The sequence below is a fragment of the Ascaphus truei genome, chromosome 13 (assembly GCF_040206685.1).
Source record: "Ascaphus truei isolate aAscTru1 chromosome 13, aAscTru1.hap1, whole genome shotgun sequence".
Taxonomy (NCBI): Eukaryota; Metazoa; Chordata; class Amphibia; order Anura; family Ascaphidae; genus Ascaphus; species Ascaphus truei.
The window spans coordinates 17901440-17973528 of record NC_134495.1 but is presented as its reverse complement, the minus strand read 5'-3'; the positions used below and the strand labels follow the sequence as shown (position 1 = coordinate 17973528).

The 72089-nt window shown below is 42.0% G+C and overlaps 4 protein-coding genes across 4 annotated transcripts; 2 read left to right on the top strand and 2 right to left on the bottom strand.

Moving 5' to 3' along the window:
* Positions 1 to 7051: 7051 nt before the first annotated feature.
* On the bottom strand, positions 7052 to 7879 carry LOC142465242 (olfactory receptor 5AP2-like). Its single transcript, XM_075569240.1, has one exon. It carries the CDS (start codon positions 7877 to 7879, stop codon positions 7052 to 7054), a length of 828 nt encoding a protein of 275 aa, XP_075425355.1.
* A 30101-nt stretch (positions 7880 to 37980) lies between these two features.
* LOC142465241 (olfactory receptor 11L1-like) lies at positions 37981 to 39077 on the top strand. The gene has a single exon (XM_075569239.1). It carries the CDS (start codon positions 38094 to 38096, stop codon positions 39075 to 39077), a length of 984 nt encoding a protein of 327 aa, XP_075425354.1. The 5' UTR covers positions 37981 to 38093.
* A 12975-nt stretch (positions 39078 to 52052) lies between these two features.
* LOC142465240 (olfactory receptor 6N1-like) lies at positions 52053 to 53003 on the top strand. Its single transcript, XM_075569238.1, has one exon. The coding sequence runs from the start codon at positions 52053 to 52055 to the stop codon at positions 53001 to 53003; it is 951 nt and encodes a 316-aa protein (XP_075425353.1).
* An 8259-nt stretch (positions 53004 to 61262) lies between these two features.
* Positions 61263 to 62301, bottom strand: LOC142464510 (olfactory receptor 6B1-like). The gene has a single exon (XM_075567891.1). The coding sequence runs from the start codon at positions 62299 to 62301 to the stop codon at positions 61339 to 61341; it is 963 nt and encodes a 320-aa protein (XP_075424006.1). The 3' UTR covers positions 61263 to 61338.
* Between the last annotated feature and the right edge of the window lie 9788 nt (positions 62302 to 72089).

The window sequence follows — 72089 nt, the reverse complement described above, 5'->3', positions numbered from 1 at the left end:
CCACACTCTCTCTCCCTCTCTCCCCCACACTCTCTCCCTCTCTCCCCCACACTCTCTCTCCCTCTCTCCCCCACACTCTCTCTCCCTCTCTCCCCCACACTCTCTCCCTCTCTCCCCCACACTCCCTCTCCCTCTCTCTCCCCTACACTCTCTCCCCCACACTCTCTCTCCCCCACACTCTCTCTCTCTCTCTCTCCCCACACTCTCTCTCTCTCCCCACTCTCTCTCCCCCACACTCTCTCGCCCACACTCTCTCTCCCCCACACTCTCTCTCCCCCACTCTCTCCCCCACACTCTCTCTCCCCCACACTCTCTCTCCCCACTCTCTCTCTCTCCCCCACACTCTCTCTCCCCCCCACACTCTCTCTCTCTCCCCCCCACACTCTCTCTCCCCTACACTCTCTCTCTCCCCTACACTCTCTCTCTCTCTCCCCCACACTCTCTTTCTCAGTCACTCACACTCTGGATCTGGATCTCTTATTTACCCTATATATCTTAACTGCCCTATACTACACCGAAATCTTAACTACCCTATACTGCTTTCTTCCAGATCTGGCTCAAGCTTCACACGGAAGACATCGGTACCCCCCCCCCCCCCTAACCCAGAAGACAGGTAGGGAACACCTCCCCAATGTATAACATTGCGGGAATGAGCGTACCTGGACATTGAGGGACTGCGGATCAGGTAAGATCCCAGGTGGGATTGCTGCTTTAGATATTGTGAAGCAGGGGCATCCAGACACTGGTTAAGGGGTTCAGGAAACTAGTCATTCACACCAGGCTTTTAATTCTAGATCCGACATTTACACACACACATGTAACAAGGACTAATTGTAGTATAATGTAATACAATAAATACATTTGTCAAAAACGAATGTTATTCTGACTAGGAATTTATTAAATGTATTTTATTTATATATTTTATTTTAAAGCGGGGTTGAGGGCGGGACTAGGGGCGGGGTTGGGGGCGGGACTAGGTGGCGAGTAGATTTTTTGGTTGGGCGAGTAGATTTTTGGGTGATTTGTCGATATATATATATATATATAATATATAAACCACTGTACAAATGAATGGGGGCAGGGTGGGTTAACCCCTTAATGACTGTGGTGGTTAATGACCGCAAAGGTGATTAAGGGGTTAGGGGACATTACATTGGCTATTTTGATTGTTGTGTATGTTTTGCAGCACCGGAGGGACATGGGCAGGATGAAGATGAGGATGAAGATGGCCTTCATCGTGGGTGCCTGGAAAAGGTAAGTGTAATATGTATTTACTGTATTTATTGTAATTTATATGTATTTTAAATGGGCAAATGCATTTTTATCCATATGTGGATAATAGTAATTTTACCCATTACTGTATTGTATGTGTTAGGGGGCGAGGGGAGGGGGGTGTATTTAGTTAGAAATATTGTTTATTTTTTTGGAGGCACAACATTGGTACCGCAGGCCCGCGGGTACCCCGGGACTCCCGCGGGGACCACGGGACTCCCGCGGGGACCACGGGACGGCCGCGGGGACCCCCGGACTCCCACGGGAACCCCCGCTTGGTGAGCCGGGGACCCCCGGACCTCCACGGGGTCAGCCGGGGACACCCACGGGTCAGCCGGGGACACCCGCGGGACCCCCGGCCTCCCTTGGGGACCCCCGCAAGATCAGCCGGGGACACCCGCCGGCCTGCTGTATGGGTGTTGCGCACGCAAAAATGTAAACAAATAAAAAATTTAAAGTCCAGCTTTTTTATCACCTGCCTTTAGCTGGCGAGCTTTTTTGAACGCAACTTTCGCGTACGATAACTTTGCGTAGCTTAGTGAATACCTAAGAAGGGCAAAATTGAACGCAAACAGGTTATCGTACAAGCAAAGTTGGACATGGAAAAATTTCCAGGAAAAAGTCAGTTTAAGAACGCAAAGTGCCTGTTTGCGTGGCTTAGTGAATCGTGTTCGGCGGAACATCACGTTTTAAGAGCACTTTGCGTTCTTAAAACGACTTATCACTGCTTAGTGCATAGCCCCCTAAGACTGATATTGAGGAGGCAATTACAGCAGAAGAACAACGGATTCAAACTAGGATACTAGTATCGATACATTCATTCAAACCCTTGGGAGAGAGTGTATCGAGGGAATAAATCCAAAAAGACTCCCTAATGCCCAATGATTTGAATCTATCACCACCTAGTTTTGTATGGGGGAATGCTTTCTATCCCCATTATCGTGAGCCCACTAGGGTCTTTGGAGTGGAACTGAGAAAAATGGCGAGGGACACTGTGCACCAGGACACCCTTGAGAATAGCACGTCTGTGTTCAAGGAACCTGACACACAGTGCCCTCTTCGTGCGGCCCACATATTGCAGATTGCACGAACATGTGAGTAAGTAAACTACGTAAGTAGATAGACAGTTGATAGAACTTTTCAGGGTATGGTCTGAGTGGTTACTAGAGGAGGCAAAGGTATCAGAGATCCTAAGGTGCCTGCACATTGTGCACCGAGATCTACCACACTTATGATTGCCTGATACAGCATGACACCCTCCAGCTACCTGTGTTGCCTCGCTAAGCTTACTAGGTGCCAAAATATTCTTGATGTACATGGCCTTGCGAAAGACTACCGGTGCCGATATATATACGTGCGCATATGTGTATAGAATAATTACTAGGAAACAAAGACACCCTCAGGGCAGCACTCGTTGTAAATGATAATGAGATGATGATAAATTTAAAATTAAAATGCTTTAATTGTATTGGTTAAAATAAGTGTCAAAATCGTTGAAATAAGTAACAAACTGACAGTGGTAAAACAACACGCATAACAGACAAAAAATACACTATACACTATACACTATATATATATATATAGATAGAGAGAGAGAGATATATATATATATATATATATATAGATATATATATATATCTATATATATATATATATATATCTATATATATATATATCTATATATATATACATATATACATATATGCGCACACACACAGACAGGGCTTGACAAATTACCCCAAAAGCTACTCGCCCAACCAAAAAAGCTACTCGCCACCTAGCTCCACCCCTAGCCCCACCCCTAGCCCCACCCCTAGCCCCGTCCCCACCTAAATTGAATAAATTCCTAATAAGAACTAACAACCATCGTTTTTGACATAAAAGTATATTTAATGTATTACATTTATACTTTACTACAATTAGTCCTTGTTACATAGTTACATAGTAGATGAGGTTGGAAAAAGACGTACACTGGCGACACACTTTATTCGAGCTCGGCTAGTCCCACGAATTCGGGTATACCCGGGTGTATTGAGGTTTGTGACTGTTTTCTGCCCGAGTGCATTGAGGTATTTTTCAGGCAGGGATTGAAGTATTTTATTCCTGCTGGCTGCAATACTGCACAGTATATATATATATACTGCATTACAATTCATGAATTTATGCCATCTGGTAGACACGCTAAGCATTGCAGCCTATTAAATCCTAATCATTATCATTTAACAGATCAGCCGCCCGTCAGCCAGGCATGAACCCAGGCTGGGAAGGCAAACGCAACGGGGCTTGTCAGAGGTGAGGAGCGGTGCATTCCAGGTATCTGCCAGGTACATACTGGGCATTTGCTCGAATAAAGTGTGTCGGTGCAGTACAGTAGGTCCATCAAGTTTAACCTAGGCCAAATTTAGACGACAGATACTTTATCCTATATCTAATACAGAGGACGGCAAACAAAAAAACCCCAGTGACTCAATATCTGTTGGATAATATATAGCTTTTTTCTACGCAGCGCAGTATATAAAAACGGCACAGGGGGTCTCTGATGCACAGAGCTTAGGTAGAAGTAGAACAAAAAGTTCAAAGACCCGTGCTGCACGGTGAGAACTAGATTCAGGGAGAAAATTCTTCAAAAGCTCACAAAAATGAAGAAATTGATATTCATATTGCTGCACAGACAGAAAAATATACAGTATGAATCATGATCAAAGTTCTTCCATAATGAAAATGTGAGTGTGATACAGTCCAATCGTATATTTTAAGATCGATCGATCGTAGCGGCTGCAAACGTGCAAGGGCAATAAGTCCCCGGTGAGACCGGTCGGCGGAGGGAGGGAGAGGGAACACCCCTCTTCAATGACCGGAGTGGCAAAGATACCCATCACTCCCTTCATGAACCCCTCTCCATGTAAAACCTCTTCATATAGTGAGATAGCAAAGCAAAAGCCACTGTTTAATGTATCAGTCCCATAGGATAGAAGCAGTGTCTGCATTAAGCAGTCCCCTGCAATACTCACAGTTTCTTCCGTCTGTGCTGCAGGAGCGTGGGTGACACCCTCACACGGAGCAGGCGGAGCGGCCGTACCCCACTATAGCCACGTCCTGACAATTCTTATCCATCAGGTTCTTCACGTACTCATTCCACGACATGGCGGTGGCGGCAAGGGCTGTGCGGTGAGACCGGGGGACAGTGCGCTGTGCGGTAAGACCAGGGGACACGAGGCTCCGGGGACCAGCTACGCGGTGTTGTGAGACCGGGACAGCGGTGGACAAGCTACGCGGTGAGAGTGAGGGACCGTCAGCTCAATGCTTTGAAACCGGGGGACCCCCACCCATACATCTTTCCCTCCCCCCCATCTCTCTCAACCTCCACTTCTCTCTCCCTCAACCCCACTTCTCTCTCCCCCACCTCCACTTCTCTCTCCCTCACCTCCACTTCTCTCTCCCTCAACTCCACCTCTCTCTCCCCCACCTCTCTCTCCCCACCTCCATCTCCAATGCCCCACAACCCCCAAATCCACACAATCCCCCCCCCCCGCCAATGCCACACCACACAATAATCCCCCCAATCACGAGTGGCGAGCTGGGGCAGAGGGAGGAGGTGGAGGCTACAGAGAGGCGCAGAAGCCATCGGCACAGGCGCCAGGGGGAGGGCGACCATCACAAATGAGAGGATTTCTTCCTAATGACCTAATTGCCCATTGAGATAATGTGACAGCAGAGGAATTCACTGGACGGGGGGGGCTCCAAGCGGAGGGGGAAGGAGGCCACAGCACAACCGCGGGCGCAATATGGAGAGGGACAGCAGTACTCGTGGTAGGTCAGAACAGGGAGTTAGAGCAGTGATTTTCAACCTTTTTTTAGTTGGGGAACCCCAGAATTCGATTTTGAAATTCTGGGAAACCCCAACCCTCAGCCCCCGTCTCTCGCCCCTCTCAGGCTGCGCTTATAGTACTGGCTACGGTGACTGCGACATCACACGTTCATGCAGTCCGTCGCTGGTGCCCATAGTGGGCGCGACGGTGCTGCAGAGCGACGGAGTGGCCGCGATCACCGGTAGTCAAAGGATTTTTACTTTTTCGGCGATCGCTGTGTGATGTCAATGGCATGTGAGCAGTTCACACCAGCAAACAGGAGAGGGGCTCCTGAATTACTCCAGGAAGATGAGTCGAGATGGTGGCAGCGAACAACATATATACATACACACACTTTTACACGCCGAGCTGACGAAAAGCTGTATTTTTTTTATGAAATTTGGCTGAATAAAAGGCTACGTTTACTTTTCCAAACACAAGTCTCCTGTCGTTGTCATGTAAAAATAGAGATACATCTTTGGCAAGTCAAATATATTTAAAATGGTTACTAAGTGTAACACCTCTACCCCCGGCCAATAGAAGAGGGGCCACACCAAGGTGTCTCACTGTATCCTTAAGTGATATTGCTTATGCATGTAGGTGATGCTCAGCGGTTAGGTTACCTTCTTTCTCAGAGCGCTGGACTTCATGCAGGGCTGGAATGGTGAGCAAAGATAGAACAGGGCACCAAAAGTTTTCCTTAACTTTATTGTAAAGAGCAAATTAATCTTTAGTAGCAGCAGGACTGGTATCCAGTTACAGGGTAGCTTCTTGGTTAAGGCGTAGACACACAAACCAGGGTTTCCTCCACCATGAGACTTGTAGGCAGGGTAACTCTTTTTCAAGTCTTTCCCCTGTTGCTGGAAACAGAACCAGAGACTTCACCAGTAATTCCCCAGCAACTCCCTCCAGGTCTCCTTAATGAGCCCCTGTAATGAAGAACCCACTTTCTACTGTGGCAGGCGACCGGTTCCTGATGGTGGCTATAGGGCTCTTACACTGGGATACTTTCCCTAACTGGAAAACAAGAAAATACAGCTGCTTACCCTTAAATACAGGACTGTAAGCCCTGGAGATCCCCTCCACACGGGTCCACTTAAGATCTGGAGATAAAGAGCTGAGTCCCTAATATTTATAGACTTTCCCAATCCTTGTTGCTGGGCAGATAAGAGAAGGGCTTAACCTAGCTGAGTCACCTCCTATAGGGTGACTCTTCCAGCACATTCTGGAAAAACAGGGACTGGCCAATCACCTATATTTACAGTATGACTTGTAACATAAAATTAGTTACTTAACATTAGTTACATAAACTTAGTTACATAAACTTGGGACCTGACAAAAGGATTTAACACCTTAACTCCTTGGAACAAGCAACCAACTAAGATACATTTTAGCATACCCCAAGGGGTCATAAGGGACTTTTAATATTGTCTGATTTAGGATAACCATGGTCTCCCCTCCCATTGTTATCCATACATTAAACATTTGAATGTATCTATTATCCCAGGTCCCCGAATAGTCTACAAACACACAGATGAATCCATTTAGGAGAGATCTAAATCCTCATCTAATTGTTACATTTCTTATTAATAATTCAGGTGGGATTGACGCAGACACAAAAATACATTATGATGCAAGTTGTTTAATTTGACGATTTGCTACACTTTTCCATTTTGTGGTTGATGGGTCAAGATCTATTAATGGCGATCCGGTTTATTATATATAAAATATAAAGAATAAAGTATACTGTATATCACTATTTCTCAGGTAGTAAGTTATTTTGAATCACATTTAATATTGTAGAGTCATGGGAGGCATTGGTTGATATATAGTAATAGTTCTCAATGTTTACTTTTCTTGGTGTCAAAAATAAGAGGTCACAAAACCATTGATATTTTAAGTCTGTAGGGTTTCGTGGTCTACAGAGCCATCTAAGTCTGCGGAACCTTCTGCAGAACCTTCTGCAGTGCCCTCTGAAATTCTTTATTTCGAAAGCTATAAATAACAGGATTAAAAAGTGGTGTCACAACACCATACACCACAGATATGACTCGATCCTGTTCCGAAGAAGATTGTGATGTGGGACGAAGGTAGATAAAGATCACCGTCCCAAAGAATATGCTGACGACCAGCAGGTGGGAGGTGCAGGTGGAGAAGGCTTTACGTTTCCTGTTTATGCTGGGGATCCTTAGCACTGCAACAACGATGCATGTGTAGGATAGAAGGGTCAGAATGAGAGAGCCCACAGTCATGCTTCCCCCCAAAATGAATATAAGTATCTCATTGACTTGGGTGTCCTTACAAGAGAGTTTCAAGATGTGTGGTATCTCGCAGAAATAATGTTTGATAAGACGTTCATGACAGAAGGGCAACATTGCTGTGAAAATTGTGTGCACCAATGAATTTAGGAATCCAATGCTCCAGGAGAACAATGCAAGATGGAAACAAAAAGACGGACTCATGATTGTATTATACTGTAAGGGGCGGCATATGGCTACATATCTGTCATAAGCCATGGTGCCAAGAAGGACACATTCAGAGCCCCCCAAGGAAATAAAGATAAACATCTGGGTAAAACAGCCCACAAAAGAGATTGCTTTGTCCTCACGTAAGAAATTCCTTAAAGTATTTGGGATGATTGTTGAGGTGTACAAGATTTCCAAGAAGGAGAGGTTCACTAGGAAGAAGTACATGGGTGTGTGAAGTTGAGAGTGCAGTTGGATTACAACAACGACCAGGACGTTGCCAAAAATAGTCATGATGTAGGCAACAGCAAAGACTACAAAGAGCACGCCCTGTCCAACCGGTGTATTCACTAATCCTAGCAGCAGAAATTCTGTAGTGAGAGTGAGGTTCGCAATTTCATCTTTTCTTGATAATCTGTTGTGGCACAAAAGGCAACATGGGAAAGATTAAGATCATTGTTATAATAATATGTCCTGATAAGTATGAAAAAGGGAATAGAGTTTTTCAATGAACACTTACTGCAAATACAATGGTTGAACTCAATGGACACATTTTTTTCAACACAATCTACTAAATTGCACTATATTATTTAAGTAGAAATATAATAATATAATTTTATGATCTTACGTCAGAAAAGTGTATATTAGAGGTTCAAATTCATATTTACTAAGTAGTCTTGCGCCATAAGACACCGCGCAACGCGGGAGACACCTTACATCCCATTGACTTCAATTCTGACTTTTAAGTCTGTAGGGTATCGTGGTCTACAGAGCCATCTAAGTCTGCAGAACCTTCTGCAGAACCTTCTGCAGTGCCCTCTGAAATTCTTTATTTCGAAAGCTATAAATAACAGGATTAAAAAGTGGTGTCACAACACCATACACCATATGACTCGATCCTGTTCCGAAGAAGATTGTGATGTGGGACGAAGGTAGATAAAGATCACCGTCCCAAAGAATATGCTGACGACCAGCAGGGGGGAGGTGCAGGTGGAGAAGGCTTTACGTTTCCTGTTTATGCTGGGGATCCTTAGCACTGCAACAACGATGCATGTGTAGGATAGAAGGGTCAGAATGAGAGAGCCCACAGTCATGCTTCCCCCCAAAATTAATATAAGCCTCTCATTGACTTGGGTGTCCTTACAAGAGAGTTTCAAGATGTGTGGTATCTCGCAGAAATAATGTTTGATAAGACGTTCATGACAGATAGGCAACATTGCTGTGAAAATGGTGTGCACCAAGGAATTTAGGAATCCAATGCTCCAGGAGAACAATGCAAGATGGAAACAAAAAGACAGACTCATGATTGTATTATACACTTTACATCCCATTGACTTCAAATCTGAAGAGGTCTTATGGCAGAAGACTACCTAGTAAAAATGGACCATAATCCTTAGCACATTTGGAAACCAATCTTCCTGACTGGTCTTACTTCTGAACAATGATGCCTCAAGACTACCTTAACATTTTAACCCGTCACAGTTGGTAACATTAAAACAATGCGTCAACATTAAGAAAATTCGTACAGTATAGGCGCAGCAGGAGCAAACTTATATACCAGTTAGTCTGAGAACATATACTAGTTCTCCACCAATTATTGGTTGTGCTATACCAGACTTTTGCATATTGGTTCTCTTTTTTATAAAGCTCTAGGTCAATTAATAATTTTTGTATCATTTATTTTTTTTATTTCGATGCTATGTTTTGTGCAATTATACATCACTGGTTTTCCATCACTAAACAAGAAGAATTGCCTTCCTATTAACTTTCTGATATCTGACAGAATCCTACCTCCTACAGTATTTTCAAAAAAGGGGGGAAAATCCCCATCACAAGCAGATACATGTAACGTACGTGTGTGTGTGTACGTGTAGCTATATGTACATACACTTTAATGTCTTACCTGTAACTGTCAATTCCTGTGTCATCTGAACAGGAACCCTGTCTGAAATTATATTGTCTGAGCAGGTGTCTTTGCCCTTTAGCTACCTGTACATTAAGGGCTTATTCTATAAGCGACGTCAATGGGAGAATTTCACCTGAAAACAGCCTTATTGGCCGCTTCGGCAGATATAGAATATATGTCTGAGTGCAGCTTTCCCCTGTAAAATTTGACCTGTATCTGTAAACACTAAGCAATAACCATGGACTGCTATTATCCTTACAACATTTCAGCAAATATCTGTCACCTGAATAGAAATATCTGCTGTCCCTTCCTAGTTGCTTTTGTTCTTCACTGCATCTTGTCTGGGCTACAGTAAGTCTGCAACCTTCCCCTTACTGGCCTCCCTGCCTCGCACCCTTCCATCTATTCAAAGTGCTGATGTGAAGATAACTTCACTCTTCGCTTGTACAGCTTCTCTCCTCGTGAAAACTCTCTGTTGTGTATTCACTACACAATTCTTCTTCTCTCCTTCAACGTTCTCCACTCCTGTGCAGTTCCCTATATCCCAGCTTTAATATCTCACCTACCACTAATTGCTCCCTATGCTTTGCTTAAGCCTGTCTTCCCTCTACCCCTCACCCCCCATGTTACTTAAGCCCTCTCACACCTAAAACTCTTCTCACCTGCTGCACCCTAGCTCTGGAACTCCCTCTCTCTCAATATCTGCCAAGTACCTCCTCTCTCTAACCTCAAAGCCCCTTTGAAAATGTACCTACTCAATGAAGTGTCTAAATACTCCTGGATGACCATAACTTCCTAAACTACAGTATGATCTTATATAAACTCTAACTAATGCACTCATATGTACAGTACTCATACAGCTCCTGCTAGTTTCCCTAATTAGATTGTAAGCTCTTTGGAGTAGGGACTCCTTTCTCCCAATGTTACATTTATGTAAAAGCTGTAATGCGCTACATACCTGGTTGGGGATATAAAAATACACATGCATGTACATACAATACATACAGTACATACATTGGATCTGATATCATCCTGCAGTGTAGGTAGTCTGAAGAGTATAGTCCAACGACAGCAGTTGTAAGATGCTGGGGTTGGATGGAGAATCTGTGTTACTGTTGGTTCTTAGTGATAATCGGCTTCTAGTCTCTCCTCCTACTAAGCACAAGTTTATACAGAGGAGGAGAGGTCGAGGGAATATGTTGCTGGTCCTGGAGGGAGCGATTAGTTTGGTTATATCTGTGCAATTACTTACTTAACAAATTTTCTGTTAGAGATGTAAACCCAGGCCCTCCCTTCCAAAATGATATTCATTCAAGCCCAGAAAAGTTAGGATAAACATTTATCAGCTAATCCCCTATTAGTGACCAATGAACGCGCTAAGCTTATTTATCCTATACAAAAGACTCCCTACTCTTCATTAAAACTTAATTATAATATGCAAGTGACCCTGTGATTTGTTCACACAAATGGGTTAATGGCCCATTCTATCCAGTTATCTATGATATCCAGGGGATAAGTAACTCATTCAGTTTTTTCTGCACTTCTCCAATGAGTTTGCAAGTGTAGCTATTCAGAAAGCTCAGATAAAATGCCAAACTGTTGTGAGCAGGGTAGCATTAGCATCTTAAGAGTGCTGCATCTTAAAGTGAACATCTTTACGTGAAAATATATAGTTAGACTATAGTTTGACTAGAGGTGGACTGGATCTTTCTGCAAACTCTTCTACAAGAGTGAACTTATCTGACCACACTATTATCCCATGCTTTTTAGCCTGCACTCCCCCCCCCCCGTATACTTTATTTACTGTAGTCTCTCCCAACACTTGACTGCACACAACTGCCTCCCCCTTCCCCTGCAACATCCCTCTGCAAACCCTGAACAGACCCTAGCATTGCAAATGCAGCAAAACATTTTGGCAAGGAAAAGGCATATCTAATTTGTTTACTCTGCACACACTCACTTGGCTCACGACAGCTTCATGCAACGTTACCTACCTCTGTGATAATGAACCTGCTAGTTATCTCAACCTTGTGGCCTCATGGAAATGTTACTCTCTCTATCCACTACAAACTCATCCCTCCAAACCCACACTTAAAAGCCTTGCAATATCCACTGAATGTTGGTGTAGAACTCTTAAAACCAGCACACCAACCACGGCTCATTCTAATGGCAAACATCACGAGTTTACAACTTGCAAACAACTACTCAAATTTCTATTTATATTGTTACTATCTTTACAGGAGATATTGAACTTAACCCAGGCCCTCCCTTTTCAGCTCTGTACCATGCACTGAGAATACCCCCTTCAAATTCCAAAAAGGTGTATCTGTCGCCCATATAAATATCAGAGCCTGCTGCACAAACTGGATTAACTAAGGGCATGGTGCCTTATGCATGAACCCAAACTCATCATTCTCACAGAAACATGGCTAGCCCCTAAAACCCCGATGCAAATATCGCCATTCAGGGATACTCAATTTCTAGGAAAGATAGGTCGGGAGAGGAGGAGGGGTGTTATTTTATATTGCAGACACCTTACAATTTACGCTGCTAAATTTCCCCCCAAGCCCACCCTTTTGAAATTCTAGTTGGCAAAATCTACCTCCCCTTTTCTAAGCCCATTTTGATTGCTGGCATCTACTGCCCCCCTAAAGCCCCACTATAGTCCTAGACTGATATCACCCAGTTTCTTGGCTCAATTTCTTCTCTGAATGAGAAGAGTGAGCTGCTAGTTCTTGGGGATTTCAACTACAATTGGCTCGACCCTAAAAACAACAAAATCCAGATACAACTCAAGTCACTTAACCTAACGCAACTAATTTCCCAACCCACACAGACAAACCTGAAATCTCACAACCATTCCTTGCTAGACTGAATTATCTCCCCTAATCCCAACAGAATCCAATCCTCTGGCATCCTTCCTGACATTTCCAGTGACCATGCAATAATGTACTGTGTAAGGAAAATCAAACCACCCCAATCAAGCCTTAAAGTTCTCCTCACTAGAACATTTAGATTCTGCACACGATTGTACTCTGACAAATCCCACTGACATTGCAAATGCATTCAATGAATACTTTGTGGGGTGTGCTACTAACTTATTAGCAAAACGCAACCCAAACTACAAACATGAACCTCATTCTGAGAGTATCCCTATAGCCCCATCCTCTCCCAACACTACACACAATTTTCAATGTGTCCCAGTATCTGAAGAGGAGATTACACAAGTGCTCCTCAAATTAAAACTAAGCAACCAATGTGGACCTGACTTACTGCAATCTAAGTTCCTAAAACTTGGTGCCCCCACCATTGCCAAACTGCTTGCTTCATTAGTCAACTCTATTCTGTCTGCAGGCCATATCCCTAAGACCTGTGTCTGTAAAACTGCCAGAGTTGTCCCAATCTTCAAAAGTGGGGACAAAAACAGTCAAACTACAGGCCAATCTCACGTCTCCCAAAACTACCCAAAGTCATGGAAAAATGTGTTCACTCTCAATTAAGCGATTACTATACCAAGACAAATTTCCCTAGCCAATTCCTATCTGTCTTTTGCCCCAAACATTCCACGGTAACTACCCTCCTAAAAGTTTGCAATGAGAACCAGTGTGGAATGGAACTGGGACAACTTACTGGTGCTATATTCCTAGATTTTGCAAAGGCTTTTGATACAGTTAATCATGTTACTGTATCATGTTAAACAAACTCCAGTGCTCTGGAATACGGAAGCATGCTTTAAACTGGTTTCAGTCCTACCTATCAGGTAGATCCCAACATGTGTCTATCTCAGGATCTAACTCCAACCCCTTGGATATCACCTGTGTTGTCCCGCAAGGCTCTGTTCTGGGACCCTATTGTCATGGGAGACCAGCACTTTTAACACTTTTATTCCTTCCGGGATCAATTCACTAGGCAGGACAAGATTATTGAATAAATTGCGTTGCAAGCCCACAGACGTAGATAGATTACACAAAATACAGTAATACATACCAACTGTGGGACTGGGGTGAGCCACTAGCCTCAACCGCTTCAGCAAGGTTTACCCTGTCCGCTGCACGTCCAGGAACACCTGGTATTCTTTTTGGGAGAACCGCAGTGTTCTCCCCGCTACATTCTATTCTCAGAACTTGGCCGCGAAATACGGGACTTAACCTCAGCTCGGCCAGGCTTTTCCTCTGGCAACTCTATGCCAAACACTCTGCTATTTGGAGCAGAGCACTTTTGAATAGCCCGCCATAGCTTCACTGGCTCAAGCCCAAGGATGCTCTGGTTGGCCAGTCTCCTTACATAGACCCGCTGGGCTATCTTTAACAGGGGAGACAGACTGGCGACCAATCAGAGAGGGGGTTTGTCCCTAACCACCAATCACAAGCCGGGGGCATGCCTGGCCTTACCCAAATCAAAGAAGTGGGTGTGCATAGATTTAGGATGCCGGAAAGCGGTAAATATGAACTGGCTATGGAAATCGTGCCGAAGAGCTCCATCTCTGCAACAGCTTCCCATGGGCAGCCCATTGCCAGCCGCTGGGCAGGCATCACAGTGTCTAGCTGGCACAAAGTGTCTCACCCGCTGAGAGCCCAACCATAGACATGTTCCTGTGCCCTTCCCCGCCTGCTAGATGTCCTGATATCTTGCCCATCCATTCCTTTGATCCGTCATTGCCGAACAGACCCCTCGGCTAATTAAAAAGTAGAAAGGGATTGGAAATAGACCGCAATGTCCAAAAATGCACCATCAGCTCACCAGGTAGAAAGGCTTAAAAACATTTATTTAAACTACATAAAAATGAAAAAAGGGACAAACAAAATACAAATACACACAACCTCCTATGCGTTTCAGGCTCTAAGAGCCCTTTCTCAAGGGGGATAGTGGGGACTGTGAGTTAATCTCCTATCTCCTTCTGTACACTTAAAACGCAGCTGGAATGGATAATCATAAGTGGTAATTACATTGATTAAAAAGCTTAACACTATGTCAACCTAATACACAGTATCATTGGAATAGAAGATCTGAGTAATGTGTAAAGGGATAAATGCAAGACATTACATATCAATTGTAATAATTAAATGCTATGTTCACATCTTCAATTGAAAAAAAATGAAATGCATATATCATAAATTCACTATGTACTTCGTTCCAATGAAATACTGGCAGATACTAAAAAGGGACACAACATAGTTAAAGAAAAATAATGAGAGAATAACCAGAGGCATCCATATCCTATATGAATGTAAGGTAACATATGACATCAATATACAGTGATCTATTTGTCAAACATTATATCTTTGCAATAGATAGCATGAACTCACAGAACTCTTTATAGCATAATTGTCTTAACACAAAAGATCAGGGATTGAAGAAGCTAAAGACCACACATGTACATATTAATTCAATATATAATCTGAATGGGTTAATTAATTCAAAGAAAATATTTCAGATCCCATTCCGTATTTAACCCTTTAGGGATTAGTGTGTCGAGTGTAAAGATCCAGTGGGCCTCTCTGCGGTAGAGTGTATTAACTCTGTCACCGCCTCTGTAATGTACAGGAACCTGCTCAATAGCCATGCATTTAAAATTGTTGAGAGACCCATCCTGGCATACACTAAAATGTTTAGACACAGGGTGTATCTGATCTTTTTGAAGGATAAATCGCATATGTTCAAGTATTCTTAGCTTAAACATACGTGTCGTGAGACCTATATATTTCTTTTGACACCCACAGATCAACATATAAATCACATACTCTGTCCTACAGTTTATGAACAGAGAGAACTATGCAAATCTTTTCATGGGTTGGTGAGAAGCGACCCACGTGTTTGGAGATAGTAATCCCTTTCGACAGCACATACACTTCTACCGTCGCTTCATCGACGATCTATTGATCATTTGGAGTGGTACGGTGGAAGAATTGAATTTGTTCATTGATTATATTAACACTAACACATTTAATTTGCACTTCACGTCACATTATCACTCCACTTTTATACATTATCTTGATTTGAAACTTTACGTAGGTCTTGACCAACGGGTTCGTACAGATATCTTTCGCAAGGACAAGGCAAAAAACACTTTACTACATGCAAGCAGTGCACATAGCCGGAGCCTCATTAAAGGGATACCCTATGGGCAATTCATACGCCTAAGGAGGAATTGCTCTAATTTGGAAGATTTCCGTTTGAGATCTATTGAATTAACCAACCGTTTTCTTGCTAGAGGATACAATAAAAACATCCTACAAGAAGCATACCAAAATGCCCTTCAACAAAACAGAGATGAGTTGATATGTAGATCCACAGAACAGACTAGCACTAGAAATTCTAAAACTCACATTAAAAATGATGCTAACAGCTCTAACATGGATACCCCATATTTTATAACTAAATTTAGTAGACAAGCAGATGCAATCAGAAACATTGTGAACAAACACTGGTCAATTTTGACCATTGACCCCCTACTTAGAAGCATCACTACCACTAGACCTAGGTTTGTTTTCCAAAGATCACAAACAATAGGAAACATAGTAGCACCAAGTGTAATAAAGAAAAATAGATTAATTACTAAAAAAAGAATTCTTTCCTAAACTAGTTGGATGTTTTGCTTGTGGCCGATGTAAAATTTGCAAATATGTTTTAAAGTCCACAGTGTTTACGAACATAGATAACACTAGATCTTATAACATCTCTCTGTTCATAAACTGTAGGACAGAGTATGTGATTTATATGTTGATCTGTGGGTGTCAAAAGAAATATATAGGTCTCACGACACGTATGTTTAAGCTAAGAATACTTGAACATATGCGATTTATCCTTCAAAAAGATCAGATACACCCTGTGTCTAAACATTTTAGTGTATGCCAGGATGGGTCTCTCAACAATTTTAAATGCATGGCTATTGAGCAGGTTCCTGTACATTACAGAGGCGGTGACAGAGTTAATACACTCTACCGCAGAGAGGCCCACTGGATCTTTACACTCGACACACTAATCCCTAAAGGGTTAAATATGGAATGGGATCTGAAATATTTTCTTTGAATTAATTAACCCATTCAGATTATATATTGAATTAATATGTACATGTGTGGTCTTTAGCTTCTTAAATCCCTGATCTTTTGTGTTAAGACAATTATGCTATAAAGAGTTCTGTGAGTTCATGCTATCTATTGCAAAGATATAATGTTTGACAAATAGATCACTGTATATTGATGTCATATGTTACCTTACATTCATATAGGATATGGATGCCTCTGGTTATTCTCTCATTATTTTTCTTTAACTATATTGGGTCCCTTTTTAGTATCTGCCAGTATTTCATTGGAACGAAGTACATAGTGAATTTATGATATATGCATTTCATTTTTTTTTCAATTGAAGATGTGAACATAGCATTTAATTATTACAATTGATATGTAATGTCTTGCATTTATCCCTTTACACATTAACAAGATCTTCTATTCCAATGATACTGTGTATTAGGTTGACATAGTGTTAAGCTTTTTAATCAATGTAATTACCACTTATGATTATCCATTCCAGCTGCGTGTTAAGTGTACAGGAGGGGCTATATATAGGAGATTAACTCACAGTCCCCACTATCCCCCTTGAGAAAGGGCTCTTAGAGCCTGAAACGCATAGGAGGTTGTGTGTATTTGTATTTTGTTTGTCCCTTTTTTCATTTTTGTGTAGTTTAAATAAATGTTTTTAAGCCTTTCTACCTGGTGAGCTGATGGTGTATTTTTGGACATTGCGGTCTATTTCCAATCCCTTTCTACTTTTTAATTAGCCGAGGGGTCTGTTCGGCAATGACGGATCAAAGGAATGGATGGGCAAGATATCAGGACATCTAGCAGGCGGGGAAGGTGCATTTTTGGACATTGCGGTCTATTTCCAATCCCTTTCTACTTTTGCATTGCCTTATGATTGGTCAGACGCACTGAGGATCAGAGGGTACGTTTTATGGGAGTTGGCGTTTACTATTTTCTCCCCTGTGGACCACACGGAGGGAGGGGAGTGTTTACCGTACGGACCGGAAGTGCTCTGACGCACTACCGGCACTCGGGAGCTCCACGCTGTTAATGTGAAGAGGCGCAGCTAATTTCAAAGACCATCACGTCTACACTGCCAGCAGGACAGCCGAGTACAGAGCAAGGAGTGCTACAAGAGGGATCCACAGAGGTATTCATATTGTTTCTCTGTCACATACGTATCCCAGGTAGCGGTGTCCATTGGAGCTCCTTCACTGTCTGTTGCTGTCCTCAGTGATTTCTTCTATCAACTTTTATTCGACACCCACGTATTGACTTTCCCTCGTTGCTTACCCCAGTTGTCCATTACATTATACTATTATTTCTTTGACTCTCTGTTTTAGAGCTTTTAGTAGCTTTGCCACTGAATATCCCTCGGCTAATTACATTACTGGGGCTGTCTGCATAGCAATGGACACCAATCTTTTAACATTAAGAACTTGGAGTCTAAAACGTGCTCTCTTAAACATGGTCCATAGAACTTGGACCCTAAAACATGGTCCCTAGAACATGGTCCTGAGAACTTGGACCCTAAAACTTGGACTCTGCAGCTAGGTTTTAAAACATGCTCCTGCACTGTGTTTTAAAACCCAATTGCAGAACTTGCTGGCGCAGCAAAGATATCCCATAAAGTTACATTATACTTCTATAACACACAGCGTCTTTATGTACAGACGCGTACCCGCAAATCCTACACTATTTGCGAGTAAAATATCAGTACTCCCGGTATAACCGGTCAACAACCCCTTACACTGTTTTTAACTTTATTTGTCCCCCAACATCCACCCTTAACCCTCTGTTCCCAAAGTCCTGCTCCTGCAGCTATTTCCTAACAGGGACCCTAACCACACATGGCATCCCTAGCCTATGACCCTACAGGGGTCATTGCAATGGGAACATAGGTACAAGGAAACACATTCATATACAATACTGGACCCAAGAGCTAACACTTATAGGTCTATACACACGGTTTTTAACCCCTACCGTCACACCCATCTCTTCTCAGTGTTTATCAATGATCTTCTTACAGCTTGTAAGGGAGCATCAATACACATGTATGCGGATGACACAATCTTATATGCACACAGCCCACAGCTCTAGCTCTCCGACTAGGTAATGAAGGGGTTAAATAGCAGTGCCTGATTTATTGGGAGTAGAGGGGGGTGGGTGAAGGTAGTATTGGTGGAGGTTTATGCTACCAGGATGGTTGTGGGAGGAGTTAACCCCTTCATTACCTTAGTGGTTACTAATGCTAAGGTAATGAAGCTGTTAACCCTTCCCGCTACCCATCTGGTAGGCATATACCCCCACCATGGGCCAAATACCACCTGCACCCATGCCCTCTACCCCCAAAAACATTAAAATACAATACAAACACCAATATTACCCAATACACCCATTGATTGCAATTGTGGTTACCTATGCCCTTTATGGGAGCAAAGATAACCCCAAGAGCAATGAATGGGCACCCTTCAACCCTCTACCCCCAACAACACCCCCCCCCCCCACCCCGCAACACATACAGTAATGGCCAAAATCCCTATTACCAAGCCAGTAAAAAGTAAATTAAAGTTGTATTTACCCTGCCATGGAGAAGGCCACCCTAATCCTCATCTTCGGTCTCCTTGTCTTCCGTGTACAGCAACATTAAAATTAAAAAAAAAATATGACTACAACCACTAACCCCTTAGTAACCACTATATTAATTAAAAGCTTAACCCCCCCCCCCCCCGATAACCACCCAGGAGGCCTAACCACCCTCCCCGGGGCAACTAACCACACCCCCTCTACCCCCAGCACCACACATACAAATGGACAAAGGCACTAGTAGCCAAAAAAAGCTAATGGCACGATTCCCAATTTGTTTGCAAAAGAAATACACAATAAAATAACATTGGCATAACAGTACAATACTGCCAATAAACCCATTTATTGTTAAGGTGGTAACCCATGCCCATAATATTGGCCTGGATTTTCACAATGGCAATAAATGGGCAACATAAAAAAAATTTAAAAAGTATTTGTAACTATGATAAACCTGCTCACATCCTCCACTCAACTCAGGGCTGGCTCCTTTCTGCCCCATTTACCTCTACATCCCTTTCAATTTTTCACTCAATCCCCCCCTTCCCCCCCATATCTCTAAAAGGGGCCTTTTCTGGTAGCTCCGAAGTGAGACAAACCACTTCTAAAGTGCACTTCCCATCCGAAAGCGCTGGTTCGGTCATAATGAATTCTTAGCATCGCATGTTCGGGAGTCCCCGAAACATTGCCCCCCTTACCTTATACTGTATGTATATATGTCCTTTAGTATCTTTTGCCCCCCTTATGTTATGTATATACTGAATATCCCTTAGTTAAAACATTTCCCTCCCCTTGTTTAAATCTCATTTTTGTGTATTTTTTGGTTGTATATTACTGTTTTTAACCATTTTTATGTAATAAATACATAAATATGTAATAACCATAACAGATTTGTATGTAAACTATATATGTCCCTTAGTTAAAAAATGTCCCTCCCCTTGTTTAATTCTTGATGGAGTATTTTGGGGGGGGGAAGGGGAGTGTTGTCTGCATGTTACTATTTCTATTAGCATATTGTCGGTGTGATCCAATAAGGATCAAAAAGAATCCCCAATTTTTAGCACTCTCTGCCGGAAAATATTACTCTGGATAACAGTGATCCAACAGGAGTAATTACCTGTATATAGCTGTATAGGGAATTAATAGCCCTAGTAGTACCACTAAGTCCAAAGAAAAATAATAAAGTTTTATTCAAGTAAATACTTATTAAAAACACATACAGTACACATCATTCAAAATATCAGTATTGTCTATTGAGAACCGAAGTAGTATTGTGATCCTGCAGAGGGTATTCGCTGTTATGGACTGATTAGTATCAGACAGTGTACATACAGGCTAATATAGTATCTATATGTATTTATACAGAAAGTTGTCCTATTGATGTTACTATATACCAGAGTGTATACTAGTATTGAAACACTCCTGTATATACATCAGCCATATATGGATGTAGATCAAAGGCGCATAGTAGAAGGATAGTCTGTATTATCAGTTGCAGGGACAAACTAAGTGATCACGGAAGACCACGCAATCGGTCTGTGTCAAGACCAGCCAACACTATTGCACTGCGTGTATAAACGTGCACAAATCAGCTCAACACATGCGGAGCAACGCTATGCGGCTGCAAGAAAGCTCCGTGATCACGGCGGATCATAGACTATACCCGTGTGCACGGCGAATCATACACCGGGTCTATGTCAAGACCAGGTAATATAAATCAGTGCTGTGTGGTTACAAACAAGCTCTGTGATCGCGGCGGATCATGGACTGATTAGTATCAGGACCCCGCCGCAAATACAAGCCTGTCTTCCCTCGATACACAGGATCACTGGATGCTGCCACCTCCGATGACGTCAGCTACTGACGTCTATTCCCGACGACCGTTTCACGTAAGGCTACGCTTCTTCAGGGGAGGAGGAGTCATTCTGAGGACTTATTGGTAAGTATTCATATGGTAAGTCATTAGCATATCCCGCCCCTTTAAGCGTCAGGGGGCAGGTTATATCCGAGATCCCACGGATATATAATTATGGTCTCCTTGGAGCTCTTTCTTATATGTTTTTGGTATCTTTACCATTGTTGTTTATGTACCCATAATAAAAAGGAATAAATCTGTTAGGTGGACTGTGTTGTCTTTTTTGCATGTCGTTATTTTGTCTGCGGATATACGTATGCTGTATTACTATTTGGCAGATGGGTGACGGTGATGGTAAGTATAGTTATTTAAATCAGTTATTTTGCTGTAGCACCATTAAGGGAGCATATCATTTTCCCTGGTAATGGTTAGAGATAGGTGGCAACACTTTTGTGACCTAATGAGAACCAAGTTTATAATTAATATTTATAAAAATTGTGATAAGGTGCTTGAAGTGATCTATATAAATAATATAATGATGAATATATGTACAGTGTAGGAGTGAAAATATCCTGTGCGATCTGCCCAAAATGGTCAATACAGATCTAAGTGGTATTTAAACTATATACCCTGGATCCCCATACTAATACCCTTATACTAATTGATTGGTGTAGTTTAAACTAGTGATAGATAGGTGCCACATATCTCTAAATATTCAAGGTGATCAAACTGCTGCATACAGAATAGACTTATAGATAGGAGGAATAAATGAATCCTTCATTGAGTCCCAGGGGGGATAGGGTCTGGAGCTGGTAGATCCAGCGGCATTCTTTTTGTAGCAATTTTTTATACCATTCGCCCCCTCTAGGATCTCTTGGGATTGATTCAATTCCACAGAACCGCATCACGTTTGGGTCACCCTTATGTGTTTGCAGGATATGCCTTGCTACTGGCGTGTCCACAGCATTTCGTACACTTCCCACATGCTCCAAAACTCTAGTTTTTAGTGGTCTGAAGGTTTTACCCACATACTTTAGTCCACAGACACATGTCATTAGATAGATTGTACCACAAGTTAGACAATTGATAAAGTCTTTAATTTTATAAGGGGTCCCATCAATTGCGCCGGTGAATGTTTTAGTGGTAGGCATGAATTTACAGGCCTTACACCTACCGCATGAGTATGACCCTTGTGGTTTGGAACCTAGCCAAGTTTTTAATGGTAGTGGTTGGAGATGACTATGTACAAGTCTATCTTTTAAGTTGGTATTGCGTCTACAACCGGTCGTTGGCCTATCTTTTAGGATTTTATGTAGGTCATTGTCCTCTAACAAAATATGCCAGTGTTTTTGTAACACATTTTTAATATTCTGCCACTGGTTGTTGTATGTGGAGATGAACCTGATGGTTTCGTCTTTTGACTCTCTGACTTTGTTTATCAGAAAATTAGTGCCCTGTAGTATGCTTTCTTAATTAGAGTGTTACTATACCCTCGTGTTCTAAATCTTTCTGACATGTCCTTGGATTGTAAAACAAATTCTGATGTGGTTGAACAATTCCGACGTAGCCTAAGAAATTGGCCAGTCGGTATGTTGTTCGTGATGTGTTTGGGGTGGTGACTAGTAGCCAGCAGTAGTGTATTTGTGGCTGTTGGTTTTCAATAAATGCTGGTGTCAAGACGCCCCTCAACAGATTTAGTAATGCTGATATCCAAAAATTCAATCTGTTTTCTTTCCATTTGGAATGTTAGCTTTAAATTGTAGGGATTAAGGTTCAAGATGTCAATGAACTCTAATAGCAATTTGTCAGTACCCTTCCAGAATATTAAAATATCATCAATGTACCTGACCCATAACTCTATGTGTTCAGTAAATTTCTCTTGTGCTTCTATGAAGACCACTGTTTCTTCCCACCAGCCTAGATAGAGATTGGCGTAGGTGGGAGCACAGGTGGTCCCCATAGCCGTACCACGTATCTGATGGTATAGAGTGTTGTGGAAATAGAAGAAGTTATGGGTCAGGACAAAATCCAACAGTCTAAGAACAAGATTGTTATGAGGTACACAATTGGTGTCTCTAGCTCTTAAAAAGTGTGATGTCGCATCGATGCCATAGTTGTGTGGGATACTTGAATAAAGGCCCTCAACGTCAAGATCCACCAGATAAGTATCTGGATCCAGAGCTATGCCCTCAATTTTACGCAACACGTCAGTTGTATCCCTCACATATGAGGGGAGTGTTCGACGAAAGGGCGTAAAACACAATCTAAATATGCACTCACATTGGAGGTTAAGTTTCCAATGCCAGAGACGATTGGTCTACCTGGTGGTGGACTTAGCTTCTTGTGAATTTTTGGTAGTTGGTAGAACGTCGCCACTTTAGGATTTTTAATCGCCATATATTCGAACTCATTCTTTGATATTAATTTTTGCTCAAAACCTTCTTTTAATATATCTGTAAGTGTTTTTTGATAATCAGAGGTGGGATTGGTCGGTAAGATGGTATAACATGTCCTGTCAGATAGTAGTCTTTGACATTCCTGTATGTAGTCTGTTTTGTTCAGGATAACAATGTTTCCCCCTTTGTCTGATGGTTTTATTACGATGTTTTCATCTAGTTCAAGGTCTATAAGTGCCAATCTTTCAGGAAAAGTCAGATTTTGTTGTTTCTTTAGAACGGGTAATTCATGCAGATCTTTAGTTACCATTTAGTTAAACACGTCTATATTAGTGCTACAGTCATAGGGTGGAACAAAAGTGGATTTCTTTTTCAGTATTGTGAATGGACCTTCCCCTGGTGGTCTGAGGCTTTCCTCTTCAAGCTGTTCTAAGACATCAATGGTATTAAGCTCTTGCATATTCAATAGTTCCATAGGTGTGTTGGCGTTCTGCCACTGTCTACGTTTTTTTAAAAACTTGTGTAATGACAATTTCCTGCAAAAGAGATTTAAGTCCTTTATGCACACAAAATGATCTATTGGACTCGTAGGACAAAAAGTAAGGCCCTTGGATAGCATACTGGTGTGATTTATATTGAGGATTTTGGAGGATAGGTTTATTACCTGTGTCGTCTCCGTCTGTATCTTTTGGGAGGTTCCCTGTATCCCCAAACTTGTCGATCCCTTAGATAATTGTCTTTTTCCCCTCCTCATCCTCCTCTTGTATTGGGTATGGGGTAGAGACCAGGATTCTCTAAAAAAAGAACCCTGTCTTTGTGGTAGGGGAAAGAGGGGTTCTGTACCCAGGTTTGATGTTCCTTGTGGTTGTGTACCTGTATCAACCTCGTGGTCACTTGCTGAGGTTTCCCACTCGGTTGATGATTCCTGGGCTTTGGGATATGCGTTAGTAGGTCGTGTTTTGGTCTTAAACCTAAAGATTTTCCCACTCTTAAAATCCTCGAAATCACGGATGTATTTGCTATGTTTTCTATCCTTGATGTCCTTGGTGAATTTGTCTATGTTGATTTTTAATTTGCTCTCCAAATCATTGAAATTGGGGTCAGTTTGCCACTTGGTAATATCGGCAAGCAGGGTTTTGATTTCGGTTCTTACTGCATCCAGTTTTTTGGTTTCATAATCTACCAATAATTGCATGATTTGGCCAGAGCAATTTAGAAGAATTTGCTCCCAATTTTTTATAAAAGTTATGTCTGTAATATTGTGTGATGGTGGAAGTTTGACTCTTAGTCCTCTCGGTACTAGTTCTGTTCTCAAATAATTTTCAAGGCTTGCCACTTCCCACCATATTTTGGCCCTGGAACTGTAGGTTCTATTTAGATCTTTAAAATAACCATTGATGTCTGCTGTGGATATATCTTCATTAGACACGGGGTTGGTCGAAAAAATTTCCTTAGCCTCGTCCAACCAATTATCTAATTGCTGTCCATTAGTGAGAAAGCCTGTCATGACGTAATCATATAAGAAAAAACTACTAAAGATCTGGAGTATTAAACTATTAACTCAGATGAGTTGGGAGCTGGTCTCATGTGTATAGAACAATAGCTGTTCAAAAACCTTTACAAAACTTTTAAGGGGAATGGGACCGCTCATCCTATAATGTACATTAGGTAATTAGTATGGGCAGGTGCTTTAAGGGACAAAATACTGCCCATACTAATTACCTAATGTACATTATAGGATGAGCGGTCCCATTCCCCTTTAGAGTTTTATTTCTTTCAGCATAATAGTTTTCTTATCTAGAGTAATTCCTACCGGATTGGGAGATAATTATTGCTGCTCTTATCTTTCCCTGTATATAGTATTGGTGGATAAATACTGCTGCTTTCTTTTTGTATTTGCAAACTTGTTGTTTTATTTTTTCAATACAAAAGCTTGTTTTTTTTTTAGATATAAGAACTACTGGTCCATGTGATCAATACTGTGTATGTGATAATCTTTACAGTAAATGTCATATGTTCTTAAACATCATTGAGTGATCTCAATCTTTTCCTTATTTCCATTGCGTGCTGGATACCATTGTGTACATATTATGAATGAATATCTTGCAAGTCTCTAGAGCAGGGGTGGCCAAATCCAGTTCTCCAGTGCCACCAACAAGTCAGGTTTTCAGGATATCCTGTGCAGAAGCAGGGATATCCTGAAGACCTGTTGGTGGCCTTTAAGGACTGGCGTCGCTCATCCCCCTGCTCTAGCACTAAAGGGGTTAAAAAGCAATGGCCTGCAGTTCTCTACCAGTGGATATGCTAACCCTTTGCCTGTATGATTCAGAGAAGGGGGTTAATTAGCAAGGCTCTAGCAGGTAAGGGGTTAAGAAATAATGCTATGCTGTTGTGTAGCAGTTAAGGGGTTAAGATAATGAAATGACCAGCACACATTATACAAAGCAGCTGCAGCATCCTGGGATATGAAAGGTTAACACACAAACACACACACACACACTGCTCTGTGACATCACTAATTGGCCCAGAGCCTGTGTGGGTCCCCAAGACATTCATTAATTCTCCACTGGTTAACGAGCGTGGAAAGGAGGGGAAAGACGAACGGAGTAATTAGTTCCTTAAGTTTTGCGAGTTCTGCGTCCCAACTGGGAGCTCCGGCTTCATGTCTCAATTAAAAGGAGAATTGACAGGAGGGTTAATTAATGAGGAACGCAGTCACAATGTTACATGGACTGAACTGATTACAAACACTGTGTGAGGTGTCTGTAAGGGTTAGCTGAGCATCTACTGCGAAGAGGACAGCAGTGCCTTGCAGGCCACTGGCATGGAAGGAACACCCAGAGTGCCCTTTAAACATACCTGCTACGTTATGGGTCCTTACACACTTGAGGCCCTATGGACGTACCAGGTATATCATGGAAAAATCCAGTCCTCAAGGGCCACCAACAGGTCAGGTTTTAAGGATATCCCTGATTCAGCACAGGTGGCTGCGACGGGGAGGAAGGGGTTAATACCTGATTTGCTCTGCATTACTGTGGTTGCCCTGTCCCAGACGTTTTTGTTCCCCTTTTACAAGCCATTCCCTGGCTGCCATGTGAAAAGACAAAATGCATTGCTCGCCATACCCTCTAACCGACACATGATTGCAGTATAGAAACCGGCATTTCAATGAGCTGTAGGTATTTTTATGACCAAGCTTCAAAGGAGTCTCAATGGGCTGTAGGTATTTTTATGACGGAGCCTCAAAAGGCTCTCACAGATTTAGAGTCCCCCTGTCTTTTGAGTGTCAGTTATGAAAAGACCCAGAGACCCATAATGTATACAATACTGGCATACTGATGCACAGCAGATGTCAGGCTAGTGACACCTCTGAGTCAGAAATCAGACACAGTGGCCCCAAGTTATGGGTGTAGCCCAGGTATGCTAAGTGGCATGGGCATCAACCTGACCCATGCGCCCTGCCCACCGGACAGCCCTTTTGACCGGTCTTATGAACTGTGGGTAACTTGGCTATTCGTGGGTTGTTTTGTTCCCATGAGGGGGATTGGATCCACATGTTAAAGATAGCTTTGGGCAGTCTATAACTGTGGCTCCCCAGGTATCCCCAGTGTGATTCCTGAATTTTAATCCATGATGTAAAGATGCAAGACTTTGTTCCAGCACAGCAGCAACCAGTCCAGGAGTGAAGGGGTTAACAACAACATAACCACAGGACTTTTAAAACCAAGGCTGCATTTCTTGCACTGGCAAGCAAAGGACAATTTATTTCGTTCCAAGGACAATTTCTTTTGTTCCCTTATTCCAGTGAGTGTTGTTTTAAGTGTATTCTGCAGATGTCGTGTGTTTGTCTATTAAGGAAATAAATCACAATTTATTTAGCAACTTGTTCTGTTCAATCAAGTACCCAGAAATATAAATGTGTTGATAAAAGTTGGTGTCATCGTGACAGGCTTTTAAAAAGCGTGGGTTCGAATCCCACCACTGTCACCAGTTTTTTAAAAGCCTGTCACGATGAAGCCAGTTACAGTGAAACGTACGTAGGGTACGTCTGACGTCACCGTCACGTGACGTCGGCTCATCGGTGAGGTGTGGGCTTCACATTGTCTGAGTGCTTCGCAGACTGCGTCCGTGGGCAGCAAAAGCACTCAGAACCTAGGGTTAGTCTCTTATATATACACATTTGGTATTACCTAACTAGCATTAGACAGTTAAATGCAGCTCTGTTATGCTTGAGGTGCCTATGGCTGTTTCATCTCAGCCATCATTATGTGAAGCCTTATTTTGCATTCAGCAGACAAGCCTGTATTTAACTGCTTATACCCCACTGCTACAGGGGTTTTGAGATATATTGTCATTACATTTATTTTTGACATAGAGACCACCCAGATTATAGGCTTTACTAAGGTTTAATTAAGAGGAATATATATAAAACACCTCCATTAAACACCCTACCACACCTCTCCATCTTTTAATTATTTTCTTGTTTGTTTTGTGTATGTGGTTGTCTCCAAACAGTTTATTTTAATCAGTTTATAATAAAATACAAGTTTTAATTAGGGTGTACCCTTTTCAGTGCCACACAATAGGGATTCTTTCTCTCCACTTGTCCTTTGAAGCTCGGTCATAAAAATACCTACAGCTCATTGAAATGCTGGTTTCTATACTGCCATCATGTGTCGGTTAGAGGGTATGGCGAGCAATGCATTTTGTCTATTCACATGGCAGCCAGGGAATGGCTTGTAAATGGGGAACAAAAACGTCTGGGACAGGGCAACCACAGTAATGCATAGCAAATCAGGTATTAACCCCTTCCTCCCCATTAAAGTGGCTCAATCAGTGGTTGAGTCAAAATGACTGCACTGTCTGTGCAGAAGCAGGGATATTCTTGAAACCTGACCTTTTGGTGTCCCTTTAGGACTGGGATTGGCTAACCATGATCTAGAGGACGATGGGGCAGACTGCTTAACCATGGGGCCCCCTCCACATGTGTGGGAAGTCATGTGATCACATCACCAGAAATGCCTGTAGCCCAGTGTCATTCCGCATACTTTCTGCAGCAAACAAAAGTGAATAAAATAAATAACTGCTCTGCAGAGATGTAGGTTAACGCCAGCAATGCCTTGCACAACAGTTGCTCTTAACAAGCTGTGTTGGAGGTGCCATAATGTGAAAGCAATCACCCTTGTAACATCTTCTTCGCAGTTTGTTATTTAGAAGCTGGTAAATGACTTTAATTCTGTCATCATTAAAATAATTAGAATAAAATATCCATCTTAAATCTGAAAGTCATTGGGGACTAAACAATAACAAATAAACTGCTTTGTGAATATTTGCCGGCTATTCAGTACTGGCTGCCGAATAGGCCTACAACACATTGCATTGCAATTCTAGAGAAATTATTTAGATTGCACGCTCTTTGGAGCAAGACCGTCCTTACCCATTGTAGTGGGATATGATACTGTAAATAACTTTTTAGTTACACTGTAGATCAGTGGAAAGCAACATGAACCTACACGGTCACCGTATTTATCAGCGCAGGAGAGGAGCGGGCAGTACAGTATTTATCAGCACAGGAGAGGGCAGTACTGTATTTATCAGCGCAGGAGAGGAGCGGGCAGTACAGTATTTATCAGCATAGGAGAGGGCAGCACAGTATGTATCAGCGCAGGAGAGGAGCGGGCAGTACTGTATGTATCAGCGCAGGAGAGGAGCGGGCAGTACTGTATTTCTTTTCTTGGGGTTGAGGAGGAGCGCTGGATTTATCAGCACAGCAGAGGAGCGGGCAGTACTGTATTTATCAGCACAGCAGAGGAGCGGGAAGTACTGTATGTATCAGTGCAGTAGAGGAGCAGGCAGTACAGTATGTATCAGCGCAGGAGAGGAGCGGGCAGTACTGTATTTATCAGCGCAGGAGAGGAGCAGGTAGTACTGTATGTATCAGCGCAGTAGAGGAGCGGGCAGTACTGTATTTATCAGCGCAGGAGAGGAGCGGGTAGTATTGTATGTATCAGCGCAGTAGAGGAGCGGGCAGCACAGTATGTATCAGCGCAGGAGAGGAGCGGGCAGTACTGTATGTATCAGTGCAGTAGAGGAGCGGGCAGTACTGTATTTATCAGCACAGGAGAGGAGCGGGCAGTACTGTATGTATCAGCGCAGGAGAGGAGTGGGCAGTACTTTATGTATCAGCGCAGGAGAGGAGCGGGCAGTACTGTATTAATCAGTAGAGGAGCGGGCAGTACTGTATTTATCAGCACAGCAGAGAAGCGGGCAGTACTGTATTTATCAGCACAGCAGAGGAGCGGGCAGTACTGTATTTATCAGCACAGCAGAGGAGCGGGAAGTACTGTATCAGTGCTGGAGAGGAGCGGGCAGTACTGTATGTATCAGTGCAAGAGAGGAGCGGGCAGTACAGTATGTATTAGCGCAGGAGAGGAGCGGGCAGTACTGTATGTATCAGTGCAGTAGAGGAGCAGGCAGTACTGTATGTATCAGTGCGTAGAGGAGCGGGCAGTACTGTATTTATCAGCGCAGGAGAGGAGAGGGCAGTACTTTATGTATCAGCGCAGGAGAGGAGCGGGTAGTACTGTATGTATCAGTGCAGTAGAGGAGCAGGCAGTACTGTATTAATCAGTGGAGGAGCGGGCAGTACAATATCAGCGCAGGAGAGGAGTGGGCAGTACTGTATTTATCAGCGCAGGAGAGGAGCGGGCTGTACTGTATGTATCAGCGCAGGAGAGGAGCGGGCAGTACTTTATGTATCAGCGCAGGAGAGGAGTGGGCAGTACTGTATTAATCAGCACAGCAGAGGAGCGGGCAGTACTGTATTAATCAGCACAGCAGAGGAGCGGGCAGTACTGTATTTATCAGCACAGCAGAGCGGGCAGTACTGTATTTATCAGCACAGCAGAGGAGCGGGCAGTACTGTATTTATCAGCACAGCAGAGGAGCGGGCAGTACTGTATTTATCAGCAGAGGAGTGGGGCAGTACTGTATTTATCAGCACAGCAGAGGAGCGGGCAGTACTGTATTTATCAGCACAGCAGAGGAGCGGGCAGTACTGTATTTATCAGCACAGCAGAGGAGCGGGAAGTACTGTATGTATCAGTGCAGTAGAGGAGCGGGCAGTACAGTATGTATCAGCGCAGGAGAGGAGCGGGCAGTACTGTATGTATCAGCGCAGGAGAGGAGCGGGCAGTACTGTATTTATCAGCGCAAGAGAGGAGCGGGCAGTACTGTATTTATCAGCGCAGGAGGGGAGCGGGCAGTACTGTATGTATCAGCGCAGGAGAGGAGCGGGCACTACTGTATTTATCAGCGCAAGAGAGGAGCGGGCAGTACTGTATTTATCAGCGCAGGAGAGGAGCGGGCAGCACAGTATGTATCAGCGCACGAGAGGAGCGGGCAGCACATTATGTACATTTTCTATATGTGCTTTAGCACTAATTGTTTTTCACTGGTTAATTGATTTCATCAATGTTTATATTTGAGACTGTCACCGTCTGTTTATCTTATCACTGAATTCAGAAATATTTGTGCACTTGAATGTGATATTTATTGGAAGTGTTAGAGCGCCACCTTGAGTTTGTTAGTCATAACTAAAGAATAGACCAACACTTTTTCGCAATGATGTTCATTGATTGTTGGTGGCCATTACTTGTACTTGTGGAGATATGAACATTATAGAAGATGATATAATATATATAGATGGTCCCTTATAGTGAATAGTGTTATTTACCCATTGAGTGCCCCACTATGTCATGGGGTGTGGCACTCCGGGGGCCCCATGGTGGAATGAATACATCATGCCTAGGCAGGAATGTTTTTCCTGGTTAGATGGTGTTCAGCTTTCCCCTGGAGTGCAGGACATAGTCTGCCACGTGAGGAAAAAGCAGAGGAGAACGTTACCGTTTCCTAAAAAATGGCTGCTGCCATCATGAGGCCGCACTATGTCGAAGGGGCCCGTGACACTCGGGTACTGTGACTCCTCCGGCACTCAAAGGGTTAAGAAGGGAATTTAGCGAGGATCCCTAGTGAGAGTTGTCAGGTGATGCAACTATACTGAAGCTATGCTCCACAAGATGGCCGTTTCTTGTTGTTAAAACGTTTGTCTGATTTGAAAACATCACTGCTTTGTAACACCACAAAGATCATTACATGGCGTCAGATTTGATGAGTTTTGGCAAATTGCCGGGGAATGGGATTTTTGTCCCACATCATCAAATTACCCTCAATCAAAAGTATTGGTGGAAAGCTCGGTGAAGACAGTAAGGAGCTTTATGGGGGGGAAAAAAATGTTTGTATATGGGGATGATTTGTACAGAGCTTTATTAATTTACCATAGTGCACCACTCGACAATGTTTTTTCTCCAGCCCAACTGTTGACGGGGAAAGGGGTTAAGTCAAATGTACTCAGTGACATCTTACTGAAATCTTAAGACAATAAACAAATAGGAGAGATCAAATAACAGCGTAAATATAAATAAAATATACTTTAACAGAACAGGCCGCAATCTTCCACAGCTTAAACCATTGAATTTGTCTGTGGAATCACGTCTCAGATACCTGGGGCCAGAGAGATACCATCGTGGAACAAGTGCAACCAAGGTTCTAGTCAACACAGACCAGGGGGACATATTTCAGAGAAATCTGAGGGAACGTAGGGTAATACACGTGTGTCCAGACACACTGACAGCCAATGGGGAGCCATGTATTCTAATACATGAAGAACAGGGTATGCAACAAGATGACAACTCAAAGTGGTTGTAGACTTAAAATACTTTGGCCAAAGAAATGAACTAAAGGACCCTAACTATATAATATATCAAGGTAGATGTAGCACTAGGCCTTTTTGTCTTTTATATTCAAGAGGTCACAATCCTACAGTAGTAGCACATTTTTTGACAATGTGTATGATGTGGTGAATTTGGGTTCTGAGCTTACAGGGGCTGTGTGTGTTAATTTATAACGCAAACATATTCCATACAATAGGGTTGGCGGACAAAAGACAGTAAAATAACAAACATTAGCATACATTGTTACAGTACGTAATGATGCAGGCTAATACAATGTTAGACCCTGAATTACAATGTAGTCCAGGATTCAAAGGGAGCGTAGTTATCCGGATTACCCCAAAGATAAAAGAAACGGACAAATATAGTGTACTACTGTATGGTGAGTCTGGATGTAGAAGAAATCTTGGCTCTTACAGAATGCCTACTTACAGTGTAGTCTTATATAGTAAGCAGTGAGAGAGATATGTTCAGACGACTGGATCAGGTATTCACACAATGAAGGATGACTGGATCAGGGCACAGTGTTACTGGTCATTCTCAAGGAGACAATATAGAAAGGAAAAAGACCAATTGTGCAGACCAAATATAAATTGTATCTAAAAAAACGGCAGGATAATATATGTACTCACATTGTGTACATATAGCATGGACACATAAAATTATGTTGGGCGCCCGAGGACATCTCGCGCAATGGAGGTGATGGTATACGCCACTTCCCCATTACTCAGTTCTCTCTCTCCATGTGTATGTTGTTCTCCGGTTCCGCGTCTTACATCACTTCCGGTTAGGATGGCGTCACATCCGTTCTTCGGGTCAGAGAGAGAGGGGCAGTCTTAGATCGGTGAATCCTCCTGGGTACAGCCTCACAGCGTTACAGCACTTGGCAATGGCTCTACGCATTTCGCTGAGCTTGTCAGCTTCGTCCTGACCTAAATTTGTGTCTGCTTTTGCTAGGTGCTGGTTATTCCTTATGTCTGTCATGTAATAGCTCCCAGAGCCTCCAACAGGGTGGGGGGGGGTGTTGCCTGGAAAAATGTGCAAGGCCCAACTGGCCTGGACAGGAAGTTGGGCCTAACTTTCTGCAATATCAGCTCCTGGGTGGGCCCGCTTCTACCTTTCAGCTGGGCCTTCGACAGGGCCCCTCCTCTGGCTGCAGGTAGGCCCACGTGGTCCTGTACCCTCCTCGGGGCTCCCTCCTCTGTTCTGGCCCTCTCTTTCCCCAGGGTCATATTTTATTCTCCCCCTTCCCTCCCAACACCTATGCTTACTCCCCTCAGGCCTACACCTCCTCCCCTACACCTACTCCAAGGCCTCCACCAAGGCCCTACTCCACTCCCACCAAGCACCTTATCTTCTCCCCCACCCCCTCCCCTCCAAGGTCCTTAGCTACTCCCCCCCAGATCCATACTTACCCCCCCAGGCCCATACCTACTTGCTCCCCGCCCACCCCCCCGGCCCTTACCTACTCTACCCCCAGGCCATACCTACTCTCTCCCCTCCTCCAAGGCCCTTACCTCCTCCCCACGCCCTAGAAAGCCCTACTCTCCACCCCACACAAAACCCTACTTCCCTCTCCCCCAAGGCCCTTATCTACTCCTCCCTCCCCAAAGCCCTTACCTAATCAACCCGGACCCATACCTACTCTCCCCCCAGGCCCATGCATACATAAAATTTTGGTTTTGGTAGAGTCTGTGATCACAGTAAATAAGTAAAATAGCAATGTAGGACTTGATCTTGTGATTATGTCCAGATTTATGGAATTTTCTTGGAGGAAGCTTCCAAGTCTAGTTAAAAAGATCCCTCCAAAGTCAATACTTTGAACCTATTCAACTGACACCTGTATTTATAAAAAAAAAAAAAAAAAAAAACATTTGAATGCACTAAGATCCTTCCATCATTTAAATTCCATAATTTTGCATCTTGGCAGACATTGGGTAGGTGATTTTTCCTTCTAGTATAGATTTTCAAACCTTGAAGGTACATAAGGATCTTCTAGCTCAAAGAGGTTTAGATTAAGTTTTATATTCAGTCGTTCTCTCATTCATGCCGAGGTGCATAATAACATTAAATATGAGTCTTATACATTAAGGAAAAAGGGGGTATCTGCAAGGTCACAGGGAGTGTAGCCAGCAGATGGAGAACATCACACATTTATTGTTCCACCTGCTAAACTGTTACCAACACGACCCAGCCAGGTGGAATCCACAGTGACTCAGATGTTTGGCTTTGCTAATCAGTGCCGTTTGATCCCAGATCTGCTGGGAACATGGCAGCTTTGTCTCCAGGGATTTTGTAGAAGGTTGAAATACCCCGACTAGTTCTGCATTCGTCAATGACAGAAGCAGGAGACACGTCTCGTGTGAACATCATTACACAGAGAAGAGGATCTTTCTGGAAGATGTCTTCACTACAATCTTTCAAAGGGTGAGATATACTACTTGTATAGCCAGTAGGCCACTAACCCAAAAACATCATGTTGAAATGCAATGATCCAATGTATACAGTAAGAGCAATTCAACCTCTCAGTATGATTTAAAGTTTTAACAGAATGTTACATTTTGATTGCACAATTAGCAATGCACTAGGATTGTAAGAGATCTAATTTCTGATGTTTCCCATTTCTCACTTTTCTGAATGCTTAGGAACACTGCTGGAATAATGACTATACAGGCAGTCCTCGGTTATCCGACACAATGCGTTACTCAAAATGGCATTGGATAGTTAAACGTTGTAAAGCGAAACACGTTTTCCCATAGGAACACTGTTTAAATGAAAGGTTCTGTTCCTGAAGGCATTTTTAATGCTAAAATACACAAAATATTTTACGCAGACAATAAGATATGCAGCACACACATAAATTATATAGTGCAGATACAGGCATACCCCGCATTAACGTACGCAATGGGACCGGGGCATGTATGTAAAGCGAAAATGTACTTAAAGTGAAGCACTACCTTTTCCCCACTTATCGATGCATGTACTGTACTGCAATCGTCATATATGTGCATAACTGATGTAAATAACGCATTTGTAACAGGCTCTATAGTCTCCCCGCTTGCGCACACCTTCGGTACAGGTAGGGAGCCGGTATTGCTGTTCAGGACGTGCTGACTGGCGCATGCGTGAGCTGCCGTTTGCCTATTGAGCGAGATGTACTTACTCGTGAGTGTACTTAAAGTGAGTGTACTTAAACCGGGGTATGCCTGTACTGTATTATATATATAATATAACATAAAATATAATATAATATAAAAATATAATATATTATATAGTATAATATAGTATAATATATATATATTATATACACATAAACAACTTTGCAAAGCGTCGTAAGAGCGTTGGATAAGCCGTTTTGGCGTTGTAAAAATGAACATAGGTATACATTGCATAGCGTTGGATAAGCCATTCGTTGTAAAACGAGGACTGCCTGTATTGGCATATATGCTTTTAGTTCCGCATTTCCTTAATTAAATGCTGGGTTATTTATTGTAGTTTGAATATAAAATAATTATTCCCTTTTCCCTACAAAAAACTCACTGGTTGTGATATGTGTTCCTGCGTGTCTCTTTCTCATGGTTACAAATGCGTTTTGTGTCTAGTGAATTCATAACATTTTGTTGTATATAGCGCTGTATATATAATTTTGCAGGCACAATGAGTCCCTGTTCTGTTGACTTTACTATCTAATTTTGATGCCTTAAAACTCAGGTAGATAAAGCTCACAAGGAACTGACACCAGGATTTTTTGTTTTGTAAACTTGTTCTTTATTTGAGTTTTTGTTAAGAAAAGTGGGGAATGGGATACAGAACATAAAAATGGGTAACATGTTACTTTTGAATTACATACATTTGTATCATATATATAACACATTTAGTGGGAAGACAATAATGACATCACTGTTGTGACAGCGTATAAAATAACTCATACAAAAAAAATTAACTTAAAGAACTGGGAAAGGGGAAAAGAAAAAAAAGAAAAAAGGTCATTGCTTTTAGAATATTATTCCACTTGTTGATATACCATAAAAGCTTATTAACAATCGTACATTTGTGGAATATTGAATACTGACTACCCTCCAGGCCCACCTCTGCATTTTATACAGTTATGAATCATATTGCACCAGGGTTACCTCGAAAGTTATGCTTTTTTTTAATTTATTTTTTAGCTCATGTGTTTTTACAGCTCTCCTACTTTGTGTTTTTCAGATTTGGAGAGTTCCCCTCGTAAGATATCTGTTTCCTATATAAAATCTCCATGGTTCCCATACTTTTAAGTATTTCTGAACTGTATCATTTTGTATCCCCGTCAATTTTTCCATGAGACAGACCCTCCATAGCCTTGCTCGTACCGCATCTATAGCCGGCTGTTGTTCCTGTTTCCAGGCCTTAGCTATTTCGCATCTGGCGGCTGTATATATGTGTGTCAGTAGCTTATCTTCATTTTTTTCCATATTTTCAATTGGCCTGCATAGCAATACCTTCCAGGGGAAGTCAAAGACACCAGGATTTTAACCAGACCCTCCTGATTGAAAGTCAGTGTCATTGTTTTCAGAGTCTGTGTCTTTACACAATGAACCATTCCTTCCGCCCAATGGAACACATGTGCACAACTGCCCTATAGAAACACAAGAGAAGTGAAATAAAGCTGCTCAGTGGTGTTTAACTTGGTATATGGTTAGAGAACATGTTATAGGATTGATGCAGCTTGTTTGAGACAGACACAATGTTATATATCTGGATTAAATTGTTTGTCTGCCGTGCATACACGAGCTCTGTGAATCAGTTGACCCTTATGTGCTGTCAATTTCTATATTTCTACGTATCCTCTTATAACCTCTGATAATAACTGGGTCTCCAAATGTCTCTGACTTTTAAATACTCCCGACACTCTTAAATACAGTGCATAACATTTGACATCAGATCTCTCTTAATTCCTCTCTACATTTTTTGGTCCTTTCTGTTTATTATTTTCCCATTCTCTCCTTTTGTCTAAATTTACAGTTTTATTTTTGTTCTTGCCTTGCCAATGTTACACAAGTTGTTTGCGATAAATAAAGTGTCACGGCCCTATTACTGCCTTAGACAATCTCACCAGATACTGTAACAGAGCCTACAGACCACCACTTCCAATCTGTAGGGTTAAGCATACCCAGCCCTTAAGATTGCGATGTAACGGACCCTGTAATAGTATTTTGATACAGTTTGAGGGTTTTAAAAACTGCTTACTCTTTTCATATCTGATATAATTTAACACGCGTGCAAAGGGTTACAATAAACCAGGGATTCAAAACTCCAGTCCTCAAGATCCCCCCACACCACCAACAGGTTAGGTTTTGAAGATATCCCAGCTTCAGCACAGGTGGCTCAATCTTCGACTTCGACTTGTTGGGGGGGTCTTGAGGACTGGAGTTGAGAACCCCTGCGGTAAGTCATTTGTATTGAAGCAATGAACTTTCTAAGTGCACCCTAATTTAAGAATGTGAATTCCAATTTTAGGTTTTAACCAAAAGCACCAGAATATAAAAATCCCCCGGCTGATCATCTTGCACTTCCGGTTAAAACTGATAGAACAAGGAAATCAAGCATCATTTACTATTGAGCTCCACGTCTTCTAGCAGCCACAGCCAGGAGACAAAGACAACACAAGAGGAGTATGGAGACTACAACACATGTGAACCAATAATCACTAAATTCAAATTAATCTTGATTTTGTTTTCGTTGCTAGCACTGGAATCTCTATTTACAAGGGACTTTTGTCTGCAATCCATAGAAGGAAACTCCTGATCAATACCCCCAAATAACTTTTACATGATAGTATATTAAGAAATGCTTACCAATCCAGACTAGTTAAGTGTTAAGACCCATAGAATGAGTATGCTTTTGGTTTAAAGAGTAATTTTAAGAACAAATATAAATATTGTCTGTATTACCCTCTCTTTCTTTCACCGCACAGATCTATGTTGAATGGAATCAGCATATCTTTGCCTATCTTTGCCTATCACACAATGTCCTTGGCCAACCAAACCAGCACAGATGAGTTTGTGATCCTGGGATTATTAAACCTTCCAGGACCTCATCCTCCCTTCTTCATTATATTCCTTCTCATTTTTCTGGTCACGGTCACTGGTAACTTTATCATTATGGCTGTGGTGGGACTAGACTTGGCTCTTCATACCCCCATGTACTTCTTCCTCGTCAACCTCTCCTTCTTGGAGATCTGGTACATGACAACTATTGTCCCCAAATTGTTAGCCAACTTCTTAATGAAGAGCACAACTATGTCCTTTGCTGGCTGCATGACCCAACTGTTTTTCTTTGTCACATTTGGGGCCACCGAGTGCTACCTGCTGCTAGTCATGGCTTATGACCGTTATTTGGCTATCTGCAAGCCTCTGTACTATACCAGCCTGATGGACACAAGGATGTGCCTCCAACTGGTCACCAGTTCCTGGATAACCGGGGGCCTGACAGGTCTAATGCCTGTTCTGCTCATCTCCCAGCTGGAATTCTGTGGGTCTCGGGTGGTAAACCATTTCTTCTGTGACATCCCACCCCTTCTGGAGCTGTCCTGTAGTGATACGTATCCTACAGAGATCTCCATTTTTGTTCTCTCCCTTGTGGTGCTCTTCTGCTCCTTCCTGCTGACAATGGTGTCATATTTTTTCATTGTGATCTCTATACTCCGTATCCAGTCTTCCAATGGCAGGAGTAAAGCATTCTCCACCTGTGGATCTCACCTTACCGTGGTGCTGATTTACTATGGCACCATGATGTTTATGTATGTCCGGCCTCGATCCGGCTACTCCTCTGACCTAAACAAATATGTCTCAGTCTTCTACACTGTGGTCACGCCGGGGTTAAATCCTGTCATCTACAGTTTGAGAAACAAAGAGGTGAAATTGTCACTTAAAAAGGTCCTACGGAGATTCCTGGCCCCATAAAGATATGGGTTTCTGGGATTCAACAGACAAAGATTCTCAATGGAGAGGGACCCGCGTGGTGACTTTAAGTAGACGTGTTTGTATTATTCACTGGTAAATGTAAGCCAGGCCAATTTGGGGGGTTTCAGATCTGCCATTTAAGCAGCACGTTGCATCGGAAATAGACAAAATGATACAGACCTAACAGAAGTCCTCCCATGGGGGAGTTGTGATGTGGTGACTCCAAGGAGTGAGATGCAACTAAATTGCTCGGTTGAAAAAATTATTTATTACTCAATCATTTAGCAACAGGTAAAACAATTAAAAAAAACACAGCAGGAGAAACTCTAACGCGTTTCACGCTATATTGCTCTCCCTCATAGGAGTTTCGTTTACTACTTAAACAGTACCATTTGAATACAAGAGTATCCAGAATTGTTTTTCACTTACTTATACATTCTGCATCAAAATCTGCATGGGTCACACATGTGCATCATTATCTGTACCCATTAATTGGGTATTCTGAGCACTGATATTGGACATGTTCCGTTCTTCTCCTGATATAGACCTAGCACTAGTAACCTCTATCATTTTGATAAGCCTCAAGAAAAACATCCATTGCTCACAAAATCTTCAGAAATTCACTAGGGCTAAAGTAAATGCCCACGGATTTTATCTGCTCATTTATGTTCCAATGTGTTATTTTTGTCTCCCTTTATACAGCATATTGGGAATAAAGTTACACAGGCTTATGAGTACGTTCTGCTTCTGAATAATATCTCCTCCCCTCTCAAATAAATGGAGAAGGATTTAAACTAAAAAGGGAGAAGGCTCAGTGAGTAAAGATACTAACTCTGTAAACTGTGATACTGAGTTTGAATGAGGGGAACCTGGTTAAACGCCCAGTGTTCGCTCCTTGTGCCACAGGCACTAAAAAACATTGATTGTAAGCTCCTCTGGGCAGGGACTGCGCCTGTAACATTCCCATGTGCTGTGTACCACGTACTATACTGTAATTGTGACGCGCTTTGAGTCGCATTGGGAGAAAAGCGCTATACGAAATAAAGTTATTAAAGTTATTAAAAAATAATCTGTAAAGAAGTATTGTATGCTTTTTTAGTGTGAAGTCTGTCTTTTTTTCTTCATTTGTTCTTGTGAGTTGCAATCTTTAGTTTATCTATGTGTAACACCCCTATCCCCCAACCCCCTAAGGGAGATTTGCTGGTAGATAGGTGTTAGTGGTGCTTGTAGAAAAGAGTCCTCCGTGGAGCTGGTCTTTTACTCGTGCTCAGTGCATAACTTCTTAAAAAGTAGAAAACAGTGTATAGTGACACACGTAATGTGGAACAATATCACCTCCGTGTACAAAACTAATATCACCAATACTATCCCACCAAATTATTAGAGCGGTGAGGGGAAAACACACAAGTATAAACCACTACCAGATAAATAGCTGGAAATTATCTTTTCTGGCGCTGAGGTGAGGTGTTTGAAGAATATACTTGCAATCTCTTCTGTGAACAATGACCTCAGGAAAAAGGAAGAAAAAAGACAAAACATGCAGGGAACCTGCAATGGTGTATTACCCAAGGGATGACAGGGTTATGCAATGAAGGAGCAATTTATTAAATTAAAATAGCAAGGTTAAAATAACCATGGATGGCATTGTTATACACATAGATAAAAAACATATAAAATACAGATTAAACTATTAGAATGATGGACTCGTGCCTCAGCACTCTCTTGCACTGCGGTGCTTAGTCCAGCAATTCTTATTTTTTGCTCCGTCTGATATAAAATTGGAATCCTACTCACCAGAAGTGAATAGGAAATAAGCACTTGGTTTATGGTCTTTGCCATTGGTATCGCCGTTCGCCTGGTGCTGTGTTTGCCTCTGATGCCGGGGATCCGATTTAGTGCTTCCACAAGCCTTGCTTCCTGGATTGCACACGATCTGCACGGCTCGATGACGTCACCAGTGTTGAATTTCAGCTACGGTGGCTTAACGGTGCCAAAAAACCTTCCAACGCGTTTCGAAAGTACAAATGGTGTCTCTCTTCGTCAGTATATTCTTCAAACACCTCACCTCAGCGCCAGAAAAGATAATTTCCAGCTCTTAATCCAACTCTGGGTGGAAGATACCAGATCATTCTTTTCAAGGCAGCTCCAGGACTACCATTGGGACTCTGTATCTAAGGTTTCTCATTATATATAATTGTTGTTTACATAAGCGCTGATCACACACCTATTATTTCACTCACTACCAGATAAATACTCTTTAAAGCCTAAATCCGTATGGCCGTGTGTTTTAAATATAACCCTTCACAGTATGGGGCCTATGCAGAGAGCAGCGCTATAGTAAATATCGCCTTTTTTTGGCGAAATTTGCTTAGAAAACAGCAGAAAATGGCGAGTTACGAAAAACGCGCCATTTTTTTTTTCTATTTGTAAATCTCGCCGCGCGGCTGGCGAGAACCTACATCTCGCCAGTTTTAAAAATATCCGAATTCAGAAAGGCAATAAAATGGCGAGATTTTCTACAATTAGCTCCGCCAACAAAAGTTGGCAAGAAGCTGGAGCTCGCCGGCCATAGGAAAGAAAAAAAAATGCGCGATTTTTTTTTTACACATTTCAGCAGCGCGCATCTCTCCATTTTAAACTCGCCACACGCATTCATGCTATAAATTGCAGATTTCGCACATTTCTGCATATGGAGAATAAAACTCTCCAATAAAGCTACTTTTTATTACCCTCGCCAATTTTTAAATTCGCTGCTCTCTGCATAGGCCCCTATATCGTGAAAATAATATAAGTTTAATACACTGTGGATGGCTGCTACTCAAAACAAACTCACACTTCAGTAACTTGATGATATGAGTGGCTCTGCTGTTGGATGATAAAATCTCAGCAGGAGTATATAGAAAAGAAAAATGAAAACAAAGCACAGAACTGCTAAAAACTAAAATGTAATAAAAAAACTTAATTGACGGCCGGTTGAGTAATTACATATAATATATCATTTATAATTTTGCATATAACTTGAGTAAAACAATCCTACGCGTTTCGTAGATTACTCTACTTCGTCAGGGATGCTGCATCTAGAGTAATCTACAAAACGCGTAAGATTGTTTTATTACTATTGCGGACACTCTCTCCCGAAATTATCACTGTGTTTTTTACCCTGTTTGAGCTACCTGTGGGACTTTATTTACTTCACTAATTACTCAACCGGCCGTCGCTGATCTGCGGCGTGCCACAGTGACATCATTATCCCGGCATACCACTCTGATAGCACCAAGGTCTTTTACCCCTCGACGGGCTCACCCGGGGGGAGGGGGTTAGCGTTGTAGGAGAGTTTGTTCCAGTGTTCCTTCAGTGTAACCCTGTGGGTGCTGTGTTACGGACTTTTCTACAAAGTACAGCTGGATACTTTCTGCTGCAACAGATGAGAGAGGCTTCTGACCGGAGATTGTGCATGCAGAGGACTCCTTATGAAGCAAGTCATCTACATCCAGAAGTGGTAACATGTACCCTAAACATGTCCTGCTTGTTTGAATAACCTTGTACTTGCATTTTTTACACTTTATATTGTCACTATATATATATATATATATATATATATATATATATATATATATATATATATACTTATTTACCCTATGAGACTCGTGCGCTTTGTTTTCTTCTCTTTTGCATGATTCCTTGTGTGATGTCGAGCCATCCACTCTAACAGGCTGCAGACTCTCTACAAATGAGTAAAGTTGTTTGTATGTATTTTTCACTTATTTACTGTTGGAATACGATTTTTGTGTTCTCTTAAACCACCCAGTGCACCTTAGTCATATTATTCCTTATTGGTTTGATATGCACCATTGGATTGTATATCATAATACTTTAATCACTTTTTAATCACAATTAGTGCACAGTTTTTTGTTTTTTCTTTATAGAACAAAGGGTGAGTCAGAACACTTACACACAGCACAGAGTACTAACAGACACACCAATTTCATGGACACCCGCATCTTTTATACAGGGGGAGTGACCATGCTACTCTGCACCATGGATTGGACAGATCCAAAACTGCAGCTAGACCCTCCTCCTGTCATGTGGTCCCAGCAGCTTACAAGCCCAGACACAAGTCTGTAAGTTGTTACAATCATGTTGCACAGTGACTCAACAACCTGGAAACTGCAACAAACTAACTTACCGGGGATGAGGCTGACAGGCTGTGCCATGTGAGAAGGGATTAACCCCAGCACTGACTGCTGTTACTAGGATTTATGGTACTAGGGTCAAAAAATATATAGTAGCCAGAGGTTACATGGCTACATATGCCACACAAAAAAACACAGTCTCCATTTGCTACTTAATATGCCGTGTAGCTGTCTTCATTGTGCTGATTGAAGAAGAAGATGTCAGTCTCATTCATTTCTGTGGGGTTGAATTCTACTTTAGCTTTAGGAGCACATGGCGCGTTAGGCGTCCACCTGTCCCTCCCCCCCCCCCCTCTCAAATAATAAGACACGTTGTGTTTGGGTTAAAACAAGGCAGAAAATAGAGAAAACAAGGGGAGCGCAGATCAGTACAAAACAGCAGAAATATACAAATAAAGATAATACACTTTATAGAATCGAAGATGATGAAGTGGAATAAATAAATTACTCCAAGCTGGTGGAGTGGAGTAAATCAATAAATAGCACTAAGTACTCATACGGGCCTGTGTAAGCAAATACCCCATCGGGGTTTAACTCTGTAGAAAATTATTTCTTGGAGTTCCACGCCTTCTCCTCGTCAGCTGATAGACACAAAGGTCCTCAGGATATTCAATTACCCCAAAATAAAAGAGAGGTACCAAAGGTAGGTATCAGTATATGAACTGATGGAGACTGATAGGGAGATATGGGTATATAAATATATAATGTTAAGTACTCACACGGGCCAGTGTGAGTTAAAACCCATAAGGGTTTAACTTGTGGAGAGTTGTTCTTCTCTTTTTGTTCAAACAGCACAGTTTATGTATGTATCCCCAGAGGTTCTCGGGAGCCCACCAAAATCGATGGAAAATCCGGATGGAATAAAAAGTAATTTAATAAATGAAATTTAAAACACATACATACAGTACATTAGGATGTAAACAGTTAGTGAGGTGCTTTCCTTGATAGCAGCTCCTTCTCTCCGGCGTCTGCAGCACATCAGGACAGTTGGAGCGCAAGATGGTATTTGGAACGCACCAAAACACTTCCTGGCTACGGAAGCCTCCGATGGACACAAGACACCAACAGCAGTATAGATCGAGCAACGCGTTTCGCTTGTCTTGCAAGCTTCCTCAGGCTCTAAGATCCCACGATGTACTGTATGTATGTGTTTTAAATTTCATTTATTAAATTACTTTTTATTCCATCCGGAGTTTTTTTTCTTTTCTTTTTTTAAATCCAAACTAACATCATAACAATGAAATACAAACATACGGAGGGCGGGTGGGAATCTGCACTCTCCGGCGGGCCGCGTGGAAAGAGGCCCGCCTCCTAGCGCATTCCATACATATAACCTCCCTTCCTTATTACGTCACTAGCTCCTCCCCCCGGGCTTAACTTCGTACCTGCTGCCGGGGAGGAGTGGAGCAAAGGGAGGCAATGTAGAAAGTCCCACAGTGGGAGAATGGGGGGGGGGGCTCACACTCGCCATGAGGCTCCTGCCTCGGTGCAGTGGGCCGACTTTTTCATCTAACAATTGTCCAAGATCTATAGTTCTTGGCAGTCAAATTAATAACACTCCTAACGACTCATGGCAATAGTTCCAGATCACAAAGAAATGTGTATCACATGAAAACAAGAGGGTTGTGATGCTCTAAATTGTAACCAGTCCTGTGTTGAACATCCAATTTTGTATAAGTCCACAATGGGTTAATCTGTATAACGATAGAGTGCCCCCAATAAAGTTGATTCACAACTGGTGGGACAGACGTGGAGTCAGCCAGACCCTCACTAGATTACAGTGTTTCAAACCCAACCAGTGTTTAAAGAAATGAGTGGTCAATGACCATGGTAAGCAGGAATAAATGAAAGGCACTGCGGCTCTTTACCTGTACTACCAGGGGGGCACTCGTGTCGTCGGCGGCGAGCGATCCATCCTTTGAAGATCCAGAAGAGTAGAGAGCGTTGATAGCGCACTGCCAGAGAGTCCTGAGAGTATCAATCAGGAACAAGAAACAGCCAGGCCACTCCAAAAGTGAAAAAATATTGTCAGGTTTATTGCATGCTGGAGATACACACAGGAAACGGACAGGAAAACGCACCTACGCGTTTCGTACTAGGTGTACTTTATCAAGTTTCCTGTGTGTATCTCCAGCATGCAATAAACCTGACAATATTTTTTCACTTTTGGAGTGGCCTGGCTGTTTCTTGTTCCTGATTTATACTCTCAGGACTCTCGGGCAGTGCGCTATCAACGCTCTCTACTCACAAAGAAATGTGAGCAGGGAAGCTGTGGGTTAATGTTAACAAGGGAATACAAGATTAATTAGTCTCAGATGCATACGATATACCTGTACACATAGTCTGCCTGTCCCTGCAGAGTCTGATACAGGATTTAAATAGACCCAGCTTCAGAATTCAACAGTTAAGCCCATGATGGACGTCCACACCTACCCAGTTCCTTAACATCTGAGAGATTGGGGACAAGAGAAACTCTTTGAAACAAGGGAACTCTGAAACCTCAAGGTGAGATTAGGTCATCCTGGTGATTCCTAAAATATCAAGGCTGTATTGAAATTAAGCAAAAGGCATCCAGATGAAAGAAATGCGACATAGAAGAAAAAAGGAGAAATATGTTGTAGTGTGTTATGGAAATTATATTTTACCAAGTAAGTAAAAAAAGTTACACTCACAAATATATTAGCTTGTAATATAGATTCAGCAATCATATGGCCTGCAGGGTCTCGTCAGCGGTGACCGGGTGCCTTAATACTTCTCTCTGGAAGTTCATTAGGTGGCATCCTCCTCCACCTCACACTTGGCGAAGTGACTCTCCCTCCCCCTCTGCGTCCTTCCATTTCCGTTTTCGAAGTATATGCTGTTCAAGCCTCTCTCTCATCCGCTTACACTGCTAATCAATGAATGCGTTTTCTTCCAACGCGTTTCGCCAATGACGTTCTGGTTTCTTCATGGAAAATCCTAAAGAAGCCAGAGCGTCATTGGCAAAAAATAAAAATAATTGGCTGCCGATGGGGAGGGACAGTCACCACGCAGAGCGCGAGGTGGACAATTGCGACAACTAATGAATTTCCAGGGAGGCTGTATTTAGGCATCCGATCACCACTGAGGAGACACTGCATGCCATATGATTGCTGAATCTAGATTACATGCTGATATTCATTATATTTTTGTGAGTACCTTTTTAGTTACCTGGTAAAATATAATTTCCATAACACCATATTTTTTTATGTTTTATTTTATTTATTTTAATTTTCTCTTCTCCACTGAGTGGCGCATTCCTTTCATCTGGATGACTGACTGTTTGGATACCCACATTGGAAAGCATACAGTATTGTTGAAAACAGCACCAGACGACTGTTTTCTATATGAGTGGCATCAGTCTCGTGTTTGATTTTTTTATATATGATTATATTGATATTTTATGTGTAGATTTTTGGAACACTACTTATATTGTAAGTGTCTATTCACATTAATAGTATAGTTATAGGGTTTGATGTATTATAGCCTTCACTTTCTATATACCATTGAATAATATTTTTTCACATATATCTTGCACTTTTTCACTTTATAAAGCTGTGTTTAACCTTTTTTGTTAAGGAACCCTATAGTTATATTGTGAAATTCCGAGGAACCCCCACCCTCTCTAATAGCTCATCTGAGATCAGATGCATTGTAAGGAACCCCAACCCCCTCTAACAGCTCGTCTGAGATCAGATGCAGTGTAAGGAACCCCAACCTCCTCTAATAGCTCGTCTGAGATCAGATGCATTGTAAGGAACCCCATCCCTCTCTAATAGCGTGTCTGAGATCAGATGTAAATTATTCTGTACTTGGTACAATTTTCAAATAACCTAAAAATTCCAGGGAGACCTTTACGGATTCTCAGGAAACCCAAGGATTCCTAGTAAACCCTGTCGAAAAACGCTGATAGAGAGTAGTGCTAGAGTGTAATTTTACTCTTTTTTGTAGTGTATTGAAATTGGGATGGTTTGTGTAAAAGTCCAAAATGGCCAAACCAACTGATGTCCCATGAAACCACCTCATCTTTGGCTGCTTTGGAAAGGGGCAGTCTCTGCTAGGAATATTTCATTTATTTTTTTTAACATAGAATATTTCCTGGGTAGCCATTAAAAAATGTAAGGGAACAAAGTTAAACATGTGCATTACAGCTGATAGATATTGGTTATGTTCTATAAGATGCAGAGGATTTATCTTCTTCATTTTTTCAGACATAACTAGGGAGGGATTTGGGATCCCAAATACAGTGAGTTCATTACAAGAAGCGTACCATTATAAATATTATTTATTTATAAAATATTTTACCAGGAAGTAATACATTGAGAGCTACCTCTCATTTTCAATCATGTCCTGGGCACAGAGTTATGATGAAAGATACGTGGTTACAAATACATGGGTACATTAGGTGAACAGGGTTATACATTATATATAAGGACATTGCACTACATTAGGTAAACAGGGTTATACATTAAATATGAAGACATTGCAGTTAAAGATAAAATAAGTTACAGGTAGTCCTCATTATCCAACATTTCACTTTACAACGAATGGCATATCCAACGCTTTACAATGCAACCCTAAGGGCCATTTTTCGATGCCTGAATGCGTGATCCAACTCTCACCGCCACTGATTAACATGGGGCTCACTTTACAACGGTTTCACTATCCAACGCTCCTTCCAGAACGGATTCCGTTGGATAACCGAGGACTGCCTATATAGGCGTTTGTAACCATTACAGACCACATTAAAATGTGAGACAGCTTTAGTTTTGAAAGAACTAAAGCAGGTGGATAACCAAAATGTGTGACGAACTCAAATATATGAGCACACATTTCAGTAAAGGAAACTACAGTAAAATTGCTTTGACTGCTTGCTTCTATTATCATTGTATGAGGTGATCATAATTCGAATTATAAGTGTGTTCATTTATACTAATAATAGAATGGAAGGTAATAATGGCTCTCTCATATTGCCGTTTGGCTTTATAACCTTTATTATTTTTCTTGGGTGGTAGGGAATGATCAGGATTGAGGAGAAAAGCGTTGCAGAAGGAGGAAGGATGGATCGGAAATGAAAAATCACAGGCAGAAAGGAAGGCTTGTAAGAAATAGATTTATACAGGCAGGGAAACCGACGGAGGCTCCCCAAACACCACACATTCAAGATTTAGCCTTACGATTTAACTTTGTACACAATTCTACCACTCTATATAGCAAAATAATACAAGTACAATGTGACTTACACAATGCTATGAAGAGTTGACATTGGATCTTAAAACAAACAAGTGCCATCTATGAAGCTGCCAAGCCTTCTTTTATTGCGATCCACTAAATGTCTTTGTCACTTTTCCTGCCTTCCCATAAGTATCCTTCTTGATTGTCCCCGGCAGACCCAGAAACAAGGAACACTGGATAGAAAATAAACACACAAAAAAGTGCTAAAAAAGTGCTAAAAAAGTGCAATCATTTCCTTACTCAGTAAATAGGAGACGTCATGACCTACAGATCACCTATTTTCTTGGAACAATACCATTTTATGGAGCTTTATGTAAGAATTTCTCTTACCTAGGAATATAGAGGCCATAATACCAACTAATACAACACACTTTCTTATGAAATTTCACCTACAGTATCACTAGCACAAACTATAGACGTTCTCTTAAATGTCATTTTTTTTTACATCATTGTATTCTGAGGTGTATACTATATGTTTAGTAACAGGAAAGAGTTATATACAGTATTATTGTAATTGCAGATGTAGCAGACATAATTGCAATCGGTGGCGCTTTGCTGAGCATCGTTCACAACACGCCAGTGGGAAAGCGGTTATTGTCTTGAATCAGTCGCACGTGAAACAGAAGCGGGACAAATATGCTTTTTTCCCAGTGGGTACAAAAAGGTCTTCAACATCTACATCGGTATCGTCTCTATTACTTTTAACTCTCGTCAACCATGTGCAGCGTCTTATAGAAATGCGCAGTCATATTAGCTCCCTGTGTGTTGGCTAGAGATGGGCGAAGTTTGCCGAATTTGGATCCGCAGCGGATCGGCCGGTTCCTTTGGTCCGCGGATCAATCACAAAAAAAGGGCGATTCGCGTTTTGCGAATTTATTATTATTATTATTATTGCCAATACACTCTGCGGATTCCGCAACCCGTGGGCGGATTTGTATAATCCAATCCGAGGATTCAGCGATCCGTTGTTGGATTCTTAAGAACCTGTCAACGGATTGCAGAATCCGCTAATTAGATTCTAAGAATCCGTCCACGGGTTGTATCCAATGGCGGTTTCTGATTAGTCCACGCGGATTAAAACCTACCAAATCAGTTTATGGATTTTACACCGCAAAATTTATTTATTTTTGGGGGGGGTGGGAGTGGAAATGCAAGAAACGGATTTTGGCAGATTCGCCCATCTCGAGTGTTGACCACGTTAGTGTTGTTACACTTTCTGTAGTAAATAGCCCACCATTTACATAGACCACTGCAGTTTGTATTCTTGCACCATGACACGTCTATTTGTTGTACTGATTAACAAAGCTGTTTTTGATGGCAAAAGATGTCTTCTCTTTACCCCTTTTGTATCTAAAGCCCTCTCCCACCTTAAACCTCTCTCACTGCCCCAGACCTCTGGAATGCCCTTCCCCTCAACATCCGACTAGCACCCACTCTCCACCTTTAGGACCTTTCTGAAAACATTTCTTTAACGAAGCATATGGGTATCTCCGCTGGCTGATACTATACATCTCTTATGCATGACCGTGGCCCCCTGCAGAAGCAAGTACCAGATCACCCTCCTGTCTCTGTAAATTCTCCCCACTTACCACTTAGATTGTAAGCTCTCCGGGGCAGTGACTCCTTTTCCTATTGTTTTATGCCTGAAGCGCTTATTCCCACTGTATTATAATATTATGTCACGTGTATTGTAAAGCCCGATGTACCTGGATGGTGCTATATGAATAAAGATATACATACTGTGACAAACGGCTTCCTTAATTTGCTCTGCCGTCTGTCTGGGCTCTTTAGGGCACAACCTTTTAGGGAGTAAGAACAGAAACACCTAGCACAATATTACATTATCCAGGCTTCTGCCGGCTTTATTTAGTTCCAGCAGGGGACTGCAACACTTAACTGACATATCAAAACCCTACTCACCGGAGCACTGATTTAAACATAGAATTTTCCCTTTCTAGGGTTGGGCGGCTTATCAGCTTTCCAACTATACAGAACATTTATAATCAGTTACAGAATTCATAAGAAGGTTTTGGTTACCTTGCAGGGAGCGCCCTCCCCTGACTGGATGCAGGGAGCAGCGGTGCCCCAGCCTCCAGGCTCTCTAAGAGAGAGGGAGCAGCAGCAACCCAAACTTGCCTTAAGTACCTGTTCCTTAAATTAGGAGGGCAGGTGAGAGAAATTAGAACCATTGTGAACTCTGGTCTGGATTTCCCATCCACCAGCTTCAGCAATGGTGAAGTTGAGGGATGGATCACATGTATACCGTGCCTTGCACGTTCTGATCTAAATACAGTAGGACAGAAAGCTGCCTAATATTGGGATTATGTCACAATACATACAGTATATACATACTGTACAATCTGTCTCATCCAGAATATGATATTTACACTCACGACAGTCAACCCTGTATAGATGGTTATCATTTCTGCACATTGACAGCGTAACATATCAGTAGAAAAATCAGGCTGAAAAATCTGCCTTAAGAAGGGAACTTTGTGTTCCGGAAAGCCTGCACTCTTTTTAACCCCGAATTAGCTATTAAAGATATCACGTCTACCTTACTTTTCTTTGTCTAAAATACATAGGAATTATAGTACACACATAACGGCACTAGGAAAACCAAAAACCACACAGAGAGACAGTAGGATCCAGTGTAAGTGTAGAGACCTTGGTATGTAGTAATTATTACAAAGTACATCTAGTATTAGGTTGGTATCGGTTTAATATACACTTGGAATGCTTCCATGAAAGGGTGGGGGGAGGGGGAGTTTAGCCTTAAAACCCCCAATAGGACCAATTTTGAAAGTCAGCTCTATACAGTATAATGTAATATAAAGCAGATTATAGACCTTATTTGTGATATTTTTTTCCTAGCTGTTTTTTTAATTATTATTATTATTATTTTTAAAGGCCCACGGCCTGCAGAGTGTTGCCATGAGGGTTCCTGCTGTTTGTTCACACTTTCTCCAAACCACACTCCTCCGGCTGTTTTCCAAGCTGAGTACAAAAGATTTTAAGAGACAAAAAATGTCTTATCATAATCCTAATGTCACTAAGAGAGAGGATCTTAGCTGCCATATTCATTTGGGGTTTTAACATATATTTTAGGAATATAATAAACAGTTAAAGAGTGAGCAGGAAAAAAAACTAGAGAAGTGAAATCAGGACTCGTATTGTACAGTCCAGGGAAGAAAGGTTATAAAAATTCAATAATAATAGTCATGGCATAGCCAGTATAACCAGCAGATTCCACACAACTGGATGAACCAATTTGTTGGGTGATATGTCTATTCTATGTCTGTGTTATGCTACAATGTTACTATATGTCTCTATAAACGTTCATGATTCTTCATTCTGTTTTAAACCAGACCTCAACATGACCCAGAGTGTCTCCATAGTAATGGACCTGTTGGCAGGGCTGGTACAGAATATCACAACAGCTTCAACCAAAAGGAACAATGAAGCCTTCTACATCCGTAGGTGCAAGTCTGGCTGATATGTCTCCATTTTCCAAGTGCAGATAAGTCAAATGGGGTATACAAATGGTACCACTGTGACGGAGTTCATCATTTTGGGTTTCCCCAGCCTTCAGAAACTTTACCCTGTGCTGTTCCTGGTTTTCCTAATTATCTACCTGTTCACCGTAACGGGTAATATCCTCATCTTTGGGACCGTGTGGATGAACTACAAACTGCACATCCCCATGTTTTTCTTGCTTAACCACCTATCCGCTATGGAAGTCTGGTACACCTCGATTATTGTCCCCAAAATGTTGTCCAACTTTGTGGCCAACAGCAGAAGTATCTCCTTCAATGGCTGCATGGTTCAGCTCTACCTCTTCAGCTCCCTCGGAGCATCTGAGTGTTACCTCCTCACAGTCATGGCTTATGATCGGTTCTTAGCTATCTGCAAACCTCTACATTACTCTGTCATGATGACCAACATGACTTCCCTCCAGCTGGCCTCCGGCTCTTGGGTGGGTGGCTTCATTTCACCAATCCTTCCTGTAGCATTGATATCTCAGCTTGTGTTCTGTGGCTCCAACCAAGTAAACTATTTCTACTGTGATGCACAGCCTCTCCTGAGACTCTCCTGCAGCAGCACCCGCTTCGCAGAGGCTGCTATCTCTATATTGGCTACTGGGCTGATTTTCAGCTCCTTCCTGCTCACTGTCCTCTCTTACATTTTCATCATCTCCACCATTGTACTAATTCCCTCAGCCACTGGGAGGAAAAAAGCCTTCTCCACTTGTGCCTCTCACCTTTCCGTTGTCGTTATTTACTATGGCACGATTATCTGCATGTACGTCCAACCCATGTCCCGCTTTTCTTTGGAAACCAACAAAGCCATGTCCCTGTTGTACACAGTAGTGACCCCTATGTTAAATCCCATTATCTACAGTTTAAGGAACAAGGAGATAAAGGAATCTCTGGGCAACATGATCAGGAGGATGACAAGAACGGAAGATAAAAAACTATAAAAGTGGTTGTTAACAAAAACATCGCACTAAGCCTTTTTACAGACAGGCGTGTCACATTCGGTGGAAATCTGTTGCATAATGCAATGCAAAAATATACACATTTATAGCATCTTGCAGAGCGTGTCACTTTGTTGCTCTTCACTTTAAGGGTAACCACTCTCACTGGTGTTTGGGTTCTAAAAAAGGTTCATGTTTTGGTTTTGTCTAAACTCAACTTGTTTTACATAGTTACATAGCTACATCCAGTAAACACAAAAAGCAATCCCCGGCGCTTGTACCTGACAGCAATCATTCAGTGGATACACACTATAATTAATAAATGTCCACAACAAATGTCCAAAAGTGTGTTCCAATTAGACTGCTCCCAGTCCTGGATGCTGCTTCTGTATGTCTTTTTCCTAATGCATAATATACAGAGAGAGAAAGGGACACACCATAGTGCAGTAGGCCAAAGTCCAAAAATGGTGCCCTGAAGAGCTGAATAAATTCCTACTTACAAGATAAACTTGTGATGTGTTCAGCTGATAGAATCTGTGCTTGTGCCAAACATCTTCTCCTGGTGCTCCACGAACCCCACGTGCTGCAGCTCCCTGGAATCCGTTGCTGCACTCCCACACTCAGCACCACATCGGTTCCCCCAGAAAGTAAACAGAGGGAAAAAGATGGTGCAGATCTACAAAGCTTTGATTTAAAAATGACAAGGCAGAGAAATACACTAATAATGCGTCTCTGCTAAAAATGAAACACTATTGCCGTCTGCAGCGTGTCCAAAGCAGAGCCCCAGTTCCAAAATGCTCGCGCTCGCGTGCCCAGGCGCACGCACAGATGATGTCACTGTAAGGCCTCGTTCAGGGTGCTGGCTTCGGAGGGAGGGCGTGCTGACGTGCTTGCTGCAGTGAGAAACAAAGTATTCAATTTGAATACTTGTTTTCAAGGTAGCTACTGCCCTGCCTCCGAAGCCAGGCGTTGCCGCTGACGACAGCTCAGTAAACGAAAATTTCGTTTCTTGGAGCTGAAGCCGCGTCACAGGGACCAAGGCAGCCAATGAAATCATTCTTCAGAATGATTTCATGGCTGCAGCTTGGATACTTTAACCCTGCAGCCTGTAGCCCTGCCCCCTCCCCAACGCTGAAAAGGCAGCTGGGGGATAATCACATGTCGCCAGCAAACTCCCAGCACTGCCTCCCGCACGCCCCCCCTCCGAGTCCTCAGCTGCCTCCCTGAACGAGCCCTAAGGCTCACTCCACACTCCTCAACCGGCAACGTGCTTAGGCTCCTCCCAACATGTTTTGTGACGCTACTGGCCACTTCCCCTGAGGAAAGGTAAGTTGAAAAGATTCAGTTTAGAAGCAGGAGCTCAGCCAGGATCCCGGGTGAAAAATAAATGATTCCAGGGCAACTCCAAATATGAATGAGAATTTATTGAGTATAGTTCACAATGGAAGTGAAGAAACACTCCTACGCGCTTCGTCCGTAAGGACTTTATCAAGGTGTGGGCTACTAAACAAATACACACACTTTTAAAGATGTTTTTTTTTGCGCCACGCATTGCCAGGAGTGACGTCATCAGCGCGTGACCCAAAAGCAGGTCGTGCTGACGCAGCGCCAACCCCAGAGGCCCTGAGTGTCAGCTGAAAGTAAAATAAAACAAAAAAAGCTTTAATCAGTGGGCGTCAGTGTTAGTGGTCGTCTCTCAGCCTGTGTCAGGTGCTGATATAGTGTGCAGCCAGTTCTGCAAATACAAATTCAGGCTAATTATTGGCCTAAACACCAAAACCAGGAGACCACAGAATCTCCCAAAAGATCCCTAGTAATTGCACTCCATGACTGCTGAGATAGAGGGGGTTAAATACTCCCCGACACAATGTCTAATTGGCTTGTAAGAGTACATGAAGTAACTGCTCCCAACACTGTGGGAGGACCGTTACCACTAAAAACCTTTATAGGTCAAAAATAATAAAGTTTTATTGAAAAAAACAACGGCGCAAACTTGTAATAAAATCAATTAAAATGTGGGTGATAGGCTGCCTTGATAGGGAACACGGGGTAATCCCCAAATCACTGAATTGATAGTCCCTAATAATGGTAGCTTGAATGTTCCGTGTATGGGTAAATCACTAGGGAGGTAGGTATGACGTACCTATTTAGGTTCCAAATAACCCCTTGTTTAATAAATTACCCAAGATGGATAGTATAATAATACAAAGATGAATTGGGGGTCAATCACACAACCTCCTCTCTAATTATACTAGTGACAGCTAGCTACATACAATGGGTGCATAGGCATATATTCAGTAATGTAGGAGATATACACAGTTGGTAATGACACATACAACAATACATATGAAAATATTCCCACAGTCTCAGTATCACTTAGGGTCCAACCTTTAGAGCGTGTATCTCAAACCCAGCTTTATTAGGGACTATCCATTCAGTGATTTGGGGATTACCCCGTGTTCCTATCAGCCTATCACCCACATTTTAATTGATTTTGTTACAATTTGCGCCGTTGTTTTTTTCAATAAAACTTTATTATTTTTGACCTATAAAGGTTTTTAGTGGTAACGGTCCTCCCACAGTGTTGGGAGCAGTTACTTCATGTATTACAAGCCAATTAGACATTGTGTTAGGGAGTATTTAACCCCCTCTATCTCAGCAGTCATAGAGTGCAATTACTAGGGATCTTTTGGGAGATTCTGTGGTCTCCTGGTTTTGGTGTTTGTGTAGAACACTATTCCTATGCACCGGCTGTGCTTCGATTGATAAACACTATACTATAGAAATTGGTGAGCGAAAAACCATAAGTTAAGTTATATAATTATTGGCCTATTTCCAGTGATGTCAGTCTTGCTTTAGCAGTACTATCCCAATCACTGTGCTCTTCCTCAATGCTGATGGTTTATAGTTCCACAGGGGCAAAGTAGTCACACTGCTTTACAGTGTTAAAGAATTTCCCCAGGTTTAGTTTCACTACTAGTAACTGCCAAAAAAGACGCATCCCACTGCTCTTCTTCACCGGCCTTTGAGGTTCCAATTCCAAGAATGATGGACATTGCTGCCACTTTGATTACCTGAGATTTAATTAGAGTCAGAGGAAGAAGAGCACTTGGTGGATTGCTGGGAGCAGAGCGCAATATAGGTGCATGTTGGTATCCTCTCTTTACTGTCGCGGCTGATGTGTTTAAATGTTCTTTTCCTCACTACAGTATTCACATTCTGTTTAGGAGTAACTTTTTGTGTGGATGTAGCTGCAGAAGACTTAACTCATAGGAAGAGTTCTGCTACAGTTGGTTTCTGCTACAGACTTAAAGGACCCTGACTTGCCCACATCCACAGGGGCCTAGTGGTCAACTGCTACATTTCACTGCTGTTCTGCTCATGTCAGAAGGAATTGTAGTAGAGCTACATGATGTAGGGAAATGGTCTAACTCTGCCTTAAGGAAGAAAGATAGGAGCACTCAAAAATCCAACCGTACTACCACAGATGCACATCGTTCCACTGTTAGAGGGGAACAGCGGCAGAATAAGAATATGAACGGTACTCCAGTAGTCCAATAAGAAAATAAACATGTTTACTAGAGAGATCAATGTTTCAGTTCTACTGTGGACTTTTTTTCTACGTTTGAATAATTTCTGCAAACTATCAGTTTATTAAGCACAGTTTGGATTGAAAACATTACATCTGAGAAGAGATCTATCTCGAACGTTCCTGTGCAGCTGTGAAGATATCATGTTGGTTCATTAAAAGATATCATGACACGCGATGAACTCAACCAAAACTGATATCATTTACAAACGGCTCGTACGGAAGGAAACGGTCTGGATAATTGGCAGAAATTACACAAATTGAGTCACTTTCACATCTCCATCTCCCATAGCATCTTACTGACGGGTCCTACATGTTCTCTGATGTTTTTCTCCCACTCAAGAAATGGTTATGGTTATTTCCATTTCCCACATGGCTCCATCTATTAGTCTTCCCCATACCCCCAATAAAATCTCCTATTGAATGATGGTAGGAGAGATAGGTACATGGATAAATGAGAGTCTGCTCCATCTAGTCAAGCAAGGTTCTCACAACCACTTTCATGAAGACATGCAATCTTGAAATGGTGAAAGCAGATGCATTTGATTGCGCCCAAGACAAAGACAGCTGCACAAACTAAACTGGGACCTATTGTTGCAGCTTCATCCGGACTTGCAGCAGATCATCTGCTTTGCATATGTGTAGTCATAAAGTACTTGCTAAAGTCCCGATATTATTGAGTACCAGTGTGTGTTGGTACCAAGCAGAATGTATGCGACGAAGGAGCACAGCAAAAAATGCCATCCATAAAGATAAATGAATTCAGGGCAACTCCATATAAAAAGCAAAGGTATTTAATTAATTAATCCACAATGGTAAAGAGAGAACTAACGCACCAACGCGGTTCATCCCGTAGGGACTTTATCAAGGTGTAATACTTTATGACTGGTTCCAGTTCGCCATCTTTGTTTGGATTAATTCTGCAAGATCAGACCACATATCTATATTTTGAGCACCACTTCTCCATACTCTCTGTGTTGGTACCAAGCAGAATTGTATCTTGTTTTACCAGATCTTTCAAAGGCATTTCAAGGGTAAATATGTTTCATATCCGTAGGGCTATCCCTAATAAAATATACTTTATTACTCAATTAGTGTTTAATACCAATGTGTTAATGGCCCTTTCTTGCCTGTTATATTATAATAACATTATATGTATAAACACACATTTTGAAGACAAGTTAGACATTCTATAAACAAATACCTGTTTCCAAAAGGACAAGATGGGTATTTGCACAGAAAAAATACTCATCTGTATATTCTGAAAGACAATAAGACAATATTGCAACCAAGACACAAGTGAGATCTATGAATGTCTCCACTCTGCTTGGATCATGTCAGCTTCGTTTTGACAAAGATGAAGAATATATCCCCTTCTATGTGACCCAAGAGGGATCATTATAAAACTAATGAACTGGTTGTTGCCTTCACCCCTGACTGAGAATGGGTATTGTGGAAAGGCAATGCTTTCTGATGTAGGGTGCCTTACTCAATGTCTTTAGAATGCAACATCTGCTTGTGACGAGAATAAAGAAATGTTAAATTCAAAATGTGAGAATAACAATGGAAAATGTTGTTTACCCATGAATGTTAAAGCCACGTTCTTAAGCATACCTGAGAACTTTGTGGTGGAGTCAATAGTCTACTTAAATTTGGTTATATTACAAGATTGGTCACTTAGTAATGGAGTGGGCTATTCTGTATTGTCCAAAGTGCACATACAGGCGTTTTTGAACAAAAAACCACAATAAAGGTCAATGGGGAATTTTGGTCTAAAATGGCTCAATCGACCGCTCCAACTGATACAGAAAAAGCCCCTAAGACTCACTGGCTCCCATACATTTTTCCGGCGCCCCAACACCATCTCCACAGAAATAATAGCTGGTGAAGTTCTATTTTCCGAAACACCCCTTTGGCTATCACCAATAAGGAAAGCTAAGCACCTTGGTTCTCTGGTCTTACACATTCCCTTGTAAAGCTTACGATCAGGATTACTTTATTGCAAGGCACAGGTTGAGAAGGCCTTTGGCTCCAGCTAGAGGTCGGGATGTGCAGGATGGTGATCAGGATGCAGGTGTATGAAATGAAGGTTAGCAAGAGTGGGGCAAGAAGAATAATCAGGGCAAGGTCAAAATCCACCAGCTCAGCCACTTTTATGTCTGTTCAGGACAGGTTGAGTACAGGAGAGAAATCGCAGTAGAAGTGGGTTTTTTTTTTTACAATAATATACAAATTAGTTCTGTGGTGCATTAAACAGCATTCCCTCTGATCACAATTTTCTTCTTTATTTTTTTTTGATTACTATAAGTGATCTCATTCTCTTCTTGTTCCCACTGTTTTTATTTCAACATTTGATGCTCTGTTCAGGAGATGTATGAATTTGAAATATTTAGTGTCCCAAATTGAGTTCTCCCCAGAGACCAGTGCAGTCTAAACAGATTAATAAAATATGTTGGTTTTTTTTTTTTCAAAACGTTGTATTTTTATTTATTTTGTAATACAATAGATAACATTACAGAGTTTTTAAATATTCATGTAACATTAGGGGTGTGAGGGAGTATTGAAGGATACAGAAAAAAGAAGGCGGGGGAAGGGGTCGGAAGACGGGTGGTTAGGGACATGGCACAACTGTTCCTTTTTTTTTAGTATTTGTTTATTTTTCAATATTATTATACACAATATTATTTTGTTCGCCTCTTCTATATCGACATCCAAAACCATCAGCGGAGCTGCTACATTCATCACAAGACACAGACACAGACGCCGGAAACACTCCCGGGCCCGCTTTCCATAATCACACACAGCCTAGAGTTACAGATCCTGACCTACAAACCCCAGGTTCTACCATTCTGTCTAGTCCACGTCCCCAAATATTTCTGAATTTGTGCATAGAGTCTGTTAAATATACTGTCATTTTTTCCTAGCGGAGTGTTAGCCAGGCTCTATTGATTATTTTGGCTAAATTTGGCATAGGGCCTTTCCAGGAGGTAGCTATGGAGCATCTGGTTGCCGCCAGAATATGCAAAATGAGTTTACTGTACACTCATAGTATTGTATATTTAATGGGGGCTCATTTAGCAAGAAAATACTGATTTTTAACACAAAAAATACAAAATAGAAGGTAAGGACATGCTCAGGGGGAAGGTACTAACCCTAAGCATATGAGTTAAACTTACAGGGGCTTTTGGGGGAGTGTTAATGAGTGCACAAGCCTTAAAGATATTTGCACAGTGGCGGGGTTAGATCAGTTAGGAGAGGCTGGACAATGGATCTCCACCAAAGGTGTGGATACTGCTTGCAATGCAGAGACTGAAGGCCGTCAGCGTGCAGTCTCACCAGAGAATCTATGTTCAAAAATTAGATCTTTGGTGCAAAAATTCAATCCAACTTTTAACATATTTTTGGAACTTTTTTGAAAGTTCGCAAACAAAAATGTGTATCAAATTTCCATCATTTCACTCATTTCTATTACTAAGGATCGGCACTTTCATTGTTGTCCTGGTTTAAGTTAGAAAAAAAAATAGTGTTTTGGTTTTCAATTCTTAAAGAAACTGTAAAAAAAAACTCAAAATGAACAAAACAACAAATCTTAGGATGAGTCATTTTCAAGTTTTGACTCATATTTTGGTCAGATTTGAAAATGTGTTCAACTCAGACATCTGAACAAACTTCGAACTTTGTGAAGTTTGGATATCAAAACCACCAACCTGCCCATCCGTAATAGATACACTCACTAAACAGATCCTTGAGACCGTGACCTTGGAATCATATAACAAGCAGTCAGGTTGTCCAATAGCTCTTTTTTATCAATAGGATAAGAATATCACGTATGCATTCCACAGCTAACAGCCTACATATATATGTAGTAGGAGAAAGTATCAGTGTTTCTGAGCCATGGATGAAAAATAGCAATGTATGTAACTGCATAAAGTCTATGAACTTGCTTGAAGAAGGACAATAAATACATCAGTGAGTATCTGTTGAAACCCATGAGTGAATGTAATGGGGTATATATAAAGTCCTGCAGAAGATAATAAAGCCACTTTCTGTTAATGAACAGTTGTGACTTGTTCTCCTCCTGTGTAGACAAACCAGCCCTAGAGGACAACATACAAGGTAAACAGTCTTCTTCCCAAAGTCTTATGACTGTGATGTGGGATAACAGAATAGTACTCACAGTCTGATGTCGTCCAGTTCCAGTGCGTGCCTCACGCTCACAGCAAAATACAGAGGATCCAAACAGGTGAAAAAAAGCAGAGCAGAACAGGCAAAAATGGGGGCTACAATACAAAGGCTCGATATAAAAACAACTTTAATTAAGTAGGTGACAACATGGCAAAGGCAGGGTGAGTCACTCTAACGCGTTTCGCGTGTTCGGTGCTTTGTAGCCCTCATTTTAGTCTGCTGTGCGCCGATTTTTTTCACCTGTTTGGATCCCCTGTACATATATATCTATGTTTCATTTATCAAGGATGATGGAGTGATTTGGACAGTCATAAGCAGTGGTCGACAAATCACCCAAAAATCTACTCGCCAGACAAAAAAATCTACTCGCCACCTAGTACCACCCCTGTGCTGCTTGGGCCAATAGGAGCTCACCACGATGTTAAATCCACTCGCCCGGGGCGAGCAAATGTATAGGTTTGTCGAACACTGGTCATAAGGTTAAAAAACACGAGAACCCTAACCAATTTGTATTTACACAACCAGAAACTATATATTACACGTATATTAAAAGCTAAGAACATTCTAGAGTCCCCTTCTATGCACTACTTGATCAGTTTTTGAGCACCTTAGTTTCCACATAACCTCCTTCACCTCTTTGTTCCTCAGGCAGTAGATGATTGGATTAAGCAAGGGTGTAATCACGGTGTAGACTACAGATACCATCTTGTTGTAGTTGAAAGACTGAGCCCTACTGGGTCGAGCATACATGAAGAGAGTGGCCCCATAGAATATAACAACCACAGCCAGGTGCGAGGCACAGGTAGAGAAGGCCTTTTGGCGCCCGCTAGAGGTTGGGATGTGCAGGATGGTGACCAGGATGCAGGTGTATGAAATGAAGGTTAGCAAGAGTGGGGAAAGAAGAATAATCAGGGCAAGGACAAAATCCACCAGCTCAGCCACTTTTATGTCTGTACAGGATAGGTTGAGAATAGGAGAGACATCGCAGTAGAAGTGGTTGATGAGACCTGAATGGCAAAAAGTGAGACGAGAGATGTAGTAAACCTTAACAAAGGAGATAAGGAAGCCACTGACCCAGGAGCCTAGTGCCAAAAAGAGGCAGAGATGCTGGCTCATGATGGTGACATAACGCAAGGGGTGGCAGATAGCCACATAGCGGTCAAATGCCATAGCGGCCAGCAGGACACACTCAGTGCAGACCAATGTAATGAAGAAGTAAAGCTGCGACATACAGGCAGTGATTGAGATGTGCTTACTCTCTATCAGGAATATGGAGAGAAGCTTAGGGACAGTGACAGTAACATACCACATCTCTAGGAAGGACAGATGCCCCAAGAAGAAGTACATGGGTTTGTGCAGCTTGGAACTAGTCCAGATGATGACGACGATGAGCAGATTCTCCACCACAGTCAAAACGTAAATGAAGAAGAAGATGAAAAAGAGCAGGATTTGAATGGGCCGAGAAGTGGAGAATCCCAGAAGAACAAAGTTGCTGATGCTTTCTGTCACGTTTTCTGCCTCTTCCATCATTCAAAATGTTTCCTGTTGAAGATATCACATTCAACTGAATGTCTAGATTACAAAATCAGGGACGTGTTTGCCACATATATATGTAGCAGACATTTTTACACTCGTTGCATCACAGATAGTTTGCAAAATCGCACAATGTTGTTTCAATGGAGCGGTAACGTGTGTAATAACATCTGCCACATCTGTATAAATAACTTCAACTTCAATAGAAAAATGTCCTGGATATTGTTTTACTTGTTTCTTGGCCTTCTTTTTTCTTCGCTTTTATGTATCAATAATTTAGAAATATCAAAAGGTACATTGTGCGCATACGAAACTAATTGACGGGGTAATTGGATCTGCTTTACTTTGAATAACTTTCTTTTTGGAAATAAAGTACTGTATAGCACCAATGCTAGCTAAATAAAAGGCATATTTGAAAGAAGTTTCATAAAATCCTAAAAACATCCGTGGGGATGCCAATTCTATATACTGTAGTTTGTACCAGTCAGGGATAGGCTAAACACTCCTATTTACGCCAATATCATTTTATAGTCTATAGAGAACAAAGTCATACAATTCATTACAATTATCAAATATCATTAGAAAAACAAAGGAAGGGGAATTTTTTTTTTTTTTTTTTTCAATTAGACACTGGATACTGTGACAGCAAATTACCGTATTGAGTTTAAATAATGATTTAATATACCCAAGTAGGGTGAGTCAGTCAATGCACATTAGTAAGATAGACAACATATTTGACTATCTTTATATCCCCCGAAGGGAGAACGCAGAAGATGCTTTGACCACTAGAACCCCAGTGGTGGAGTGTCCAGTGCAGCTGTTGGAGACCAGAATGTAAGCATCAAGCTGAGGCACAAGGCGTTCTTCTTCTCTTACCTTACAATGAATCCTTAATTAACTGGATTTTCAGTCTTTTAAAGCAGTGGAAGTGTCTTCATGAACAAACCAAAACCTCTTCTTGTTTAATTCTAGAATAGAGGAATGCCAGGAAAATGTCAAATAAGCATAATTATTCCATTAAGGTGAGGATTTATTGGTGACAGACGGTACAGGCCGGCGTACGCAAGTAACAAACCGTATTTATTTAAACTAGGAGACAATATTAGGGATTTTGTCCCTAAGAAGATAAAAGTATTAACTACACCTCTGCTTTGCACTGAACATCTTCTTTCTTTTGAATATCTAAACATGTCATGACATTGTGTATAAAATGTAAATAAAGGACACTTTTTAGAATCCCAAAACAATGTCCACAAATAGATTGTACATAGAATACGCAGCTCTGTTGTGGATTGGGATATTTTGTAATCAAGAAACACTGCCCTTCAATAGACCAACATGACAAGTCTTCCCAAATAAGGTTAGACATTAGCTGTGGGTCTCACGCAGTACAATTAGCTGCTTTAGATGTCATCTGTGATCAGTTCTGAAGAAGACTTTGTCATCTTCAAGGTTGACTTGCAACATCAATTTAGGTACATATGTAGATTTGTTTTATATATTGAGATCTATATAGCAAGAACAACATGCAGCAACATTAATGCAAGAAGAGGTATATTTATGATGCATCTCTTAGCTGAATTTATCAAGGTACTTCTATGTCAGAAATGTCATAACCAGGTTTATTACATTTTACAGCCACCAGCAAGAAGTACAATGCATCAATAGAAACTTTGTGTTGCCTTGGTAGATAGACCAATAGGATTTTGTCTTAGAGACTGTGAAACATAATCAAATTCTCAACATCATCTCAACTGCTCTTTAACATATAATATATCACATACAAAAATCAAGCCAAGATGAGCAGAACAATATAGGTGTTACCTTCCACTGCATTTTCTTCACGGTCACAATGTGCAAAATAGGGATCACACACTGTTAATTGAAGCTTTCCATGGGATCCTACTTGGCTGGTTAATAAATGAACCTGTACAGGAGAACTATTTATTCCCTCTCACTGAAGGTGAGCAGATCAGCTGGTTGGATTCTTATTGGCTGGGAGGCTGCTCTGTCATTTGGATGTTTGGTTGCTCCCTTAAGGGAGGCGATTCAGTGAACTAACAAAGAAGATGCAGAACAACTGGGAATAGTGCAACTTTGTAGCCTAAAAATGCAGCGCTCATAGAAATGATTAATGTAAAGTGATTGCAAGGTGGTGCATTGTTGCCTGTGCATGACACGGCTTCTCACTGTATTGAATAGTGGGGATGGAGAGATGAGGAAATGAAGCATAAAGGGCAGAGATAAGAGAGAGAGAAGGTGAGAGTGACTAGGACTTTATGGGGTATAAAGTGAGACAGTGAGAGAGATAGAGAGGAGTGTTGGGAGAATGGGGGAAAGAAACAGAGTAAAGAAAGAGAAGCAGATATAAAAGCAGAAATGAGAGACCAATGTGTCAGTAGGAGGAACATAAGTAAGGAACTTTGTGTTCACATAATGTGTGTGTGTGTGTGTGTGTGTGTGTGTGTGTGTGTGTGTGTGTGTGTGTGTGTGTGTGTGTGTGTGTGTGTGTGTGTGTGTGTGTGTGTGTGTGTGTGTGTGTGTGTGTGTGTGTGTGTGTGTGTGTGTGTGTGTGGTGTGTGCGGCGGTCCCTGTAGACAGCATGCGCATGCGCAGTGGAAAGCGCGCGAAGCGGGACCAATCAGGAGGAGGCTCTCAGCTGGGACTACGATTCCCATGAGCCTTAGCAGGAGACACCTGATGCCAGGGACCAATAGGGCTTTAGGATTCCTCTGGACTGACAGGATGTAGTCACTGACAGGGAGCACGTTAGTCAGTGGGTGCTGGGATAGCAAGGGGAGAGGAGGTGTGTGTGCAGCGGTCAGTGACCCACTGCATTAGGCCAGAGCCCCCCTAGGCCCCAATGCAGGCCCTGAGACACCACTAGTTTGTGGCTGCGGCAGGGAACAGCCCTTAGATAGGGACCTTGCCTGGTTAGGCATAGCATCAGTCAGGGACACAGTGCTGCACTGAGGATTCTGTTACTTGTAGTTTAGGATCAGACTACGCTACGGAGTCAGAGCACGTTGGAGACATCCCCTGCGGTGGAAACTCATCGTGATAGACTGCGCTGGATCGGCGGATCCTTTTTGAAGTGTCAGCGACCGGGTGCTGGAGCACCCGGCAGGTATTTCTATCAGTGCACCAACATACGGTACCTTACAGGCGCTGATCCCGCCTGGGGGTGAGTTCCTTTGGGGACACTCAGGGGTTAAGTGACCAAGGGACTGGTCGGTTACGTTGGACACGGTGTGGGACATATACGGTGGTGAGAGAACTGCTGTACATTGAAGTGTGGCAGGGGCCACTGGTATCAAAAGGTTATCAATGTTCCTGTGTATAACATATGCAGTAAAGGTTAACATTATATCTGTGAGCTATTGTTATTGTTCTTGTTCAGGGGAATCTCACATATTGGGGATCCTGGGCAGGTGGAGGCGCTGCCAGTTATTATATTGTTGCCCCAGGCTCCCAGTAGCGGAGGCTCAGATCTCTGTGAGCCAGCAGGTAAAGCCAGCACCAGTAGACCCGTCTAGGTCAGAGGGAAAGAGGGCTACAGTAGCAACATCAAAATAGAAGAAGTGTTTCTCTCCAAAGAGGGAGGGAAACTGGAAATCCCAGTAACTATTATCTAATTCTACAGAGCTGATTTATTTAAAAAAAACATATAATATTTCACATGTTTTACTGCTTTAAATATTGTTACCCTGTGGGAAAGGAGATACAGATGTAGCCAGATTAATCTTTCTTTCTGCTGGGGTAATCCACAGTATCCCAGCTGTTGTTCCATTGGGAAGAAATGGACCACCCCCAGCAAAACCAGGGGCAGCCTGCGGCTGTCACTTTCACTGGACCAGTGAATTTAGCAGAAGTGAAGCTGGTCACATCTGTATGAATTCTTACAGTGAGGGAAATCACAGCTAGAACTTACAAGCTGCCTCTGGTTCTGGAAGCTTTGTAGAAGGAAAGCGACTGAGAGGCTGTTAGATACAACAGCTCTGTGCACGATTACATTGAGCAAACTAGGGCAGATACACAATCAAGCTAGGAAAATGGGGGCTTGGTTTGGTGCTAAAAAGGGTCTCTGTATGAAAGCCTGATAGTGGCAAGACTGGGGCAAAAACAGTGACAGATTTCCTCAAAAGATTGAATGCAACGGTAGCGTTCTATGATAAATCTTGTGTAGAAAAATAGTGTCTGGTTTTGCAGTCAACAGACTTTAATAAATACACCCAGAACCCCACCCCACCAGTAGACCAGTAAACGCCTGGATTTCAGTATAACAAGAAGAGTGGTACAATTTGAGGTGTACAATGCACGGTACATATCATTGGGGGGGGGTGTACTTTTGTTATCTGTTCAGATAGACCTAAATCGAAGATGTATTTTACTACTGGTGGTTATTTGCTTCACCATAACAATTGTATCACATCATCTTTGTTTCTGGATCGCCCCCAGTAGTGGTTCTTTAATGTCGTTATTTCTCAGGCTATATATAAGGGAGTGTAGCCAGGTCCCCTCTGGCTCCCCAGACATTCGGTTCTCTCGCTCTCACCTGCGACAGCGTGAGGGCAGTTGCAGGGATGATCGCGTCACCGGGGGCTCCCAGCGACATCAGCTACAGGGCGCCGCCATCTTGTGTGCGTTTGCGCATACGCGGAAGTTCGCGCGCGTGCAGTATAGCCTCAGATGCGATATGGCAGCCATTACAGGGAGTGAGAAGAGGCGCTCCATAGTCAGGGACATCCCTCAGTTTGCACATGCGCAGTTAGCAGCGGCGGCGGCCATTACACAGCGCGCATGAGGCCCCAATGTTAAAGAGAGCCACCAAGGACTACAGTTCCCAGCAGCCTCTGGGGACTGCACTTTCACCCTGGTCACAGGAAGCCAGACAGCCAATAAGGCTGACAGATTCTCATGCTGCAAAGTTGCAACAATGTTGTGTGAAGACAGGGATTATCAGTTAGGAGCTGGGACACAGAGAGGGGAGGGTGTGTTTGTGCAGGGAGGAAAGTAGCCTCCTGCACTAGGCCAGAAGTCTCCCCTTAGCCCCCAGCTAGGCCCTACTCACCTCAGCTTGTGGTTACTACAGGGACTCCCCTTAGACTAGGGACAGGGTCCTGTAGAACCTAGACAAGTGAGGGTCCTGCCAGGAACCGTGACTATCCTGGAAATTGCTGTGAAGGTATAACATCCTCTGCGTTAGCAGAGATAAGAGACATTATAAAGGTGGATCACTCCATGCGGGAGCCACCCACCGTTGAGGCGGAAGCATCTTGGATCATCTCCTGGAGCAAGGGTTTCCAAGCAAATGTCATCTGCGCACCCGGTAGCAGGAGCACCGGGCAGGTATTATCCAAGTCACCAAGTGCACCACCTATACACTTCATCTTTGTGGGCAGCGCTGTTCCACACGTGGGTGGGGTTGTGGGACTCTTGCGACTTTGGATACAAGGACTTTGGGGATACTGTGTAAGGAGGTTATAGCCCAGTTAGGGGCAAGGTTATAGCTGCCAGCTAGTGGCAGAGGGTGGCATATATATCGTTGTGCATACTGATGAAGTTGCACTGTGAAAGTATGATAATCTGTGTTGTGTTGCTACACAATATGATGTGATGTGATGTTATTGTGTTATTTGCTCGTTCAGTAAACCTTTTAGCCATAACCCTGGTGTATGTGGTTTCTGGGTGGGTTCCTATGCTAGGCCCATTCTACATTCCTATAGAATCCTACATAGGTGGAGGCGCTGACCGACGAGAACGTTCCAGAGATTCACCCCAGGCTCTCACTAGCGGAGGCTCAGGCCTCCTGTGAGCCTGACAGGTACAACGCACCACACCTGGTAACATATAGGTTCCCCCTCACATTCACTCTATCTGCGATTGGGGGTGGGGGAATACCCGTTGCAGGAGTTTGGTGAGAGGTATCCCCATAGAGTGGAAAATGGTCACCACCTTACCAAAAGCTACGGACTCCTTCTTATGCGAGCCTTATTCACAAGTCTAGCATTGTCATATACAGTAGTAGGACAAACACTGTGAGAAGTAATGAAAGCCTTCTGCGGCCCTCTGCTGGAAGGGATAAGAACCACAGCAGTGATAGTGAAGACATTATTTATTTATTTATTTATAAAATGTTTTACCAGGAAGTAATACATTGAGAGTTACCTCTCGTTTTCACGTATGTCCTGGGCACAGAGTTATAATGACAAATACGTGGTTACAAATACATAGTTACATTAAGTGAAAAGGGTTATACAGTACATTATACAGTATACAAGACATTGCATGCACAGTTAGAGATAATAATATATTATAGGCGTATATAGAACAGTTACAGACCAGATTAAAACGTGAGACAGCTTTAGTTTTGAAAGAACTTAGACTGGTGGCGGATGTGAGAGTCTCCTGTAGATTGTTCCAGTTGTCGGGTTCACGGTAAGAGGAGGAGGAGCGGCCGGATACTTTGTTGAACCTTTGGACCATGAACAGTCTTTTGGAGTCAGATCTCAGATGATAAGTGCTGCATGTAGTAGGGGTGAGGAGCTTGTTCAGATAGGCGGGTAGCTTGCCCAGTAAGTATTTGAAGGCAAGACAGGAGAGATGAACTTTGCGCCTAGACGCAAGTGTTGGCATATCTAGTTCTTTGAGCATTTCGCAGTGATGTGTGTTATAGGACACTAGGACACTAAGATGAGAAGTAAATGATCACAGAAGAAAAGATCAAGAAAACAAGTCCAATGGTCAAGGTGTCCATGGCAGCCAGTTTCAGCAAGGGGGAAAAGTCACAAAATAAATCGTTCATTTCATTTGGGGCACAAAAGTCAACATTGAAATCCATTATACTCCAAGTAGCAAGGAACCCCCCAGCACTGGTCATGAAAGTGTTATACCTGAGAGGCTTACAGGTGGCCAGGTACCGATCTATAGCCATGGCCAGAAGGAACAAATCCTCAGTTGCACCAAATGAGAAGAGGTAGAATTGGGTGAAGAAGAAATAGAATTGGGTGATGCACACAGTTGACGAGATCACTTTGTTTTCTCATAAAAAATTAGCCAACATTCTTGGGACAGTGGTTGAGGTGTAGCATATCTCCACCAGAGAAATGTTAGAAATAAAGACATACATTGGGGTACAGACCAAAACAACTATGAAGAGTTTGGAGAGGATTTTTACAATGTAGACCAATAAAAACACCATGAGTCGACAAAGATGTTGGTTGTGTGAGCTGGGACATCCGAGGACAAGGAATTCCGCAATGATGCTTTGGTTTCTCTCCATGCCCTCAGAACTTCAGCTTGTATAAGTTATACCAAAATGCCTGGTGAAATGTTATAAAGCACATTTTAATAAAAAATAAAATATTTAGGGTGTAATTCAATGCAGATAATAGAAATACTGCTAAAACTATGCAAAATACCTTATTTTATTGTGTTTCTAATTCCCTCTGCTTTGGTTCCTAATGTTTGCATTCAGACAAAGACTCCCTCTTATTTTCTCTAATCAGAGTCATTTTATCAAAACATCAGAAGGGATACAGTGACTCAGTTTTAATAATTTCTTCAAACTATCAGTTTATTACGCACAATTTGGTTTTCATTGAAAACAGTACATCTGAGAAGAGATCTATCTCGAACGTTCCTGTGCAGCTGTGAAGATATCATGTTGGTTCATTAAAAGCAACACGCGATGAACTCAACCGATACTGATTTCATTTATAAACGGCTCGTACGGATGGAAACGGTCTGGATACATCGAGTCACTTTAACATCTCCATCTCTCATAGCATCTTACCGACGGGTCCTACGTGTTCTCTGATGTTTTTCTCCCAATCAAGAAATGGTTATGTTATCACTATTTCCAACATGGCTCCATCTACCCCCAATAAAATCTCCTATTGAATGATGGTAGGAGAGATACGTACATGGGTAAATGATAGTCTGCTCCATCTAGTCAAGCGAGGTTCTCACAACCACTTTCATGAAGACATGCAATCTTGGAGTGGTGAAAGCAGATGCCTTTGATTCCACCCCAAGACAAAGACAGCTGTACAAACTAAACTGGGACCTATTGTTGCAGCTTCATCCGGACTTACAGCAGATCATCTGCTTTGCATATGTGTGGTCATAAAGTACTTGCCAAAGTCCTAATGTTATTGAGTACCAGTGTGTGTTGGTACCAAGCAGAATTATATCTTGTTTTACCAGATCTTTCAAAAGCATTTCAAGGGTAAATACGTTTTATATCTGTAGGGCTATCCCTAATAAAAATATACTTTATTGCTCAATTACTGTTTAATACCAATGTGTTAATGGCCTTTTCTTGCCTGTTATATTATAATAACATTAAATGTATAAACACACATTTTGAAAACAAGTTAGGCATTCTATAAACAAATACCTGTTTCCAAAAAGACAAGATGTGTATTTGCACAGAAAAAATGCTCATCTGTACTGTATATTCTGAAAGACAATATACAACCAAGACACAAGAAAGATATATGCACTCTGCTTGAATCATATCAGCTTCGTTTGACTAAGATGAAGAATATATCCCCTTCTATGTGACCCATGAGGGATCATTATAAAACTAATGAACTGGTTGTTGCCTTCACCCCTGACTGAGAATGGGTATTGTGGAAAGTCAATGCCCCCTGATGAAGGGTGCCTGACTCAATGTTCTTAAGATGCGACATCTGCTTGTGATGAGAATAAAGAAATGTTGAATTCAAAATGTGGGAATAATTTTGTTTACACATGAATGTTAAAGCCACGTTCTTAAGCATATCTGAGAACTTTGTGATGGAGTCAATAGCCTACTTAAATTTGGTTATATTACTAGCTTGGTCACTTAGTCATGGAGTGGGCTATTATGTATTGTCCAAAGTGGTCATACAGGCGTTTTTTGGACAGAAAATCCCAATTGAAGTCAATGTGGAATTTTGGTCTAAAACGGACTGATCGGCCGCTCCAGCTGATACAGAAAAAGCCCCTAAGACTCACTGGCTCCCATACATTTTTCCCGTGCCCCAACACCATCTCCATAGAAGTAATAGCTGGTGAAGTTCTATTTTCCAAAACAACAACCCATTGGCTATCACCAATAAGGAAAGCTAAGCACCTTGATTCTCTGGTCTAACGCATTCCCTTGTAAAGCTTACGATCATGATTACTTTATTAATGTGGGGGTTTTTTTTAACAATAATATACAAATTTGTACTGTGGTGCGTAAAACTGCATTCCCTCTGATCGCAATTTTTTTTTTTATTACTATAAGTGATCTCATTTTCTTCTTGTGCACACAAAAAAGCTGATGCTCTGTTCAGGAGATGTATGAATTTGAATTATTTAGTGTCACAAATTGAGTTCTCCCTAGAGACCAGTGCAGTCAAAAGAGATTAATAAAATACTGGGGGGTTTTAAACGTTGTATTTTTATTTGTTTTGTAACACAATAGACAACATTACAGAGTTTTCAAATATTCATGTAACATTGGGGGGGTTAGGGGGTATTGAAGGATACAGAAAAAAGAAGGCAGAGAAGGGGGGTAATGGAAGGGGTCAGAAGATGGGGTGGTTAGGGACATGGCACAACTGTTGCATGGTTACACTGGTGTCTCTTTTTTTTAGTTATATGTTTATTTTTCAATATTATTATATAATACAATATTATTTTGTTCGTCTCTTCTATATCGACATCCAAAACCATCATCGGAGCTGCTACATTCATCACAAGACACAGACGCCGGAAACCCTCCCGGGCCCACTTTCCATAATCACACA

Excerpts from the sequence above, each read along its gene's own strand:
- LOC142465242 (XM_075569240.1), bottom strand. The coding sequence starts at position 7,879 with ATGACTATTTTTGGCAACGTCCTGGTCGTTGTTGTAATCCAACTGCAC.
- LOC142465241 (XM_075569239.1), top strand. The coding sequence starts at position 38,094 with ATGTTGAATGGAATCAGCATATCTTTGCCTATCTTTGCCTATCACACA.
- LOC142465240 (XM_075569238.1), top strand. The coding sequence starts at position 52,053 with ATGGGGTATACAAATGGTACCACTGTGACGGAGTTCATCATTTTGGGT.
- LOC142464510 (XM_075567891.1), bottom strand. The coding sequence starts at position 62,301 with ATGGAAGAGGCAGAAAACGTGACAGAAAGCATCAGCAACTTTGTTCTT.